The 64,336-nt window shown below is 44.8% G+C and overlaps 3 protein-coding genes across 13 annotated transcripts; 2 read left to right on the plus strand and 1 right to left on the minus strand.

Moving 5' to 3' along the window:
- Positions 1-5,225: 5,225 nt before the first annotated feature.
- PRDX4 (peroxiredoxin 4) lies at positions 5,226-14,059 on the plus strand. 2 transcript variants are annotated; one of them, XM_075097283.1, is made up of 8 exons: positions 5,230-5,540; positions 7,929-8,046; positions 9,064-9,180; positions 9,758-9,880; positions 10,520-10,650; positions 12,305-12,339; positions 13,539-13,585; positions 13,936-14,059. In XM_075097283.1, exons 1-8 carry the CDS (start codon positions 5,300-5,302, stop codon positions 13,937-13,939), a joined length of 816 nt encoding a protein of 271 aa, XP_074953384.1. In that variant the 5' UTR covers positions 5,230-5,299; the 3' UTR covers positions 13,940-14,059. The 2 variants fall into 2 exon arrangements, with proteins under 2 accessions (XP_074953392.1, XP_074953384.1); XM_075097291.1 differs by lacking the exon at positions 13,539-13,585 and having other exon boundaries at positions 5,226-5,540.
- A 2,770-nt stretch (positions 14,060-16,829) lies between these two features.
- Positions 16,830-41,120, minus strand: ACOT9 (acyl-CoA thioesterase 9). 9 transcript variants are annotated; one of them, XM_075097250.1, is made up of 16 exons: positions 40,832-41,120; positions 38,840-38,931; positions 37,102-37,128; positions 34,082-34,127; positions 30,277-30,447; positions 30,146-30,183; positions 27,918-28,001; positions 27,210-27,313; positions 26,020-26,093; positions 23,920-23,987; positions 22,848-22,959; positions 21,615-21,705; positions 21,039-21,124; positions 20,187-20,274; positions 19,848-19,998; positions 16,830-19,595 (listed from the first exon to the last, which is right to left on the minus strand). In XM_075097250.1, the coding sequence occupies exons 1-16, from the start codon at positions 40,843-40,845 to the stop codon at positions 19,537-19,539; spliced, it is 1,305 nt and encodes a 434-aa protein (XP_074953351.1). In that variant the 5' UTR covers positions 40,846-41,120; the 3' UTR covers positions 16,830-19,536. The 9 variants fall into 9 exon arrangements, with proteins under 9 accessions (XP_074953351.1, XP_074953362.1, XP_074953325.1 ...); XM_075097261.1 differs by lacking the exon at positions 40,832-41,120 and adding an exon at positions 40,615-40,717; XM_075097224.1 differs by lacking the exons at positions 38,840-38,931; positions 40,832-41,120 and adding exons at positions 32,111-32,193; positions 33,249-33,345 and having other exon boundaries at positions 37,102-37,116.
- Positions 41,121-46,687: 5,567 nt separating this feature from the next.
- Positions 46,688-49,710, plus strand: SAT1 (spermidine/spermine N1-acetyltransferase 1). Of its 2 annotated transcripts, XM_075097314.1 has the most exons (6): positions 46,688-47,004; positions 47,272-47,323; positions 47,399-47,482; positions 48,681-48,782; positions 48,863-48,903; positions 49,207-49,710. In XM_075097314.1, exons 1-6 carry the CDS (start codon positions 46,939-46,941, stop codon positions 49,375-49,377), a joined length of 516 nt encoding a protein of 171 aa, XP_074953415.1. In that variant the 5' UTR covers positions 46,688-46,938; the 3' UTR covers positions 49,378-49,710. The 2 variants fall into 2 exon arrangements, with proteins under 2 accessions (XP_074953415.1, XP_074953406.1); XM_075097305.1 differs by having other exon boundaries at positions 46,730-47,004; positions 47,272-47,482.
- Positions 49,711-64,336: the final 14,626 nt, after the last annotated feature.

Below are 64,336 nucleotides of genomic sequence, written 5' to 3' on the forward strand. Positions count from 1 at the left end.
TATGAACCTCAAATTAACGCTATAAAACTAACATTATATCCAGCAGATAAAACCCATTTTTGTCCTTCAGCTTCTTCTCCACTCACAAGAGGCCTGATTCTTTTCTGGTTTTACTGCATTGATTTTACTGGGTTTCTCTCTCATTTACAGGTATTTGAGAATATCTTTTGCCTGAGGGATGTTAAGATTATGCAAAATGCATATCTCTCAGCTGCTCATTTTTTTCAACTTTACTATATGACTACTTTTCAAATCACTGCTATTTCCTATGGCTTAAAACACCAACAAAAGGAGAAGAGCAGGGACAACTGAAATAACTTTCTCTGTGAACCCTGTGTTTCTCTGTGAACAGAGGCCATGACTTTCACTGTCCTTACAAGTGGTGAGATTGAGGAAAGCTTGATATTAAGTTCAGTACTACTAAAGCTGGAGCGTGTAAGACAGTAACTTATCAACACATTTTAGCAAGCTTAAATGTAAGGCACAGCTGAATCTGAAATCAGTGGGCGTACAGAGATTGTTGAAATGCTTTTTTCCACCAGAGCTAGAGTGCTTAACATGAGCAAACGGGTTTTGTTCACCCTCCCTTTAATGACATGCCCTTGATAAGGGAGAGAAGTCAAACAAGATCAGATTTTATGCTGCTTCCAACATTTTAGGACGCACAATCAGAGACTGGCCACCATCAACTCACTGTGAAGAAACAGCACAAGGAAATCTCACATGTGCCATTAAGTCTATCTCCTCTGTAGACAGACATTTAATACATTTTTTTATAATTTCACAGGTGCCGATCAAGCCCGATAGCTATGTAGGTATATCTATTCTGATGGCTGTTCCTGAGCCTTCTGACCCTCCCTAATCTTCAAACCCTTCAAGCAGGCAAATATGCCCGAGTAAGATTATTGCTGTGACAGTATTGGTATGAATGGCATTTTACAAGCATGATCCCTAACTTGTACAACCAATAGTGGAACGTAAAGGCAAACATAGCAAGAGTTGGGAAGGAAAAGAGCTCCCTCTGGTGAGGAGTCGGAGCTTCAGGAGAAAGGAACACGAAAACCACAGGTTAAGAAGTGCAAGTATGCCTGCAAAGTCATGTTTCTCCCACTTCTGTGAATTTAATTTTATGAAGTAACATTTTAAAGGGTGGATTCTGTTGTAGGAAGGCCAGAAGAATAATAAGGTTTGTTCAAGACACAACAGCAAATGATAGGTGCCTTGCTAATTGCTTTCTTCTTTTTCGGAGCCTGTATTCTTTGAAAACAGCCCTCAGCATTTTCTTTTGGTTCTGCTCTTCATGTGCCTGTTCTGTATCATTTTTAAGACAGAAATTGTACATCCATTCTGGTGTGGGAACCGTACCCTTCTGAAGGTACCGTTATCACAAATCACCTGCAGAGACAGGACACAATGCAGATGTTCTGGCAAGATGTTCTTGCCAGCGAGACCTCAACTCTGGACGTGAGGAGAGAAGACTTCAGGTCACTCAGGGAACTACTTAGTACGGTTCCCTGGGAAAAAGCTTTTGAAGGTGCTGGGGTCCATCAGTGCTGGTCGCTTTTTAAGTGCCACCATCTAAGAGCACAGGAGCAGGCAATTCCAAAATGTAGGAAGTCAAGCAGGTGAGGCAAAAGCCAGCTTGGCTGAGCAGGCATATTCTGCTAGAAATAAGGAGTAAGAAGAAAGTATATGGTCAGTGAAAGCGAGGTCAGGCAACATGGGAGGACTATAGGGATGCTGTTTGCCACTGCAGGGAGGAAATACATGCGGCCAAAGCTCAATTAGAGTTGAAGCTGGCCAATACCATGAAGGACAATAAGAAAAGCTTTTTTAAATACATCAATGGCAAAAGGCAGGCCAGAAATAATGTTGGCCCATTGCATGATGAGAATGGTCACCTCACAAACAGGGACATAGATGAAGCAGAGATGTTTAATGCTTTCTTCACCTTGGTCTTCAACACCAATGATGGGCTCTGGGACCTGCAGAGCTCTGGGCTAGAGAACCATGTCTGTGGGAGTGATAAATTCCCAATGAACTCTGAACTTGTGTGGGACCTGTTGCTCCAGCTGGATCCCTATAAGTCAATGGGGCCTGATGAGATTCATCCGAGGGTACTTGGGAATCTGGAGAGGTGCCAGTTGACTGGAAGCTGGCAAATGTTGTCCCAGTCTTCAAGAAAGGCAACAGGGATGACCCTGGTAACTACAGGCCTGTCAATCTCACTTCTGTGCCTGGCAAAATTATGGAGAAGATTTTTCTGGGAGTTATTGAAAAACACCTGAAAGACAATGCAGTCATTGGTCCCAGCCAGCATGGGTTCATGAGGGGAAAGTCCTGCTTAACAAACTTGATTTCCTTCTATGACAAGGCTACCCACCTAGGTGACCAAGAGAAGCCACTTGATGTAATCTTTTTGGGTTTCAGTAAAGCTTTCGATACTGTCTCTCACAGTATCCTCCTGGACAAACTGTCCATCATACAGCTGGATAAACACATAATGCAGTGGTTGAGCAACTGGCTGGCAGGCCAGGCTCAAAGGGTCACAGTAAATGGGGTTACATCGGGCTGGCGGCCAGTCACTGGCAGGGTTCCACAAGGATCCATCTTAGGGCCAGTGCTCTTTAATGTTGTTGTGGTTTAGCGGCAGCTCAGCCCCACACAGCCGCTCGCTCACTCCCCACCGGTAGATGGGGGAGAGAATCAGAAGGGTAACGCTCGTGGGTTGGGATAAGAACAGTTTAATAATGAAAATTAAAAGAAACAACAGTAGAAATGCAATGTAAAGGAGAGCAACGAGAGGCGCAAAGCCCCGGGGGAGGGGGAAGGGAGGGGAGAGGGGGAACGAACCGCCGGAACAAACCGCACGCGCCGCAGCCGCTCGCCGCCCGCCGACCCGACGCCGCGCCGCCCCCGCGCTGCCACTGCCCCCCCTCAATATACTGGCCATGGTGTCACATGGTATGGAATGAACCTGCCATTGGCCAGTCGGGGTCAGCCGTCCCCACCACGGCCCTGCCCCTCCCAGCCCCCCCTGCCACGCCACGCGGCAGAGCGCGGGAAGCTGGAAAGGTAGCCGACCCCCACAGTGAGGAGAATTAACCCCTTCTCAGCCAAAACCAGCACAAATGTCTTCATAAATGACTTGGATGCAGGACTGGAAGGAATACTAATTAAGTTTGCAGATGACACAAAATTGGGAGGAGCTGTTGACACTCTTGAGAGAAGAGAGGCCCTGCAGAGAGATCTGGACAGACTGGAGACCTGGACAATTACCAACCATGTGAAGTTTAACAAGGGAAAGTGCTGGATTTTGCACCTGGGGCACGGCAACCCTGGAGGTACATACAGACTGGGGAACGAGAGGCTGGAGAGCAGCTCTGCAGAGAGGGAGCTGGGGTTTCTGGTCAACGGCAAGTTGAACATGAGCCAACACTGTGCTCTGGCAGCCAAGGGCCAACATGTCCTGGGGTGCATCAAGCCCTGCATTGCAGCCAGTCGAGGGAGGTGATTGTCCTGCTCTGCTCTGTGCTGGTGTGGCCTCACCTTGAGTGCTGTGTGCAGTTTTGGGCACCTCAGTACATTAAGGATACAAAGCTGCTAGAGAGTGTCCAGAGGAGGGCCACGAACTTGGTGAAGGGTTTAGAGGGGAAGCCATATGAGGAGCAGCTCAAGTCACTTGGTTTATTCAGGCTGGAGAAGAGGAGACTGAGGGAAGACCTCATCGTGGTCTACAGCTTCCTCACAAGGGGAGGAGGAGGGGCAGACACTGATCTCTCCTCTCTGGTGACCAACAATAGGACCCAAGGGAATGGCAGGAAGATGTGCCAGGGGAGGTTTAGGTTGGATATTAGGAAAAGGTTCTTCACCCAGAGGGTGGTGGAGCACTGGAACAGGCTCCCCAGGGAGGTATTCACAGTACCGAGCCTGACGATATTCACAAAGCACTTGGACAACGCCCTCAGAGACATGGTGTGAATTTTGGGGTTGTCCTGTGCAGGGACAGGAGTTGGACTCAATGATCTTTGCAGGTCCCTTCCAACTCAGGTCATTCTATGATTCTATGATTCTATGATCTTCTTCAGACTTCATCAGTCTGGGGTAACCTTTTTACTGAACTACCAGTTTTCCCAGAGGATGGCATCCACAGTGCTTCAAGCAGAAAAGGTCAATGGTGCCCCCACTTTCGATAAGGGATAGCTCCAGCTCCTCACATCTTAAGTATCCTGGTTACAGTTTAACTGATACACTTGACAGATGACCTCCACTGTCCCAGTCAAACAGTTATGCCTAGCATAACCTAGTTTGACCAGACACTGGACTGCAAAGCCTTACCTACTGCTTGTTGCAGCCTACTTACTGTCTTCAAAATCGTGCTTGCCTATAAGGAAGACGGGGACAGGCTTTTTAGCAGGGCCTGTTGCGATGGGATGATGGTTTTAAACTAAAAAAAGGTAGATTTAGACTAGATAAAAGAAACTTTTTATGATGGGCGTGGTGAAACGCTGGCACAGGTTGCCCAGAGAGGTGGCAGATGCCCCATCCCTGGAAACATTCAAGGTCAGGCTGAATGGGGCTCTGAGCAACCTGAAGTAGTTGAAGACGTCCCTGCTCATTGCAGGGGGGTTGGACTAGATGACCTCTAAAGGTCCCTTCCAACCCAAACGGTTCTACGATTCTATGAATTCAGAGGCTTTTAGTGTATTTCAGACCTAAAGCAGTACGCTTTTTCACATTTTGTGTATTCGTTTGCCCAGAACATACAAGCTGCACTTGGCATAGCTTGGTGCGACCGCGAGTGATGAAATGCCCACAGAACCCACGCTGACACAGATAAGCGAGATACCAGCCGGGAAATCCCACATATTGGTGGAGAGTTTCCTTGTGCAATCGCACGTGCTGGACAGCACGCACGCCCTCTCTCCACACACACCTGTATTTTTTACTTTTCTCCAGACACGTACATAATTCACCATTTACCCCGGGGCCTGAGCGTGAGACAGCAGCCCCGCCGTGTCCCCAGCGGCGGGCGGCCCCAGCCCCACCGAACGGCCGGGCCTGGGGGTGCCGGTTCCGGGCGAGGGGCAGCGCAGCGGGCCTCCGCAGGCCCCGGGCCTCCGCGTCGCCTCAGGCGGCCGCCGCAGGACGGCGGGGTGGGCGGCGGCCCCAGTGCAGGGGTGGGGGAGGCCCGGCCCCGCGGCCGGCAGCCCGTGCCGGAGGCCCGGCCAAGCTCCGCCCCGCCGCCTTCGCCGCCGCCGCCTCTCCGCTACGGGGACGTGCACTCAGTCGGCGGGCCATGGAGGCGGCGCGGCGGCGGCTGCGGGCGGGCGGCGGGGCGAGGGCCCGGCGCTCCGCGCTGCTGCTGCTGGCGGCGGTGGCGGTGCTGGGAGGCGAGGCGGCGGAGGCGGAGGATCCGCGCCCGGGGCGGCAGCGGGGGGACGAGCAGTGCCATTACTACGCGGGAGGGCAGGTCTACCCCGGGGAGGCGGCTCGTCTGCCCGTCTCCGACCACTCGCTGCACCTCAGCCAGGCCAAGAGTAGGTGCCGGGCGGGCGGGGGCTGCCGGGCGGGCGGGGGGCGGCGGCGGCCTCCCCGGGGCGCTGGGGCCCGCTGGAGCGGGGCAGCGCGGCGGGCTCGCGGCCCTTCCTCTGTGCCGGGGTCCCTGGGGTTCCTGCCGGAGGCTCCCGGAGAGCGGCCCCGGGCCCCGCAGGGACCCCCGCGGGGTGACGGCCGCCCGTTGGCCGCGGCTGTGGCGGCGGGAGCGGCAGCCGCCGCCCGCCCCGCGGGTCCCGAGGACCTTCCCCATCCCACGTCGGCGCGTGGCCCTGGGTGCGGGCGCGCGGCCTGCCGCCGCCGAGGCAGGGCCCGCCGCCCCGTCCAGACCTGCGTTTGTATCGTGCTAAGTAGGCATCGCGTTTAACGTTCCAGGGGCATTTAGCAAGGTCTGAAGGTCTGCGGTCCCAGAAATAGCAAACGGGTTATGGGGAGCGCTTCGAACAACGTACAGAAGCGCCCTGGGCTCACGCCGCGATTAGAAATACTGAGCAGTCGCCGCTCATAACGTTTGCCCGTTATTCCTGTGCTGGGTTTGCCGCTCGGTTTTGCGCCTGCTCCCTCTTGTGATTCGAAGGCTTGATGTCAGCCCTCTTTAATGCAGCCCTCTTTCTTTAATGGCAGTCCTGATGCAAACACCTTTAACTGAGTCGCAGTGACGTGTAGAGGGGCACCTGCTTGCATGCCCGGGTGCTCTCCGAAAGGCCCCTTCTGCAGAAGAGAGAGTAGAGAGATATCACGTAGAAATGATCCTGGCTGTGAGAATTTACAGCTTTAAATCCTTTTCTTCTACCAAGCCAGGGTATAACTTCTGTTACAAACGTTTGCAAACAGATGCTGTGAGAAAAATGGAAAATCGGTCAAGATATGCACAACCAATTTTGCTTGGTTTTTCCCCCCTATGTAAGGTATTACAGCATTTTAGATGAGTATTTTTAAACCAAAAATATCACCTTCATTTAAAAATGGGACAAGATACCACATATCTCATTTAATTTCTTTTCCTTCTCCCTAGTAATCTGAAGGTCAGACGAAGAGAATGTTTTGCCGCAAAGAGATTAGATTAGGGATGTCACTGTTTTGTGAGGAGCAACATATTTGAAGCGTTTTTGGAGAGCTCGAAATAACTTGGATATTAATCCTCACTTTCACTTGAAAGTAGTCCCATACCTGCAAAGAGTCAATAAAAAAATGTTAGAAGTCCGGGGCTTGATATCTGATCAGAAACAATTCTGCAGAAGGCTTGAGAGGAAGAAGAGCATTTCTTGAAGCAACGTAAACTGAAATTATCAGTCAAACCTGCTGCCTCTCTGCACTCTTGTTGCTGCGCCCCTGGTGGGTTACATCAAGTGAAACTACAGCAGACTGCCTTCTCGTTCACGGGCACGATGTCTCTGATGATTTCGGGTATTCTTTGCAGTCCTTGTTGTACGTCCTCACTGACTGTATTCTATAGCTGTGGGTTGTCCTAAGAAAAGGAGAGCCCAACAGCGCAGTCGTCATCCAGATAGTAATTAAGATTCCCCATATTTTTCTCAGCAGCATTTCCCTAATTTCCTGGAGCTGTATGTCAGTGTCCTTGACATCTCAAGTGTATTCAGATCACCTTGTATCTCTCGTGTATCCTACCCTCTGTCTCAGAACTCACGTTACTATGAAAATCGTACCTGGCAGAATAATTTTTAGTATTTTAAATTCAAGGTTAATCTCTTCTGATAGGAATAGAAAATACATTTCATGCATTTTAATTGTTGGTGGTGGTTTTTTAAACACAACTATCTTCCAGTTACAATTTGCTTAGGAGTGGTAATTTAATTAATACACTGCATTTTTCAGCATTTGTCTCTAAACATGTTGAGGCATGTATTTTTTGTGGACTTGAATTTCAAGTAGTTTTTTTATGACTAAAAAGTAGCAATGTGAATTGGAACCATCTTATGCTTCTGATTCACGGCAGCTATTCATAACAAAGTAGAGAGGGTTCCTGAAATCTTAAACAGCTTCTCCTTCAGCCAAACAGCTGTACTGCCATGAGCTGGTAGCGCACACGTGGTTTGTTCGGTATGCCCAGATAAGGTTTGTGTGGCCTTGATTATCAGTGATTCAGAGGGCTCGTGTATAAGCACAAGTTGGTCAAACTATTTACTTTCCACGTGTACTGAAACCTGTGTTTCTTCATCGTCCTGTAACCTCTGCCAGCTGTGAGCTTTTTACAGTGGTAAGAAAGTTTCATTTTCTAACTGTGTGCAGTAGGTTGTTCATCAGGCAAAAGGAAGAACAGTTGTCCTTGCACACAAGCTAGCTAATGAACAGCTGTGTTTGAACACCTGCTTCGTATTCTGACTTTTAATTGAATGTTTTTTGTATTTCAGTCTCCAAGCCAGCACCTTACTGGGAAGGAACAGCAGTCATTAATGGAGAGTTTAAAGAGCTGAAATTAACAGATTATGAAGGAAAATATCTTGTCTTCTTCTTCTATCCTCTTGACTTGTAAGTAAGACCACTGGAGACATACCAAGACTGAGTACAGCTACACTAGACTCATAATTAATGAATTTCTCTTTTTTTTGAGGTCTTGTAGTTTTGGTAAGGGTTTGGGGGAGAAGAAACGCGTGACAGAAGAAAACATATTCTTTGCATTTGTGTGTTCATCATGCATTGGTAAAATTGTAAGACAGTCTTTGTCCCAGTAAGCGTGTCCACAGATTTGTGCCTCCCCACAAAAAAATAACTTTCAGCCTTTAGTCCCAGTCAGGCAACCTTCATAATCTGCATGATGTATGATGCTGTAAATCACTGCTGCAAGTAGAAGACAGCATCCCATCTGTATTTTCTAGAGTGTGTGTAGTGTACTTAAGAGATGGCGTTTTCCCTTTAAGCGCATTGTGTAACATCCTAAGAACACTTAACATTCCCCTCCTTTGTTTGAAATGCAGTAACTTCACTGGTTGAGTGAAAAAATCTCTGCTCGCTACCAGACAATCCCATTCTTCTCCACAAAATGAAGAAAAGAGGACAGAGATATATAACTCCGCTAGTATCATAAAGGAAATAACGTAGCTCTTGGCCCTTAGCCTCAAGGCCCTAGAAATTGTGATCTTTACCACTTTATTTGTTCTGTAGTGGAAAAAGTTCAAGCCAAATTGCAGATGTGCAGAGTAACAACAAATTATAGTATGCTCCTCTGAAAAAAAAAATGGCATTTGGTACTTAAATACAGCCACTTAATATTCATAAAGTCTAAAAGAAAGTACTTGCAAAAACACTTGCATCCAGATTGTATGGAACCTAACTGTAGGTTTATAATCTTCTTCAGTAATAATCTCTTTGTAAGTAAGCTAGAGTCTGAGCCTGGAAGATTTGTCCGTTTCTGTTGAATACCTGAAGAAGCAATAAAAATAAGTAAAAGCTGAAATCATTTAAGATAAATCCACAATTTTAACTTAAACAGAGAACTTACTGGATGTTTCATGAAATTTTGACTTTATCTTCTCTTAAATTATCTAGTACATTTGTATGTCCAACTGAGATAATCGCCTTCAGTGACAGAATTGAAGAATTCAGAGCAATAAATACCGAAGTAGTAGCATGCTCTGTGGACTCCAAGTTCACTCATTTAGCATGGTATGTATCTTAGCCTTGTCTTTCGCTACAAATTATTCATGGGTCCCTCTTAGCTGAACAACTGTATCCCCAGACTTCTAGCCTGTGTAGACATACCATAATGTGTAAAGCATGATACTGTTGATACAAATGTTTAAAATCTTTTCAATGGTAAAAATTTTTAACCCTAATTTATGAAAGTACCTTTATCTTTGAAGCTTGTTTAATAGGTACTGCTTGAAATATATCATGTCTCAGTCCAAAAACCTATTTCAAACATAAAAGAAAAGAAGAGATAGGGCTGCAAGTGTCTGTAAACCCGTTATGCTCTCCCAGTTCATGAGCACACGGGTATAAAGTGACGACGACTGATAAGAAAGAGGTCACTATTAATAGATGCGGCCAAAACCGGCAAAAGATCTGCTGAACATTTTGCTCGAACCACAAAATAGTATTCCTCTCCCTTGTGTGCAGAACAAGAAAAACGCCACTTGCACTAAATCCTTCTGTCTGCACTGTTCTGGTGTGTGACTTTTATCTTTGTGTAGGGAATATGAATCTTTATGAGACATACATCTGTATCTCATTTCTTTCAAAGGATTAATACTCCTCGAAAACAAGGGGGACTTGGACCTATGAAGATTCCGCTTCTTTCAGATTTGACACACCAAATTTCAAAGGATTATGGTGTATATCTGGAAGATCAAGGGCATACACTTAGGTATTTCGCTTGGTTACAGTGCATTTTGTTCTGCTGGAGTAGTACTACTTTCCATCTAAAGAAGCATTTGAAATTTTGCTTTGAGAGCAGTTTTTACTTGGGGATTCATACTGAGAGACAAAATGTATGTTGAAAAACAGGAAAAATAGCCATAATGAGCCAGAAGAGGGACTGAGGTTAATATCCTGTTTAACAGCAGTCACCAGCAGATACCTGGGGCAGGGCAAACACACAGACTGCCCCAGAACTGCAGTTACTCATGGACCTCCCTAGTCCAGGTGGAGCCAAGGCTAAGGGTAACTAATGGCCTCAAGAGATACAACTTTCATAAACTTGATTAGTTGCTTTTGGGATCCCTGTAACGTCGTAGCATCTGCAGCATCCCCTGGCAGGGCATGCCAATGCTTACGTTTATGTTCTGCAAAGAACCATCCTTTTTTGGGTTTAACTTGCCATCAGCTCATGTCATCTGATACTCCAGGTAAAGAATAGCAGGTTAGTAGTATTCTAAGGTGGTGGGTATTGTATGGGGTTTGCAGAGATCAAGTTCTTCCCATCCAACAGACATAAAATAGCATGTAAATACAACACTGTCATTAGTTCTGCTTCCTAACACACACCAAAAAAATGTTTTCACAGAGGCCTTTTCATCATTGATGATAAGAGAATCCTTCGACAGATCACGATGAATGACCTTCCTGTTGGGAGATCAGTGGATGAAACACTTCGTTTAGTACAAGCGTTCCAGTACACGGACAAACATGGAGAAGGTGCTCTTTTAAATACTTCCATGTTGAAGACTGTTTTGCTTAGACTGGAAGCTGTATTCGTAGCTTTTTGGCAGAAAGGTGGTAGCATTAGAGACTAGCCTCATGCAGTGAATGAAGTGGTTTGATTGTACTGCTACAAGATTCTGTGGTCCTGCTACCTCCACAGGTTGCCTCTAGCATAGTAATTCACATTTTGCTTCACATCCACGAGAACAGAGAGTGTAAAGCATTCCTTAGTCTGAATTAAGGCATTATGTACCATCTGTCACAAGCACAAATCTGTACGGATGATGGGGCCGTGAAGAATCACACCCAATATTTCAGTACATTTTAACATACTAACATAACTGAGATGCAGGCCATCCTTGTCCTGTGTCATTCGTTGAGGATCTGTCACAAGTTAATTGCGATGAGAGTCTTCATGTCAAGGTACATGGTGATACTTGTGAAAGTTAAACCACCGTTACTTATGTTTTCTTTACAAATGCTGTGTGATCATCTTCCCCTGAAAGGAAGCTTTGACTGGCTTCAGATCATTACTTTGTCTCAAGAATTCATATCCCCCCAGTTCAAGCACAGGGTGAACTTTTCACATTTCTGTAACTAATGTGTTTAAATAATCATGATCATTTTTTTAAAGATCTGTTTAAATACTAATACATGTGTTCAGCCCCTTGCCTTTCAACTCTGTTTCACCTGACACTTGAAAGTACCTTTATCTGAAGGTACTGATTGTTATTATACTTTGCTGTGCAGATTTAAAAAGATGGGTGCTGATACTTGGGCTACCTGCATCTGACTAAGGAAACTTAACCTCTCTTATTTAGTTACAAAGCTGTCTTACAGAATCTTGATCTGCAGTGTGCTTCCAGAGTACCACATTTTTTTTCCAGCTGCACGTGGACTCTCACCAGCTTTTGCATGAATGCTGAGGAGAGCCTCCCTAGGCGCCTTATTGGATTCTTTGCACAGAACAGGAAACAAAATTTCTCCACAACTGCTGATTGCATTTGTGGCATTTTATCTGACAGCATGCCTTAAAGCAGTGTAATATGGCATCTCTCATTGGGCTAAAGCCTCAGAGGGAGAGCTCTGAACAGATAAGAGCTTTGCTCCAGAATATGCAGCTGCACAGGTGGTCACAGGGCGCTCAGCCGCACTGCATGCAAACCGCATGCTGTAATCCGTGTACTCCTGAGCACGGCTTCAGATAAAATCAGTCTCGTGGGGAGTCTTTGAGCTGATTTCTTTGCTAAAAAATTTTCCCTAGCATTGGTTTAAAGAAAGAAAGGTAGGTCTCTGTGTAGTCACCTGAATTTTATCATGAAAATTCTGTTTCTACTAGAATAGGTATAATTTGCTGATGCTACTTTGCCAGTACTTTGTCTACAAGGCCATGAGAATTAAACCAAGGCCTAGACATCCAGCAAGAGGTACGCAGTTTCCAGTTAACAGAAGTGGTAGATGGTATCAGGTATAAACTGTTACGACACCATCCCATGTGTAAAGAAAACTGCGTATTTAATAGTTGCAGATATTTACATGTGACACTTGTGTGCTGTTTTACTTCAGGTTCAGGTAGAGTATTAAGTCCACAAAAGTTAAGTGTGTGTAAAAACACTTTTACTAACTTCGTCCTTTTTGTATTTTCCAGTTTGCCCTGCTGGTTGGAAACCTGGCAGTGAAACAGTAAGTCAGTGTTTATATTTAAATGCATGTACTATTAGAAGACACTCAGTTATTGTTTCCACTAAAGCCCAATCCAAAGTCTTTGCAACTTTCAATGAGATGACATGAGTAAACTCACATTATTGTAGGTACAGCTTTTGGATTACTACTGATTTCGTTAGGAGCTCATTTCCCTCAGGGCTCCTAGACACTCACACTAGACGTATTCCAGTTGTTTCAAATTCCCCGTGTATGAACAAAACTCTTGAGCAGCAATGAGTTTGTGACCAAGATCTTTTTTTTCTTGTTAACTCCTGGTGAGAGGAAGTTGGAAACTCTTGAGTCTGTCCCGTCTTCTTGGTTGTCATATAAATTCTTGGCTCTGTTGAGTCTTCCTGTGGATCCTAGGCACTACCCAAAACAGGAAAGATGCAAGTTCCCAGGCTGCTGTAGGATCTGACAGAGCCAGCGTGCTGCTATTGGAACTCCAGCAGAGAGCACTGCTTTGCTGTGCAATAGCTCTTCCTCCTTTGTTACTGCTGCCTGCAGGCAGGAGAGTTGGGGTTCAGATAAACACCCATTGAACTTGTTTGTGTTCTGTGGGCTTGGATCAAGCCTCAGCAGAATAATGAAACTTTCACTAGAGGCCTGAGCCACCTAGTTCGGATGAGATCACTGTCATCTATTTGAGCACGTGGCTGTCTTCTGAACCATCTGGTGATGACAGAGCGTTGTTGTTTAAGAGCTGTCTCAGCAAAAAGCAGGTCCCAGCAGCCTCTAAGCAGAGTAGTGAGCATTGTAATGGATAGTAAAAACAGCGGAACATTAAACCATGTTTCTTTGCTGGATGTGAAAACTTCCCAGGAGGCTAGGAGTAACCTCTTTCAAGCTAGCAGAAGAATGTTTTAGTGGGGGCAGCTGGATATTAAAACTGTAAAATAAAAGAGGGCTGGCTGGCCTAACAGACATACTTTGGCTCTGAAAGTTCTGCCTTCCATAACCATGGATTACCTAGATAATGACATTAGCATATTTTCTAAAAAAGTCTTACAATGCTGAGATTACCAGTTCCAGTACTGCCAATGTAAGGATCTAAACCAATACATAAGCAAGCACTCTCTCCTCTGTGCAAAAGATGCAGATGGTTTAAATAGTGAGTAGTTCAAAAAGACTTTCTCGAAGATGTAGCCATGCCTTCTAAATGTGTTTGATTTAATTAGATCAAACCAGAGGAAGCCATGAGAGTGTGGTGGCCAAGGGAAGAACTGTAAGTAAATTCTAAGACTCTGGATTACAGAAGTTAATTTAGTAAAATATCTTGCTTTTGGGGCAAACAGTGTAGATGTACGCACTCCCAACTGTCAAAATTCTTCCTTTGGTAGGCTGCACTCTCTTGTCCCCCAGTTAGTTAAATCTTTCTGCTTGCTGCTGTTAGGTACCATTCGAGATAAAGGGTAATCTTGTATCAAGACAACTGATAAATTACTCTTTGGTGTTGCTTGTGGGTTGGCCATAGCATCATATTATGAAATACTGTGCTGTTCTGGCTTTATAGTTTGTTGTGTTTGCATGGTTTTGGTTTTAGACTAACATTTTCATATTTTTTTTCTTGCACAGATAATTCCAGATCCAGCTGGAAAACTGAAGTATTTTGATAAACTGAACTGAGGCTCGCTTCTGTTGAACTACATAGGTCACACTCAACTTGATTTTTGCCAATAAAATTTCATTAATTTTGTTACTTCCATGAGTTTGACTAATAGGTAACTGCAGCAGACCATTACAGGTCTTGTTGCTTAAACAGGAGTCTAACCTGTGTGAAGCATGGGTACCTTTTTAGTTATGAGAAAATACTCCTGTGAGATACATCGTTTCCCTGTAGGTCTTGTTCAGATGCTTGGTTTTCCCAGAATTTACTTCTTTTAGCATCTCGGGCTTAGATTTGTGACTTTTGCTACCGATAGATCACGTAATTTCTGCAAAAATCTTGTCCGCTGGTCACATTCTAGGAGCTACAGCTAGAAGGAGCCACTTGGTTATGGTACATTAGTCTGTGGTCCAGAGGCAATAGCAGCTAACCCGAAAGTCAGAAATAAGTTACAGTTGCTGAATTAAATTTCCAGTCTGTCCAAAGCTGGAAAACATTTTTTTAAACTACTAAGAACATACCCTGCGCTATATAAAACAGTACCACTGCGCTGCAAAAAAAGATACAGCGATGCCAGCTCGTGGTTCAAGACCTGAACGAGTAATTTTTTCCACGCTTGTATTTGTAGTTTATATGCTGATAAGATCGATGCCATTTCACATGGTCTGAATTTTTTCCCTAGCCCTGCACTGTTAACAGATGTACACAGTGGGTAGTGTCCTGTGCTGATCCACTCCTTAACCGTGGCTCCTAGTTGTAAGGGAACAATTGTGGTCTTCCCCAAGATTAGTATTGACATGTCCAGTGACCATCGGAAACTCTGTGGCTCATGTACATGAATTTTGTCTTTCAAGGGGAAAAAAGAACATCTCCATGCGAGACACAGTTCGTACTTGTGTGCCCTGGCGATGCCTTTCAGAGGAGTGTCGTCTTGTGCTCCTTACCACTGCTCCCTCTTTTTAACATGGTGTTTAGAGTCCGTGTGACTGGAAAAACAGCACCTGAAGTCAGTGTCAGCCCTTCACCAGGGTCATCCTTGAAAAGTCCACAGAGAAGGCTTTCCTCCCTGCTCCAGTCCAGCACCACTATGTTATTACTCTTGGTTGGCTCCCACACTCATGAGGACTTGCTTCCCTGCCCCCCACGAGGCCATACAGGTCCCTTCCCTACACACAGACATTGCAGTACAGTTCTGCAGAACGAGACCAGCAGTTGCATTCTCGCTGTAAAGTTACCTGATCTTGTTGCCTTTGGCGAGCACTGAGCGGCTCTCCAGATCAGTCACGGCAGCCAGAGAACAGAAGCAGCTGCTTGACTTTTGCTTCAGCTCCGGTACAAATAACACCTAAGCGCAGGCCTAGGGCAGAGGGAACCATGGCCAGGGCAAGCAGAACTCCGCCAAGCCCCAGCCCCCTCCCTGTCCCTGCAAGGCCTGGGGACAGGAAGAGCGCCTCAGCCCATCGGGAGGGTAACGGAGGCGCAGCGGGACCAACGCCAAACGCCAGTAATGTGCTGCTCCAGCCCATGTGATCTCAAAGACCAGAGGGCAGCATGTAGTGAGGCGGTTTCTCGCATTACTAGGCTGTGAATCAGCTGCTTCAATTTTGCTAATGATTTTGTTTACAGCCTTTATCAACCCTGAAACATGAAAAACATCGTTGACACAGAGGACGCTCAAGTAACTCCAAGCAACTGCAGCGTGACGAATGCAGGCCCAGCTGTTACATGGATATTCATAAGCAGCCCAAGGCACAAAACAAACCTAACTCACGTCTGCCTTAGAAAGAGTGTTTGTGCCCTCTTCAGTGGCTTTGCCTGCCTCTCCAGCCAGGTCGCTCTCGTTCACACCTAACGCTCTCCCAGCAGCAAACACCTCCGTTGCACTAAGCCAGCAAATTCAGACATTATGAAGAGAGCTGAGTTATCACCCACCCGTTGAACACGCTCCATTCAGCCCACAGCTCCACACGGAGCCAGGCAAGTAGCCAGTTACAGCAAGAAAACCACAGGTTGCATCGCTGTAGCACATACAGCAGCGAGAGCATCGAACAAAAGCAGATGGTGAAAGCAGTACAAACTCTGGGCCCTACTATCAGGGCAAGTGCTTCAGTGTATTTTCCAGGCAGGTACTGTCATCTGGCTACACCTTCCACAAAAGGAGGCCCCCATTTCTCTTTCATGAAAGCTAAGTATTTGCCCTTTTATTTTCCTGTTAGCTACTGCCTAGCCCATGAAGAAATAATCTCTCCCACACCTAGTTAAAAATGCATTCAGAGAAGGACCAGCAATCAAACAAATCTGTCACCAGACGAAGGCTGGGCTGAACCTGCGGTAAAACCAATCAAGCATGCAGAAAGTTTAGGGCAATTTTCTGAACTATACCCTCACTCAGTGGCCCGTGCTGTACCAGCTCCAGCAAACTCCTTCCCAGAATGCTGTACACCACGACATGGCTGCAAAGGAAGCGTGCGTATTACAAGATGGGTTACCAGAGGCTCTTAAAGTTTGAGTAAGTAATTTTAATTTTTTTTTAAACACAGAAAAATAAAAACATCTAAAACAAATCTCCTTTTCAGACACTGAGCTCAGCCAGTTCCACAGAAATCTCCTTTTATGTCACCATTAACTACTGAGAAGGTTAGGGGAGGCAATCCAGCTACCACAGACTTCCTCCTCCTCGCTGTATTCCAAGATGGGCTGGGAAAAGAAACAATTACTTCCCACTACAGAGCCACAGGCAATTACACAGATAGGTTCACTATAAATAAATAAGTTTTTCTACCAATACTTTTAGGCTTGTGTGGTAATGGTCAGACACTTAGAGCTGCGACGGTCAGTCATGAAGTTGCAATATAAGCGTCAATTACTATGTTAAAATATTTTACTTCTGAATATGAGATCTGAGAACAATTTTATCTCACACACAAAGGTATACAGCAACATGCATAAATAACACCCCTGAACAAAGATATATTTAGGCTATTATCAGAGAGGATGTAACAACTTGGAGCTTTCTTCTCTGAGTAAAAAATATGTGAGCACATATTCTGTCTTTATTATTTTTTTTATATATATCTTTTACATGTGTATATACACACACACATTCTGTATGACGTACAGACATTTCTATAACTACTGTAATTGTGGTACATGATCAAGTTATCATGAACTTTGAAAACATACTAATTCTTCTAAGCATTTCTATTTGTGCGATTCACTTCCTTCACTGTGTCCAGAGGTTTTGATGTCACGCCTTGCTCCCTACTGTATTACCTCTTTTTCTCCTCTCCAATCCCTCCCTAAAGGCTGGATTTAGGATTATGATAAATTCGTATTTAAATACAGCTGAAAAGGCAGTAGAGGAAGAACTTGGTACCCCCTTAACTTACAAATATACAAAAGTGACCCAGGCAGGTCAGTGATAAAATCCTGCAGGTAGGCAGGAGTAATACATAGTTCTGAAATAGATCCCTCCACTTCCTGCCTTCCTACGTACTTTTTAACAGCCTACAGTGATCCATGGAGCGAGGGAAAAGAAGCTGGGATAGAATTTCAGTTCTTTATTTCTGTGGTCAGTCAAGTATATTCAGCTTCCAAAGAGTTTTGAAAGGGAGAAAAAACAGAAAATACAATGCATATCCACAGTGTCATAACATGTTAAAGATTTTAACACCACACAGCTGAATCAGTACTGAAGCGTGGCTGAAGAGAGGAATTCCACAAGAGGAACCAAGAGCTTACTATCACTGGAGTGCATGAATCTGGTCCGGATCAAGCAACACACCTGTGCCTCCGCTGGAAAGCTATCTAACTAACACAGAAATCCAGGCAGGCAAATCCTAGAAAGGAAAGGCAAGGCTGATGTATAACACGCCAGTTATTGCAATGCTCCCTCCTCTCCCACAGATAGCAATCAGCTGTTAGGAGCCATGAAGTTCCTGCTGTCCTAGCACCAAAGGAAGCTGGTCCTAATGGTGAATTTCTCAAACTTTCTGACTCGGAAATAAGGTTTCAACATGTTGCTTCATTTTATCAACCTGTTTCATGCATCTCTGCCGATTCACATCACTTCTACTTGCTGCTTCCTGATTTCAAAAGATTTTACACCTGGCAGTTCCCTGCCCAGAGTCTATTCTCGTGTATTATATAAGACATCATATTTCATCCATTTAACCTACCATTGAGCCCAACTACTCCTGTTTGGGTGTCCTGATCAGACAGGGTATCAGTCTGGATTTGAAGGTATCAGAGGACCAATTCTGTGCTTGTGACCAATCATCCTCACTGCTAACAGCTACTGCCTCCCATCCACTCACCTTTCTAATTTCAGGACATTGGGCTTCATCTGCCCAATATTAGAGATTTTTAAGACTTTCTCCAGCACATCAGAAGCACTTCAGTATCAAGTACTTTCTCCCTGTTACTTATATGCCATAGGTCTGTCTACTGTGGTGTCTCCTCTGTGGTGGGGAATTACTCTGCCAATCACAGGTGAACCTGAGAACCCTTAAAGCTGTGCAATACTTGTATTTCATTACTGTCTACCAAGGAACCAGACAATCCAGCTGAGGAGGCTGTCCTCCAGCCATGCCACCCCTCAGTGGGATAAAAAACCTCCCACCATTCAGCAGCTGACCAGGGAGCTGCTCAACACACGCTATCTGGACCCCTAACTCCAGCGTCAAACATAACCGTTACCATTTTGGCAGCATTTTGCCCTTCCTGCTCCCAGTCCCTCATAAACCAAAACATTCTGCTCTGCAATGCCATTTCCCAGTCCCACCCAATCTCACCAATCGGATCTCTACTCTACAGGCCACAAGAAATAATTCATTAAGGAACTCACAGTAATATAAAAAATAAAATTAGAAGAGGCTGGCAAGGACTAGGTGTACACAAACAGAATGCCAGAAGAGACCATTTGGCCACCTCATTTCATTGAAAAATCAGTTTCCTCCCAAGGGAGCTTGAAACCATCCAAAACAGAAGCTGCAAACACCTTGTAAAATTCCAGCTGATGGGAAACACCTGCTTTACCTTGTGCACACACCAGTAACTTCTGAACTTATGCTGCTGCCCAGATGCATGTGTCCTTGTTAAAAAAAAAAAATAAGACCCTAAACATAATTTACACAAGAATGTAGGTCAAATGGCTCCGTCTGTGTGTATCTACGTATTGCATACATTTTCCATATAGAACTTCTAACCCTTATCAGGGAAACACAAAGGAGAGCTACAAAGGGAAAGGCAGCAGAGGTTGTAACGAGATCCCTCAAAGCAGACAAAGAGAAGCTAGCTAAAGCTTACAATCGTATTTTTTCAGCCTTTTTTCCTAGCATCAGCATGTAAAAGTAGATTTCAACAAATCCTGGTAGCAGAGAGTAAAATATCCAAATATAGGCGAATACATAAATAGTACTAAAAAGGTATTTTTGTTCTGGGGTTTGGGTTTGGTTTGGGCTTTTGGGGGTTTTTTTTGTATTGCAAGCCCCCCTCCATCATCCATATCTGGTGACAACTCTTTCCAAGACAGCATGCTACTGCACTGCTGAAGCAGCATTCGGTGTGTGTCAGATTTCTTTCATGACTGCAGCAAAGTGTCGCTTCCCATCTAAATACAACATGGACTCTGAAATAAGGTGGAGAAAAGAGAGAACCACATTAGTAACTTAGATTCAATACTGCACAACTACACAGAGTGATAAGTTTAAGAAGCAATCCACACTGTCACCAAAGCATAAAATAGATGTGGTTTGCCATGAAGTCCTGCTGAATTTCTCAAATGCCAATAGTTCACCTACTAAAACGACCAATGTTCCAACAGAAAGAAAGCAGTCTTGTCTCCAGAGCTATGATGACAATGCATTAATTGGATACTTGCCTCCATAAGTTTTGGGGACAACCCGTGGGACCTCATTTTCTGATATAAATGTAAAATGGAAGATATTGGTTGTGTGGTGCTCCCTGGTATCTGCATCATAAACCTCACTGTGTACTCGAACCTGGATGTAGTTTTTTTCTGTGTAACAGACCTAAACAGTTAGGATAAGAATTACAGTTTGTAATTTATCACTGGCGCTAAAAAACTGTAACAGACTTCATTGCACTGTTTAACAAGAAAAGTCACACACTCTCATAAGGCACTGTTCATGACCTGTGATTAACACTGACTACAGCAAAGGTAACTTTTTCTCCTTTTCAAAAAGGAATCAATTCCTACCTGTCCAGAAAGCAGTAATAAGGATCCAACTTCAACTGGCCTCTGAAACATGATATCATCAACGGACACAATAAAAGGTCTGGAACCCCTGAGCAAGAAAAAGAGAATTTTCTTCTCAAGAATAACAAAGGTGTTTGGAGGAAGTTTAGAATATTTCATTGACAGCATTTTAATGAAAAGTTTCAAGAAAATAAATCTCTCTTTTAAACACAGGCCACTGGAAGTGCTAAAGAATTGTGTCATCACCCGAGACAAAAATAACTGGAAGAAACCTCCTACATGCATAAAAATACACACTCTCTAAGGATACGTTATTGCATCATTATTCTATCTTATGACTTACACTGGCTAGGCAATCTTCATGCCATCATTGCTTAGGCCTCAGTCTTCCAAGCACTGACATAACACACTTTACTTTCTATCAGGCTGTGCATGTTCCATTAAACTTATGCATAGATCTTTGCTGGGTGATGACCTCAGCCACACTTTCTAAGCACAAGCAGTTACTAGAAAAAGTTCAAAAACCATTTCTCTTGTGTACAGAATTAAAAGATGTAATATTTATTTGATAGAATGACTATTTTATATGGTTAAAAGGAAAAATATATCTTCAAAAGACAATCTCAATAGCTCAGTAAGATAAAATAAAACTGAAAAAGGATGTATTTTCTATCTTGGCATGGAATGCTTAAAAACCAAGCTCCAAGGAGCAAGATACAAATCTTTTCATAGTGCAAGATTCTGCTAAACACCCAGGCCTCTTCTACTCATATTGTCATTAGGTTGGTTAGCTTGGCTCCCTGACCTACCCAGTGCTCTGGATTATATAAATATTGCAGGTCTACAACTCACCCATAGCTGCACGCAGTCGCCCATCCCAGTTCAAATGCCTTTCTCATGAGAAAACCCCCAAAGATCCTATTGAAGATGTTCCGTTCCTGTATGTAGAAACAAAAATCAAACCGCTATATTACACATTTTCTTTTCAAAGCATTGTGTTGAAGTCTGCGCTTCAGTTCAGAGTATTTAATGGAACTTCTACCATCTGAGTGTATAAAAAGCACTACTGAAATATAGATGCAAAAGTCCAAACGGCTGAGGCAACTTTACTTAACAGGAGCTCGTCCCACTCGTTTGACAACATAAGGTAAAAACTCAAAACTGTGTCAGCAACCAGAAGCCAAACTTAAAACACTTTGCAAAGAGTTTCTTCACACAAAATGAATAGTCTGGTAAGAAAACAGAGTAAATAAAAATCTTCTATTTTGAAGTGGCGATCCACAGAGATAACAGCAAAATGGCAAAAGAAACTAAGACCTAAACACACTGCAAGGACTGCAAAACTGCAACACAATAATGGGTTGACTAGTCTTACAAGACAATTCATAAGCAACTGTTTCTGTAATTCATTAGTAGTTTTCAAAATACCTGAGGATGGCAAATCTGTAGGCCTTTCAGCTTTGCATCTTCCATCCACACTGAATTGGGTGGTAATTTACGACTCCGGAAACTTACTGTCCTTTGGAAGAAACTATAAACTTTGTAGCCCACGTTAGCAGAACTCAGCAAGTCAAAAATGCACAAATAGCAAATGCAGACACACACTTTGGAAAAAAAAACCAAAACAAAATAAAAAAGCAACCCAGAAATGCTATCACTGAAAGCTTTCAGCTGACCTTGAAGCCTTATCTACAGCAATACTTTGATTTGTTACTGCAATAATAATTACGCTCCTGATCTTTCAAAAAACTTCTGCTAACATTCAAGCTTATGTGAATGAACAAGCTCGAGAAAGGTACATGAAAGAAAAGATGAATCACAACCACAAAGCACACACTTTGTCAGAAAAGCCTTACTCTGTTTTTTTAAGTCATAATGTGAATTAAAAGCACACAATGAGCTAACAGAGTAATTAAACATCAAACATGCAGACGGTTTGAGGTTTTCAAATCCAGACAGCATGTATACAAAATACATCTCCTAATTTCAAGAGAAAGCATGTCTCATTTTGGTAAACAGCTTTGAAAACAACTACTGTATAATGTTACTAAGTTAAAGAAATTATAAATTATCCACAAATACAACACTGCACTAATGTCATTAGGCACCGTTCCATCACCATTGGCACTGGACGATTTCACACAAATCTCAAATATAAGAGAAGTACGCCAACAACAGTCTCCCTCAAATAACGTTGTCAGGTATTATATTTAACACACACTGCAAGGTTACCTGGTCAAAATACAGCCAATTCCTGCCCTCACAGGTTTTTTTCTAGATATCATGGCAGAAAACTCTTAGACCATGCAACTCACATGGCTGCAAAACCATTCCATTCCCTTATTTGGTTAAACATCATTAACCTTTTTCCTCAAGATTATTCCTAACAGCTTGCTCAGAAGCTCTTTGTGCTTACACTGTTACTTTCACCATCCTGGCACAGCTAACACTCTGTCACAACAGAATACTCTTTTAACAGATGCAGATGTCACATTAAAGTTTGTACCCGTGTGTCAAATAAAACACCACAGAATTTAAGTGGTGAAACAGGAAAGCAAAATGCATGCATTTATTCCAGACTACCCTCTTATGAGCACCCTCTCAAAAGGCACATGACTTTTTCAGAAGTCTTCAGTTCTCCTCCACCCTTCCCCTTCTTGCCTTGTGTCCAGTGTATTAAGGAATATGTCATGAACAACGTTTCTTTCTTCTGCAGTGGGAGCCATTTTCAGTAAGGAAGCAGTGCTGAAATCAATCCTCTTCAGCTTGTTTACTAAACATTAAAAAAATCATATTAGAGTTCACAGAAAAAAAACCCAGACAAACATTTGGCTTGGCTCTGAAGATTTTAACCTGGAATCAGCTCTTTCCTTTTTCTTTGCCCTCTGTAAGTTAAAAGCTGTTACTTTCACAGTCCCATAGTTTCAAACTGAAATTTGGCTTTTAGAATAGACTGCATCAAAGAAAAATAAGGCAGAAGTTCACTGTGAACTTTCCAATGTGATGAAGACCTTTTATACATATAGTGCGATACTCACCCACCACTCCTATAGAAAATGTAAGTACTCCCCTCAAAGTACAGAAAAATATATCAAACAAGAAACGCTACAGAACAAACAGTATTCAGATTTTGTCAGCGGTACAAGAATGCAAATTTATGACAGAACTCATTACCATGGGCCACAATGATTGCAATTTTAGCTTAAAACATCTTTTGTTCAGTTTATTCAGTCGTTAACATTTCTCTAATTGTCTGCTTTAAAATTCCAGCTTGAAACAAAAGAAGATGGAGGTACGCAGTCCTTCCCCTGGTCTCCCCTCTTCTCTCCCTGAGTTTGTTTCCAAAAGGAACAAGGGCACCAAGAGAGGTAAGGAGCTGTGATGCACCCAGCAGACCCACCATGGGGGCAATCAATCAGCCAGAGCATTAGGAAAGCCTGTGCTGCACTGAGGTCTTATCAAGTGGACCAAGTGTCCTGGAAACAGAGAAGTCTAGGGGTGATGCAGGGCACAGCAGGAGTCCCCTTGTCTGTCAGTTTAGCCAAAGAGTTTCAAGAATGTGATAGCAGGCTTTTAAACTCTCTTACAGTACTGACACACATGAGAGAACGCAAATCTGGTTTTAAACAAACCAGGAGCACTTCTAAGCAGCAGAATTTCTGAAGTCTACTTCCTTCCAGCTACTAAGCTGAACCCGAGGCAGATGTGTATACTACCAGAAAGTATGACATACATTCCCCTTGCTTGAAGATTTCTTCCTCCTCAGGGGTCTCAGGAACAAGTGGATTAACAAATGCTGGCCTACGGACAGGAATTTTTTTAAAGTTACAAACGTCGTAAGAATTTGTCCTGTGAATACATCATAACAGTCTTCCATGTTTGCTTACATACATATTACAAGCTGAAAAGACATACACTTCAGGTTATGTGGCACCAGCCAAGAGAATATCATATTAGTTTTGACTCTGAAGAAGCAGCTGAGTGATCCAACCACTATCTAGTGTAACTAAGAAAGAGTAAGCGATGAGTCTGTGCTTCTTAAAGAGCTAAAACTGTACCCACAGATTATAATGAAGATTATTCAAGCAGAAGGATGCTTAGAAACTCAGCAAATGAAGATGTAATGATCTAGGATAGTCTAAAAGAGATACACAAAACTTGAACAGTATCATTCCTCCTGGAACTGAAAGAGCACGCTGCCACAGCTAGCGAGCGTTCTTATAATCTACACATTCCCATGACAGCCTTATCAACAGCCAAAAGCTGTTTACCACATGTACTACTTATCAAAGAAGATGATATGAGGCTGCCTTGAGTACATATTTGCATGTTTATTTTACTGCACAAATAAGTTTACTCTAACCTAATTATGTAACATTTAATTATTTCTTTTCACATGGCAAGGCAAATGCTTATTTTCAAGAGCCCTTCTCCCCATAATTTCCAATTATTACTTTTGCTGAACAGTTACCCCAAGCCTTTACTTCGGCTGGTGACAAGAGGCATGCAGAGAGGACTTTTTTGCTTGCAACAAACTGCTTTCCTGGTTTGATAAAGCTCTGTACTTTGGAGACACACCAGCTCCTTCTCCAGCGCAGAGCTTGTTCTCCCTCTCCTCAGTTCAGGACAAATCTACATCGGCTCTCCTGTCCAAGCGCCAAGCTGCTGAGATGCAAGTTTGCTAAGGTCCGAAAGTCACACAACCATGTTTCTGTGGCACTATAACAAACCTAATGTACCCAGGACCTCTCTGAAAGGTTTTTACCTCACATAGAGTAAATACCTTCCTTATATGGCCAGAATGCTTCCAAAACACAGCTTGTGGCCAGCTGCCTTGAAGAACAGCCACTGAAGTTTGTATCTCTCTGCTTGCCGTCAGTCAATCTTCTAGTGCATAGTTACATCAGCTTTGATGTAACTCTTTTGCAAAGTAAGTCCTTAAAATGGGAACCATAACTATAAGTGTTTTTTCTTTTAAATATATAGTATGTTAATGGGTTCTAAAAAAATCTCTTGAATCTGAAGGAAACTGACCTAATAACTACTTCTAACATTATCAGGAGTAAATTATTATGTCAAGAAAAACCCCTTCATTAAGTACAGGCAATTATTTAAACTAGTTAGAAACAGAAAACTGTTTATTACTTTTGCTGGCTATACAAGAAAAAGGTAAGAAATACGACCAATTTTTCTGGTGCTGGAGTCATAAACCAAAACTGAAACTGAGCAGCCTGTTAGTTTAATGTCTAAGGAACTAGAGAGAGAGTAAAACCAGAAAAATAAGAAAGGGTTCTGGGTTGTGGGTTTTTGGGTTGTGGTTTTTGTTTTTAAGTTCTGTAGGAATACTTATCAGTTCCATGTTACTTACATAAGCAAGTTATAGGTTTAATTATTCTAATGACACCTATTGTGTCTATTAGGGAATTAATGGCATTATTCACTCAAAGACTACTTAATCATTGAAAATTAATCTTTTCTGGTTTTATGGCAAGAAGGCAATTAATTCTAACAACTACTACTACAAGGCAGGTGGGTTTCCAGCAGACTCATTCACTTCTCTGTTCATCAGGCCAGTCATTCAAACATTGGGAAATCTGTTAACGAAAAGGGTCAGATCCCAAGACTAAGAGCAATTCCCGGTATCATCTGACTGCTGAAATCAATGCTCTGAAGCCTGCCGCAGGAAAGTAACACTTGCCAGCAGAAAACATCGGCTGTGTGATTTATTTATCACCTACACTATATGGCTTCTACACATACAGAGCAAGCTGCCATGTTTGCTATTTTCACCACAGCAGGAGTCTGAAAACTATTTTCCTGTCCTACAAATTACCGTTTATTCTCTGGATCCCGGGCCACCATGACAAAGGTTGCATCTAACACAGGGCAGTAATCACCATCGTGTAGCTACAAGAGACAGGAAGCAATTATATTTTTAAACTCTAAAATTGTAAATGTGCTTAGCAAGCTATTCAGTTGAATCAACTATGCCATCACACTGTTAATGTTGTTTACTTTCACATTCCGTCATCCCTTCCAAGATCTCTCACAACAGATCGAAAAGAAGACAATAACAAACTGAAACTCCAGCTTCAGGAATTCTGCAGTGTAAACATTAAGCAGGGAATGCTTTTTAACTACTACTTTCAGCTGGGAGGGGAGGAAGTCAACCAGGCATTGTAAAAGGATCCACTTATACTTTCTTCTGAGAAATGCCAAAACAACACTTTTTGTCAATACCAAATTGCCACTAATGCCAGCACTGCGAGGAGTTCAGACAATAAAGGTGTGACGTTATCGTCTACATCAGAGACTTTACTTAAGGAGACCAACTGAATAAAAAATATTTACCTGTTTATCTGAATCATAGCCACTGATATTACTCAAGTGTTCACAGCATAACGTTGTTACTCTAAATAAATAATTGAACTAATATTTCTGTTAACTAGTGAATTGACAGTAAATATTCAATAGAAATATTATGTATTTTTAAATGAATTATTATTATTCCTTTTGCTTCCTGCACAGTATAGCCTAGTTACACCCTTCATTTATTTTCTATTATTTAGTATTTAATAACTTACTACAAAAATCATGCTACATAGTAGATAATACATGAGAAACAATTTAATACTGAAACTGAATATCAACATTAAAATTTATAAATCTATAAAACGCAAAGTTATAAGGAAAATAAAGTTTTGCAAAAGCAGGGAGAAACTTATTTAAGAACATGCCAAGCACAGCCACCTCTTTTTTCTCTAGGAGTACTATGTTGCATTATAAACACAAAATGCTGGTGAAGAAAAATGAAGGTCTTGAAAGAAAGATTAGCAATGGAGTATCTTGCTGCACCTAAACTATAGGAAGTCATCTTGGTCTTGAAACACTAGGGCTGTCTCAAGCCCTTCAAAAACAGTTATTCTAGAAAACATAGTTTTGGATTGCTAATGTCATCATCCAGAATTCCCCCTGAAGCACCTCATGCCCGTCATAAGACGGAGAGAAGTCATGGGAACTAACCTGCAGCATGTGCATCTTCACCTCCATTGAGGTCCTCCCAACCCATGAAACGTTGCCTGTGAATTTGATGTCACAGTCTGGATATATAATCTTCTTGCACAAATCTACAAGACAAACATTAGAGGTTACTGAAGACAGATCACTCCATCTAATATTAGGAAGACTGGATTCTCTAAGACCCTTTTGTGTTCTGCAAGTGGCAACACACACAAAGACAACCCAGAAAAGACAGTTGTTGCAAAGGACCACACTGCTAGCCTGCAGTTCCCACCTTATCAGACTTGTAAAGCCAGAACAGGAGGAGGAAGTAGGCATACAGGTGGCAGACGGATGGCAGACCCATGGAGGTGTTCAGCAGAACATGTGACACAAGCAAGGTCCAACTCCACCAGAACAAGCACCGTTCAATAATGAACCTAAGAAACTCACGTGCCAAAATAAAACCAAACACAGAAGTGCAGGAAGCATGAAAGTTGTATTTTGAAGGGAAAGGAAATATGAAATGCTGAAAAGCATCTACAAAACCCTCTTCCCCCCTCCCTTCAACAAAAGCCACAGTACACAAGAGTTCAAAGCCAAAACAAGATGAAGTGAACTAAATAGGAGAGGGACGAAGGTATCCTCAGTAAAAAACATGAGAAGGCAGTAGCTGCTGAAAGAGTAAGGCAAACAGATGAAATCATTTCTACTGATCAAATCGCCACTTACTGATTTTATCCACCAGAGCTGTAACTATTGATAAGGGAGACCTTGGCTGCATTTCCTGCTTGGTGTGAGTGTAGCAAATAAGAACTGTGGAGAGACCAAAAATGGAGTCAGGTCTTTAACAAAAATTTCAGCAGAGCAGATCAAAGCCGTCGTTGTGAAGCATGAGAAGTACCTGGAAAACACAAGCTAAAGTAACTAAACTAAACTGTAGGAGTGCACATCAGTTCCATGTTTTCATGTCTGTAACTCACAGGACTGCTATAAAGAAAACAGTGATTCAGCAGCTGTCTGTTATATGCATATTTACTTACTAACAAAGAGAAATTTAGCTGAGCACTTTAAATCAACCCAATCCCACATAATCTCTCCCCTCTACACCTGCAGCCCACTGTCTCAGATCCTTCCTACCTTCTATTTTGATTTCATGCAGGTTGACCAAGGATACATGCTATTTGAGGACTTATTTTCAAATACTGATCCCTTTAAAGAGGTGCAGATCAGATAAACTGTGCCTTACAGGCATGACAGCCTAGTCAAAGGTATTTATCACACTGTAATTACTGCTAGCCAAACCACTATTTAAATTAATTAGCTCTGCTCATAAGAGCACATCCAAGTAAACAGACTCCTTAGAGTAATACAAGGCTGCAAAGATTTTTTGTTTTTTTAGTACTCATGTGATCTTCACTCAACACTGATTTCCATAATCAAAAGTATCTCTTTGTACTTAATAAGAGAAAAGGAAGATCTCTGTCCTTCCAGGTAATCTAAGATTATTTTTTTTCCCCTACAACTTCTGAAGTCACAATTCTAAAAACTGATATGCCTATCAATTTATGCCATCAACATGATTAGTAAGAGTCTGAATGGGATTTATCCGAATCCTACTGCCAAAGACAAAAAACTATACCTTTATGCAATACATCTGCCAAGATGACAGAATGTGCTGGGGGTAAGAAGGGGGGGAAAAGGTACATTTTCCTGTGAAAACTTCAGACCACCATCCTGAATTTTGTGTAACTGGGACAGAACCTTCTTTAACCCAAAACGATACATCCCTAGCGGAACTGACTGAAGCCTAGTATGACTACAAACAAGGCAAAGACATTCTGTGCTGCAAGAGGAAAACCTAAGATCTTCACAGATTTCCAGAGAAAATAAACAAGGCACAGAGTGAAAAACAGGCTCATCTCATCTACCAACGGAGGGCAGCCAATAGTTTCAAGAGTCTGTTTGTAATTCAGGAGAGGTACTGAAGCCACTATCTTCCACATCCCAGAAAGAAATCTACCTATTTTATCTATTTTATCTGTCTTTGATAGATAGGTGACATTCATTCACTTGTTTCTCTGCCTTCCTCAATTTTGCCGATCTGGAGCCACAGAAGGTCTGTCTTTCCTGCCAAAAGAAACTGTTCCATTCAGAACTTTCCCTTCATAAGCACCAAAAACCTCCATAAAAATGCTCTCAACCAGCTACAGAACTTTGATGAAGAAGGAAGTCACCTGATCACATTTTAAGAGAAAAGTATCTCCAAGTTATATTAACAAGCTAGCACTTATTTTAGCTGCAAAACAAAAGTCAAAGATCTTGACCTTTTAATGACCATGAATAAATGAAAAGGAAGAAAAGAATAAGAGAGCTGACTTGTGAAACAACTGAGTTGGTTTTACCCTTAACATCAATTTGGAGGCAGAACCCAAAAATCTATACCATGTGTTTTTCATTTGTTCTCAATGGATACATTCTGTTCTTTCCAGCTTATACTCTGTTCTCCCCATAGCGAAGATTAAAATATTTGCACCTCACTATCTGTTGGGTTTTGTGTTGGGTTTTTTTTTTTTGGTTTTTGGTTTTGTTTTTTTTTTGTTAAGATAAAAACCATACGTTTTAATTTGAAATACACACTTTGCACATTTTCTCTGATTTAACACTCCATGCAGATTCATAACCTAGGATCTACAAGTTATTCTTGTGGCTGGTCCTTTTCCAAAACTGGCAGAGGCAAAGAGCTGAAGCTGAGCAATTTTGCTTCTGTTTGTTCTTTATCATCCTTCCTTCTCTTTCAGCATTGGCACCTTTTCTTTTTTCCCTTCCCTTTTGAGATAGTGCACTGATGTGATTCCCTCCCTGAAGTCACACTACACCTACCAAACAGTGCTCAACAATACTCAAGCCCACTTTGTCTGCATTACTTGTGCATTCTTTACAAGGGCATAGATACATACCTCCTAAACTGTCAAGATCTTCAAGTATCCTTCCAAACCTGTAAGATACGTTTTTTGACAATTAAATACCCACATCCATAGTAAATGAAAGTTAACACTTTCCTGCATGTGTAACATTGTTGCTTTGTTACCTTACACTGTTGTGTACATTCAGGTACTTCTCTCTTATTTCAGGTTGACTTCCTAAAGGCAGAATAACTTCCAAGTAGCTATCCTTCATTCTCCTAGGAGAGAGATCTTCCTGCCGTTTTGCCAGCAGAGTATGAAGAGCTTTTCTTTCTTGCATTGCTTGCACATGATCCCTGGTAAGAAAAAAAAACCATTCCGTCTGGAGTATGACAACAGAACTGCAAGCTTAGCTAAAAGATGTCATATTGAAGATTATCAAAATGAAAACAAAAAAGTAGTAAAAATAGCAAGGCACAGTAAGCGTGCCTTGAAAAGAAAGTGAAATGCCCATAATGAGACATGTTAACCAAGACCACTGCAGAACAGTTTTGTGTACAAGTGGATAGCACATACTTTGCACTAAAGAGATGAACAAAATTTACCTAATTCTGAATGCTACCAAAACAGTCCCCCTTGAAAAGAACAAATCAGACATAATTTAGCCTATGGTGTTTTGTGCATATTCATGTCTTCCATAGCTACTGCATCACAGCTCTTCCTACAGTGCCAATTTTGAGGGACTGACTGCCAACTTACAATCTCTCCCCAGAAGTAAAGCAGATGTATTGTGTTGGTTAGTAGAGAACTAATCTGCTAAGACTTTCTATCATCCATGGGTGACTTCTCCCTTTACATCACCAGCTCATGCTGCATACACTTGATCAGCAAGGTAAAAGGAAAATGAATCTATTTCTCTCTCCCTACCCAGTCATCTTACATCTATACAGGAAAGTTACAGAAAGAAACAACAAGCAAAGGGAGCGCTACCCATTCAGAGCTGCTTTTCTAGCACCACCAAGTCAGAGGGGTTGCAACTCTCACAAGGGAGTAAGAGCCAACTTGCTGTCATTTCTTTCCAATCTACTAAGTTGGTTCCTTGCGCAGGTATCTATGAGATATAACAATCTTGCCCAGCATTCTCTCTTACCTGTTCCTCCACAGTTCCCTCCCCATAAAAGTGCAACCTGACTGAATAAAGCAAATATTTCATAACATCCCTGGAATGAACAACAAAACATTAAAAACCTAAGGGTAAAACATGCAACAGTTCCGGCATAAAGCCAAAGAGTATGGAAATCTAAGAATCCATTTCATAGAGAAAGAGAAGGCATAAAACACTAAGTAATCAAACTTAATTTTAAACTTGTGGATATGTGCCATTCATTCCGTTGTGCATGCTGCATTGCTGAGATCTGAGTGCCATTGTGTTTAACAAAACCAATTAGAAAAAATAACAGAAAGAAAACAACAGAAAGAACCTTTTCACTAAAAAGAAAATTTGTCCTAAGTTCTCACTTTAGATGAATGCTGGGTATTAGCCATTTAAGATGTAGACTTTTTTGGCTTGCGTTTTATTTTTGGAAGAGGAGAGACACAAAGCTGTCACGCTTCAACATATAGTCCCTCTTTTCTGTTTAATTATTTTGGGAGAAATAGGAAGAATTCATGATCAAAGAGAATAAAAGTCTAGCAGAAAATTTTAGTTAGTTTTGTTTGCTTGTTTGTTTTAAATATGAAATATGGTTTACGACATCTGGGCAACATGACTGCTGCAGAGTTCAGAGAAAACAGAAAGATAACAGCCTCCTCCAGAGGGTTAGTGTTTGAAGTTATGCCACTGCATAGAAACAGAATATACTAAATGACTAAGGAAAGATGCAATGTCCAAGATTATGCACCTTTCTGCTTTTTAAAAGATCTGTTTCCAAGGTCTTTCAGTGAAAGGTTTAAGAGAAATTAATCAGAGGGTAAATCAGTGTCTACAAACACAGAGAAACCAAAAAATAAAAAATTAACTATATTCTGTGTTCACCAGTCCCATCCTGGCTCCTCTCAGGTCAGCGGCAGAACTCTTCTTGACTTCAGCTTCAGAATGTACTCTTCAATATACGGAAGTATGAGGATCAAGGCAATAACATTTTTCAACAGATAAATACTGTTACACACACTGCAGTACCAGTCATACAGTATCAATGCTTTATCTAAGTATTAACTAATACCTGCCCTAAATATTCTGAGAAATTACATTATTTATTTATGAAACGGCCACAACTCTATCTAGACTATAATTAGAAATGAACAGATTAATAGCATTAATTACAATTTAAATACAAAGCCAGAATAAACATATAAGCAAGATATTTCTTTCTAATACAAAATGCCACTGGGCATTACAAGAGGAATCACGAACCAAAGTTTCCTTTTAGCAAAATTAACAGTCGAAGGCGTTCCTCCAACATGCATCTCTCCCCTCTCCCAGCAATCCAGATGTATGTGCATCAGTCCTTCCCTAGTTCCCATGTCAGGACCCCTAACAAGCCATCCTCTTAGGTTTGTTCCCTTTAGTCATTCTGTAGTCTAACTCAAAGCACTGGCTGTTCAGTCTCCATGTGTATCAGCTCTTTGTCACTCTATTTTAAAAGCGGGATCTCAAAAGCTACACAATCCATGTCCTCCAAACCTCCATATATTAAAACTGTCATTCTTAAGCACTCCCAGCTATGGGCTCCCTCGCTTTACTTCTTCATGGTAGCTGAAGTATACAGTACTCTGCAAACCATTTCTGCTGGATTTTATACAGCACAAGAGACATACCTATCTAAGAACAACACTGCTGCGGTGATCCTGGCTTCAGTCTGCTCTCCTTCCAGGGTGGAGGCAGTGGGGGAAAAGAAATGGATGGAAGATCAGATTTGACCAGAGCCCTCTCAAATCTCAATCCTCACATGGTATTTCCATATGGCATAGTTCCTCCCCAGCCGTTCTGGGCTACAGGAAAGGCTTTTTAAAAAGTCAATTTCTAGACCCCTTTTCAGCTGACCTACCAAAAATTTTCAAGCTCCCTCATGCTTAGATACTAGTATTACTAAGCAAAAATCAGCTTCCCAGATTCAGGCATTTTCTTTAGCGTGCCCATAATCCTGTTTAGACAAACCTAGTCAGAAGGCCTGGACATCAGACACTCCATCCAGACAGACCTCTCCACTTCCCCATCAGTGCACAAAGTGTGAAACATGAGCTAGCAAACACAGCTGTAAGAAAATCAACAATCAGTACAATAAATATGGGACCAACCAAACAGCAATATGTAATTTTCCCAGACTGCTATACTGACTGATTCAGAATTGTTAACAGTAGAGGATTACAGTCAACTCTGGCTTATTCAGCATAACGGAGGGGGAGGAAGATAACCTGCATAAAACCAAAACATCAATGATTTATTTAAATTGTACATAAATTAATTTAAAACTAAGTTACAGGGGAGAAAAGAAATGCCCGAGATGCTCCTGACTGAGACACAGACCTCAAGCTGACAATTTTCCAAAGTAACATGGGTGCTGCCAGGTCATTCATAATGCAGCCTGCTTCATGGTGAACCAGTGCGGTTGCCCCTGAATCCAGTGCAGGACAAACCCATCATGCGGGTAATCCACCAACAGGTAAGTCAAGAGGTAACAGCAATATCACATGTCCAGTCAGACTCTACAGCTCTTAAACTTCCATCAGATTCAAAGCTAATGGAAGAATCTTGTAAACATCAAGATCACGTTTTTTGTTCCTTTGGTGCTAAAGATCTTCTGCAAGAGAAATCTCAGAAGTCTGTGATCCACAAAGTACCAGCTCAGAAACCTTGTTTGCATTACGCTTTAGCTTGGATCTTTTTTCTTCCCCAGTCAGCAAGCTAACACCGTTACCTTCCACTACCTCAACCCCGAGCTCTCCCTGGGTTTCACAAATAAAGTAAAATACATTTAATGTACACTGTACCTCCAGTTGGTAGATGCTCCCACTATATCCCTCAGTCTGCTCCGCACTGGAAAAAAAAAAAAAACAAAAAACCCCAAAGCAAATCAAGCTTAGTTCTGCAGGTGATGAACATGAGGTCGCCTGGTGCTAAAAGGCACAATCCTCATCCCAGAACAGGAAAATTAAGCAAATTCATGCAAATAGCAGGCCAGAAACAAAATTTTTGCCAAATTCACTGATGCTGTTAGTAGGCATATCACAATAATGGGTTGAGTAACATGATTTTGTAGCTATGTACAGCCAACAAAGAATGCATCTCGAGTGTCTGTCAATGCAAACACCTGCAATGCTAATTAACAACTGAAAGAGAGTTAAGATCAAGATCAGATTGAGAAATTTTGATGTGAAAATATTTTAGCCTCAACACAAACGAACTGTGGAAATAACAAAAATCAGAAAGTCATAAAAGAACGTAGAAAGGAATGGTGCAGCTGGGAGACAGGGAATGAGAGTACTTTTTAAATAATCCCACCCACAAAGGGCAGGTAACGTCAGCCAATTGCCTGTTGCTAGCAGGGTCTCATAGCCTAAATTTTTAGCCGCTGCAGAGAACAGTGTTAAGAGACTGAAGACAGGCCTATAAAATTGTTTCCGGCACTGTTTGCCCTATCAGAGTTAATTCCAGCTCTGCAAAAGTTCTTCCTAAATGTCAAGAATAACCTGCATAAGCAGATTTTCTGCTCTCTCCTCAGATGAGGCTACTACCTGTGCTAAGGCCCCATCAAATCTATCAAACCCTTCCAACACTATTAGGCAGGTGAACGTATGCTATTTGGAAACACCTGAAAACAAGCAGCAATTCCCAGGCTTGGAACAGAAGTTGAGAACTAGATAATAGGGATTCCTTGCTCATTTATGAAGATTTTTATACGAGGGGATTCAAATTTTAGGACAAAATAGATAGGGACAGACCAAGGAAGGGCTACCAAAAGAACCCCAGATTTTATGGTGAAACAGAAAAAGGGCTGCTGGTGACTCACAAGCTGATCCTTTATACTTTTAGGTTATTAGACATCATCAGGCTTGGCACATTCCAAACTAAATGCCTGGCCAGAGTATTCACTACTATCAGAAAGCTGCCCTGCGAACCCTGGAGCAAGCAGAGCCTGATTTCCTAGGTAGTTAAATCACATACCCCTCTCTCAGCCAGATCCACCCCTCTCCTCCCCATTCCGTCACTTCAGTTTTGCTGCTTTCCTGCCCAAGTCCCCACACCTCCACCACTGCAATGCCCCTAACCCACCTTTTCTTGTTCCTCCCTCAGCCTGCTTCTGTTTTGCTGGTCCTCTAGGCAAGCACCGGCGTGAGCTGGTGTGGTTACCCCGGAGCTCCGCAAGGCTGACTGCCAGCCAGCACAAAGATCCCAGTCACCCGCCAACTGCCAGCAAGCACCGCGGTCCACGGCTGACCCCAACACTAGCTCTGGCACCCTAACAAACCTCTGATTCGCAAGCCAATTTTCACAAAGCATGAGGAAACGCATTTCTCTCTGAGATTTGTGCTCACCTATTTTGGCTAGCATCAACCAATAAAAGGTTCTGGAAGAAGAGGGGGACAAGAAGATAGGCAGACAAAGACAAAACAGATTGCTTAGGCCTCATTTCTTTAGGAAATTAGGCTAAAAACGTGTTTTGAAATTAAGAGAGTTCCACTACAAATTCTAAGAGCAAAAAAATTTTCAGTGAAAGAAACTGACTGAAAATCTTACAGTTGATTTTTTTTTTTTTTTTTGAAGGGGAAGGGTCTGATTCTTTTTTTCTTAAGAAGCAGTGGGCTGCTTTACAGAATAGGTGCTACCTTCTTGTTACTCATACTCCACCTGTGAAGCTGCCATAGCATGCGCTGGATCAGTACAGTGTTAGCAGGAACACTGTTAAAGCTTCTAGAACACAAAACCTCAATTTTCCAACAGTGTGCAGACTGTGCTGGGATGGAGGGGCAATAAACAGCACTTTCTCTTTGCTTAAACTAGGTTCATCTTCCCTTTAAACTCTGAAGAGGTAAAAAGCTCTGAAAAAAAAAAATCTTGGGTCCAAACCTGCAAACACATATGTACACTGTCAGTCCCATTTAATAGTATTGATTTCCATTTTAGGCATACAAGTAAACCTTTTCCAGGCTGAGACCATATAATTTTTATTTTAACAATAAAAGGACAACGTATAAAAGTGTTTCTAAAATTCTGCCAAACTAAATGTAGTCCATTTAACAGGTTCTTGAATAAATCGTTCTCTTTTTTCACTGGGACAACTACGTTGCTCTTCCAGATATTAATTATTTTACAACAGAAATTTAAGTAATTAAGCATAAAAATCCATAAATTCTTTCTCTTTCCTTTTTTGGCAAATGTCTTAGATGTGCAAAACAATTACGGCAGATGGGGTTTTGTCCATCATTACCACATTGCGTATTTCACAGCACCTCCTAAACTGTGGTCAGTGGATCATTAATGCCAGAGCAGCAGGGCCAGAGTTTATTAGCACTGTGCTGTGACAAAGGCCATGAGGGCAGCTGGACACAGTCATTGCATTCATCTCTGCCATTGAGATCCATGCCCCCACATGCTGGTGCCTCCCCAGGCTGTATCCAGGTTCTGGTAGACCGCTACGCTGTATTCTACCACCAGTTCTGGTATAGAGCTCGGTCTGGACTTCAGTGAAAGATGCAGATTCAAAAGTCTAAAATGAAGCTAAGTACTGCAGGATTTGCCGTGTAAGAGATTTTGTATCCCACAAGCCTCTTAGAAATGTGTTACCCAGCACACCACCAGAAATACGGTGTGCTGACAGAGACCCAGTACCACAATATCGCCACAAAAGAGGCCAGAGCCATTCGCTGAAGGCAACGAGGCTTGAAGCAAGTCAACAGAGAAGAAGAATAGCATTTAAGTTTTCATGAATGCTGAAGTTCAGAAAAACAGTAGCTGAGTAAGTTTAGCATTATAGCAAATATTAAAATATGTACAGATTACCACAACACACCATTATTCACATGAATGGGTAAGTGTCCTGTGGAGTGGAAAACACAGGTTAGATTAACAATTTTTTTAAAAAAACACAAATAACATCCGTTAAGGGGTTACCTGATTGTTCTACCTGCTTGAGTACCATTTACGCACACCCTCCTTAACTTTAGTAAGCAGCAACAGGCAACCTGTCCTTGCCTGATTTACAGTCAGTATCTTTGCGTTTCCAGCTAAGTTCGTCCTTTCCTTCAAAACCACCTTTCCAGTTCCTTTGCCTACTGGCTCTGTGTAGCATCCACTTGCAGTGTAATTCCAATCAGTTTTTCAAACTTGGTGCTACCACGTGCTGTTGACAAACACTATTAACTGTGGAAAGAATATCTGGGGCATTTTTCAGGAAGCAGGATGAGAGTTATCTCAGAGGGAACTTCCAGAGTCCTGCTTGGTGTAGCCTTTGGGAGAACCACGGAAGAAGTAAGGGCATTCACAACTGGGACCCAAAGTTGGGAGGAAGCATGTGGAAAGCTAGGAAGAATAGTATTCGGTGTTCTGCAGAAGCATGGATACCAAATCGAAGGAAACTAGTTTACATATCAGCAAGAGTTCTAATAATGTTATTTAAATGTTACAATTTTGGAACAGAATCTCAAATATTTAGTTATTATAGTCCAAAAAATATTAGTATTCATTGGAAACAACTCAGAGGCAAGGCCAGGATGGCCTCACTGCTTCACTATTTTTACTGGCCGCCTAGGTGGTATCACTATCAAATATCCAAATAAAAGCACAGGGTAATATTTGGAAGTACACAATATTCTGTATCCTTGCTTCTCTCCTTTAACCTCCCAAATTACTGTTTATTAACAACGATTAGATTTTTTTTAATCTCTAACAACAAATAACCCTCGTCTTCTCTTTTACCAGATAACCTGTGGTTTCTGTTTAGAGAACAAAGGGGAAACTAAGATCTTAGAAACAAACAGATTTCCATGAAGGAATTATTTGTACCTGGCTCCAGCCCTCTTCCTCCTCCCCTTCTCTCAGCACATGAGATTAGAATGCAAGAAAACTTTTTAAAAGCTTCTGTAACAGCAGCTTTACGGTTTATTACTATTAGAGCGCTAAAACAATACTTCGACACAAAGCTCTATTGCCAAGAGCATTTTCATGAGTCAATGCTGCTGATCTGATTAAAAGATTTCTCTAAGTTTATGAACTTTACAGTTTATTACTGTTAGAGCGCTAAAACAATACTTCGACACAAAGCTCTATTGCCAAGAGCATTTTCATGTGGCAATGCTGCTGATCTGATTAAGAGATGTCTCCAAGTTTACAAAATTAATGGTATTGGCACATTAAAAGTTCTGTAGAACATTATTTCCACTCAGTTCCTCCATTTCTTGGCCATTCTCTCCAGTTGCCTTAGAACCTGGCTGTACTACGTTGACTTTCTACCTAGAGCCAACCTGAGAAGCAGTTGTCCCTCCAGAAAAGAATCACATGCTCTTCCAAGTCTTAAAGAACCGGACAAGTCCCTAATTCTGCAGCTTCAATGATTATGCATATATGTTGCCACTAATCTCCAAACACACAGAGTGACATTCTGCTACTTGCTAAACACTTAATCTATGAACTAACAGTCAAGGGCATGTTCATTATCCAAACTGTATTAACACATGAAGGGCCACCACCTGAAAGAATAAACTCCTTAAGAAATATTTCTAAATCCTCCAAAGTACAGCCAGTTTTTTTACCTTCAGACATGTCAGGAAGCACTTGGGATCCACTGGTTCCAGAAGTAAGTGTCCTAGCCAGAAAAGAAGGAAGCTTCCTCATCGTGCACAACCTATAGGCAGAGCAGAAGAATTTAGTGTCATTAAAACTAATGCCATGAAGATAATTTAGGATTTATTTTTGAAATGGCACCGATTACTTAAAAAACCCCACTCCTTATTTTTAACCTGATTTTTAGAACCAGATGCAATCAGTACAGCAGTTCAAGCCAGCTGAAATTCCAACTGATACCTGTCCTTATCTGAAAACAGGAAGGAAGCATGATTCGCTGGTGGCAACTGTTCTCTTCACCAACTATTCAGATGCCCTGGGACAACCAGCTTAGACCAAACGTCAGCTTCCACCCTGTATACATCCTAAGACAGACAAGGTCCTTGTGCATCTAGGCAATTGTCCATGACCTTGACCATACACTTCTCCTGCACCGGGCTGGTGTGCATAGCAGTGGGAGGTGGAATATCCCAAGAATACCACAAGGCCTCCCACACGGTCCCATTCAACTAAGCCCGGTCTTCTTCTCCATGGCTTAGTACAGCTGCAACTCAGAACAAGTCTAAAGTGCAGGATGCAATCCTCTTAGCTGTTTAACAAGAGGGGACGACCATGAAACCCTTCAGAGAATGTAATCTGCCCAGCAATTCAGTAAGCGTTCAGCCAGGCTGTAGCCAGGGCGAATCCTCCAGGCAGGCAAAACTGTGGTAACGCAAAAATACACAGAGAGCAGAAGTAAAACCCCCCATGAGAGTTCACAGCATTATCCGGGCAAGGAACACAGGTTACCTGTCCCTTAATTTTCTTTGGCCGAGACGGGGGTTTCACTTCAAAAAAGAAAAAGAGGCAAGTCCCTGGGCACCAGCCAAAAAAGCAGGGCCACGTACACATATGTGTACTCTATATATGTATCCCTCACATACATATCCACACATACGTATCACAGAATCACAGAATCCCAGGTTGGAAGGGACCTCAGGGATCATCTAGTCCAAACTCTCTAAGAAGGGCACAGTCTAGACAAGATGGCCCAGCACCCTGTCCAGCTGACTCTTGAAGGTGGCCAACATGGCCGAGACAACCACTTCCCTGGGGAGATTATTCCAATGGTGACTGTCCTCGCTGTGAAAAATTTCCCTCTCGTGTCCAATCGGAATCTCCCCAAGAGCAACTTGTGTCCATTCCCCCTTGTCCTCTCCATGTGACTCCTTGTAAAAATGGAGTCTCCGTCTTCTGTGTAGCTACCCCTGAAGTACTGGTACATGGTGATGAGATCCCCTCTGAGCCTCCTTTTCTCAAGGCTGAACAAACCCAGCTCTCCCAGCCTATCCTCACATGGCACCTTCCCAGTCCTCTGATCATCTTGGTAATGTATCATGTAGACACAAGCTTCCCTTGCCTACAGGTACACCAGGACTAGTTAAGAGAGTAAGAGGGCAAGCCCCCCAGAAGCGAGCAGCGCCCCGTACGCATCCATGGCACGGGTGACAACGACTGACACAGCCTGGGGGCTCAAGGCGAGCCTCACGGCGCAGCCGGCAGGCAACCCCCGCCCAACCGGCCGGCACCCCGCGGGACGGCGGCTGGGCCGGGCGGGGCGAGGCGAGGCGCGGGCGGCTCCCCGGACCGACGGGCCAGCACCGCCGAGGCCGGGCGCCATGGCTCGAAGCCGGGCCGCCAGCGGAAAAGAAAGTTACCGGGATGGAAAGTTTTTTAGGGTGCCGCGCCCCGACACCCAACGCACCCAGCCCGCCGCACGGGGGAGAGCCGCGGGTCGGGGCACAGCGCGGCACCCCCGCCCGGTGAGGGAAGGCGGAAGGGCGGCGGCGGCGGCGGCCCGGGGCTCTGCCCCACCTCCCCGCCACCGGGCCCGCCGCGGCTCGGGAGAACCGCCGCCTCCTCCTCCCTTCAGGGAGCGGCGCCTCCCCGGGCCCGCCGCCGCGGCACGGAGTCAGCCTTACCGGGTGGCCAGCATGGTGCCCGCCGCGCCGCCGCCGGGGCCGTCAGCGGGGCCACGCCTGCCCCAGGCACGCGGTCCTCCAGCACCATAGACTGGCGGCTCGCCTGGCGCAGAGAGCGCCCCGTGCGCCGCCCCTCCACCGCGGCGCTGCCTGCGCAGGGCCGCTCGCAGCCGGTTCCCCGCCGCTGGTCCGTCGGTCGGTCGGTACCGCTCGGCCCCAGCCGCCTGCCTGCCAGGCGGGGGCGAGCCGCCGCTCCCGAGCCGCTCGGCGCCAGGCGGGCCCAGCAGGGCGGGCGGGCCGAGCCCGCGGGGCTCCGCGCGGGCCTTGCTTTTCGTAAATACTGTGAACGTTTATTTTTTTTTCAGTACTCCTTTTTAATTCCGCCGTCTCCCGGACAGGAGCGGGCGGGCAGTGCCTCCGCAGCAGGCCCAGGTGCCGGCCGCACCCGGCCCGTGGGCCGCGGAGGCTGCGAGGGGCGGGAATCGGGAGCCTCGGCGGTTTATTACAGGGAGCCAAAGACCCTCGGAGCGGAGCTGGCAACTGGCCGGCGGCGGGGTCTGAGGGCAGAGAGGCAGCTCCCGCTCTCTGCAGGAGCGCCGCCCCCGCCGGTAATTTGCAAATTACAAATGGCAAATCTCTGCGATTTGGCAGAGAAACCGGCCTCTAACTGGCGGTGCCTCCGAGGGACTTGTGCACAGGTGCCCGGGCGCAGCCCGCGGCTTTCACACCCACCAGAATTTAACGTGGTTCCTGCCGATCCGTTTGAACTCGCCAGCAAAATGGTGCTTATAGGAGGTATGACTTAGCAAAGGAGCTGTTACCATACCTCCTTAAAGACGTACCAAAGGCACCACTGAGCTTGTACGAGGGTATGATAAAACAGACGTTCCAGCAAGCAGTGAAAGTACATTAACCAGATTATTCATTATTTGCAAGAGTAACAACAAGAGTTTATTACTTTCTTCTTGATAAATTGCTTCCAAACAAGCTAAGCTAAGGCTATGTGAATTGAAAAATAGGTTTTGCATCTCTTTAATACAATATATTGGAGTTTTCCCATTTGAAAGACCAAGAGACTGAAGCTGCATGTTTTGCACACCAAGCAAAACCTGCCCGAAACCAACCCTTGCTACTAGCACGGGTTTTTCTGTGATGGATTTGGCGCATGCGCTTCCCTCCTGTTTCATTACCGCATAACCAGGCAGGAGCGAGTGGCCTGGTGGGTGAGCCCCATTTGTGGAGGAGGCAGAGAGCAGGCAGAACAGCCAGCACAGCACGGCACGATGAGGGAAAGGCTCCTCTCAGCTGGCCCACATCCCCAAAGGTGTTACTCACAAGTCCCATCCCCAGCTACAGCCCATGTACGCGCCAGCCCGCACAGTCACACACCTGGTGCTACGTGAGCACACACAGACCAGCCCTGCGTGTCTGCAGGGGAAAAAGTTGGGAGCGCTATTGCAAAGCTGCTCGTTCATCTGGTCGTGGGTAAAAATGCAGAAACCTGGTAACAGGTGCATGCTGAGGGTTCAAAAACCAAGATGAAATCCCTGCAAAGAATCACCTCTGGGCAGCGCAAAAGACCATGCCAAAAGACAAAATTGTGATTGTGACATATAAGAAAAACACCTGCTCATCTTGTAAACCCCTGTTAGTTTTAAGGGGAAGTTTAGATTCCCCGGGCTTCTCTAGAGCCTGAGATACTGCGCTCAAGAACACCAACATAAGTACATCGCAGAGTCGGAGCCAAAGCGCCTTCCACTGTGTCCAAAACATAAAGTTATAGAATTGAGGGCTGGTTTCACTTTTTTCCTCAACATTTCTCTCTATAACTTTGAGACCCCAAATTATTTGCATGCATGATGTAGATGATTTGTGGATGCAGGCACATCATTATGTCTAAATCCCAAATTCATCAAATTGCATAATTACAAATGATGAGATAGGTCAGCTTACAGGAAGAGGGTCCTAGTGACCTAACATATGTCTTCAAAGAGAATAATGGGAAATTATTGTCCTTCTACTTCCAGTAAATGCAAATTCGTGTAGTTTTATTAAGTGAATCTGTTGATTTTGTGTTTGCCCCAAATTTTGAGTGGGGCTACTGCAGTATTTACCATTCTCTACTGTTCTGATAGAAATGAGTATTTTTTCCTATGTACAGCCTAGTGTTGATGAACTGTAAGTTGCTTGAAAAAAAGTATCTGGAAGCAATTGCAAACTCATAAATAGCAATGCAAGTTCTGAATATTAAAAAGAAATCATTCAGTTGAAAATGCTGAGAATCCTGAATGCTGCCCAAAGAGTTGTCTGGAAAAATAACAGGTCAGTACTGAATATTAATTACATTTTCTGTATTTTCCTCCAGAGATTTGATAAGAGATATAATTTGGACTTAAGTACTTGAGAAATTTAATACTGTAATAAAAGATTATTAACTCACTGCACTGTAAAGCGGAATAAGCAGTTCTTCCCTCTTCTAGTTATTATAAACAGAGAACCTCTGAGGCATGAGAGAGGCATTCATACAGGAATTCCAGGAATCTTCCTAGTGAAGGAGGAAATAAAAAATCAAAATACCAGAAGTAAAGAAGAGTTTGATGAGTTGAACACTAAAGAAAGCAAGCTGGTGCCCACTTTGAGCCTTTTCCTCCCGCCTCCAAGATAAGAGGATATTCAGAAGTTTAGATGCAAATAAAAATATGTTAACAGTACAAGGGTCCAGCTGAGGTCCCGTAACTCTCTGAATACATTGTTCATTTGCATTGCCATGAAGGGATCTTGAGGAACTAGCACAGCTGCTTCTCATAGCTTGAGACTAGATAAGACCTCCGTCTCCAGAGAGGATGTGGGGAGACCTTGCCTCAGTCAGATATGTAGTGCTCGTATGCTTTTATTAATACCAGTTCCTGTTGCATGTTAAAAAAGAAAGTGCTGCTAGCTATTTTGCAGGAAATTTTCTGTCTCCCCACTTACAAGTAAGCTCTAGGGAGGAGAACATATGAGAGTAAGAGGAACAAGGCGCGTGAGCTTTTTAGATAGTTCTAACCATTCTACCCCTCAAACACCGAGGTACCCGCCCTCCTGCTGGAGGTGCAGATGGGTTCACGGTCAGCAGGTTCTGCATGGAAGAAGCCGCTGGCTGGTAACAGAAAAGCAAGCTAATCCAGACTTCCGTGCATATTTCATTGTAACAGGTTATTTCAACATTGGTTTACTTCAAACACGTTTGCTAACCACTTTCCAGCATATGTGTTTGCATAATTTGAGAAAAACTTGAAACTTTTCAGGAGGCTTACCACTACTCATTCCCTTGGGGAGAAGTGCAGATAAACAGGCTGACCATTCACAGATAAAATCCCAGCCCTATGCAGGTCATTAGAGGTTTCGCCACTGCCCTCAGCTACGTCAAGATGACATGAAACCTGCTCAAAGATGAACAGACCTGAGTCAAAAGGAAGCAGCTGCTTCTGAAGTACAAGGCCCATCACTCCTGATTCGTTCACAAAACTGAGTTCCTTTAGAAGCTCTTTGTAAAATAGTCTTACCATTCTTGTTAATCTTATTCTGAAAAAGTACCTCTAGTAATACATAACTAAATAATTGCAGCATAGTCTCTGAGATCTAGGTATCTTAATTATATATTTTTCATTTTCTTTTATTTTTTTCTCTGCATTTCCTATTGTTCCATAAAATTATTTTTGATACTTTAGGAAATTTTTTACTAGTTTTTTCTTCTGCCTTGTGAATTTGAAAGCTAACTCCAATGAACTGTATTCACTGGGGTAACACAATATCAGCATATTTCTGAGCAAGTTCAAGCAGGATTTTCAAAAAGCAATCAAGGTGGAAGGTGGGTTTTTTTGCTGAAACTTCAACTTCTAAAATCATATGACTTTTCTGACTTGAGAGTGAAAAAACCAGATACTTTCTGTTCTTACACAACAGTAGGTTTCCTGACAGCATGACTTCCTTATTGTGAAATGCGAAACAAGAGGAGTTGACACAACACAAACAACATGAAGTCTTTCATGGGGACAGTATTCCCCCTTTCTGATCCCAGGCAGATCATCCCTAGGGATTAAAAAAAATGAGTATTCATTAAATGTGTGTGGTTAGGCTGAGTCTATTATTTGCTAGTTTATTCAGCTTCAGTCTCCCTACCAAAAGCCCCATCCTGAAGGATTTCCAGATCCCTAACTCATTAAACTAATCTTGACTTTTCTGCTACTAGCCATTGGCTGTTGCTTTGTGTTTTGGAAATGCTTCTTTTCTCTGGGCATCTCCCTTTTTGCTCCAATAGAGGGTAAACCATTAAGCCAGTTACGGTGTTTGCATAAATCCTAAATTACTCTTCCAGGACTCTAGGTACGTTCCACTGCGTGCCAAAGGACTTCCTTGGCTAGTGCCAGCCACCAGAATACGCACTTCTTTACACAACGCTCTTGTAGTATCATGTTCCATACTGGCCCCTCTGTCTAAATGAAGGTGAACCTTGTAGGTTGTTGGATATGCTGAAAACTAGGGTGCAAGCATTGTGAGAGTGTTTGGTAATCCAGGTTTTCAGGGTTGTAACTCTGCAGCGGTAGCACGATTTAGTGTCTTCCCGTATCCCAAATCCCTCTTAAAACAAGTTGGATTAAGCTACACATAAAGTAAAGAGCTGCTTTATAGTATCTAAGAATGGACATGATAGTTCAAAGTTTATAGAAGAGGGTGAAAAGAAAATCATGTGTATGCCAAAGAATTATACTTCTCCTCTGAATGGCCTAGCTGGTAGGTCTATAGACCCGCATGGTCACCTGGATCAGGATCCTGCTCTTGTCCTGCAGCATAGATCTACATCTACAGGTAATGTTCCGAGGAAGAGCTGGGCTCGGGATAATTCCTCCATCCTTCCATACCGCAAAGCCATTTTGGGGAGTTGGCTGAATTTCTTCAACACACCCACCTCTCTCCTCAGGGACATCCATACCTCCATCAGGAAGGAGTCTCGCCCTCCCTTACGGCAGGCCACCAGCAGATCCCTCCTGTTTTGAAAATACTCCTGTCCTTTGTGCTTCTCCCAGCACTACCCCTTCCTCTCCGGTCAGGCTGGTAAACTAGGTCGGTGACGGTGCGTGTGTCAGGCTGGAAAACATCCCCAGCCCGAAGTGAAACTTAAGCGTTTGGAACCCCCTTCTACTGGGATGCTGCTGCCCACGGGTGTACCTCAGTACTGGCCACCTCAACTTCCTTGCAGGGTTTGACATGGATCGCTACTCAGTATTTCAGGCAAGTACAGAGGCTTTTTTTCCCCCCCCGCCTCACACACCGGTGAAAAACACAGCGCAGTGCAGAGAGCTGCCGTGCCCCGAGGGCAGAGCCTGCGGCCAGGGCATCGCCACAGCCCCAAGCCCCAGCACCCCCGCATGGAGAGCCCTGGGGCAGGAGCCCCCGATTGCTAGGGCTCCAGCGGGCTCACTTTTCGGGGAACAACCCTTGGCGCCCCCGGAGGGGCAGCCCCTGCCGGGAGAAGCCCGCAGCCCCCCGAGGGTGGGGTCCCCGGGCGGGGCCGGCGTCTCCTCCGCCCCGGAGCCTCCTCAGCCCCGGGGCCCCCTCCCTCCATCCCGTGTCCCGCCCCCCAACCCCGGGCCCGCTGCGCCGCGGCAGAAGGGGCGGGGCCCGACCCGGGCGCTCTGCAGCGCCGCCCGCCTCTGCTAGGGGGCGCCACCGGGCGTGGCGGGGGGGTGGGGAGTCACGGGACACCCCGTACCAGCTGTTGCTGGCAGGCCGGGGCAAGATTCCGGGAAGGAGCGCTATCATTGGCTGAGGGCGAGGGCGGCGGGCGCTCCCATTGGCTTGCGTGCGGGGAGAGGCGGAGCGCGGGCGTCTATAAATACGGAAGGCGGGGGAGGCGCTGGGCACAGTCGGAGTCGCAGTCGCCGGTCCCGCTGGGAGAGGAGGGGGAGGTTTGTCTGTCTGCTCATCGCCGCCGGGACATGCTCGCAGCCTGACTGACCGCAGGTGGCCGCCGCGCCCGGGAGACGAATGACGAAACAGTTGCTCCTCCTGTTCACACATCGGGGACTCGTCAGCCGAGGGGGCCGCAGGGGGAAGCGCCGTCGAAAATGGCCTCGTTCAGCATCCGCGCCGCGCGTCCTGAGGACTGCCCCGACCTGCTGCGACTGATCAAGGTGCGGGGCCGGGGGGTGAGGGTGGGGGGGCAGCGCGGCCGCTGCGGGCCCTGCCCCGCCGTGCCCGGGCTCTCCTCAGGCGCGGTCTCCCCTGGGGAGGGCGGCCGGGCTTGGGGCAGATCCGCAGCCTTCAGCTGGGGTGGGGGTGGGGGGGGGTGGGGTGCACCTTTGTCCGTCTGTCTGAGCGAAAACAAGCCCTTGCGCAAGGCTGCGGGGGGAGGCGGGGACCTGCGGGGGAGCGTCTGCTTATTTGTCCTTCCTTTCCAGGAACTAGCGAAGTACGAGGAGATGGAGGATAAAGTGGTGCTGACTGAGAAAGGTATAAAAGCGGCAGCCGCTCGGCGGGTTGGTAGCCTGCTGGCAGGGTCTGTAGCTCTTTATTCTGCTTTTCTAGAACTGCTTGAGGATGGTTTTGGTGAGCACCCTTTCTACCACTGTCTGGTTGCAGAAGTGCCAAAAGAACAGTGGTCACCTGAAGGTGAGACTTCCTGATACTTACTTTTAGACGCGAAATAAATACACAAGAGGCACCTTATACTTAATGTTATCGATTGTACATAAGGTTCCACCAGTGAATCGGGGTAGGAGTAGGTTAACTGTTAAATGCAGTAACACGTAGTGATACTCTGCTGGAGTAGTTGCTAATCCTGGAGGCGTGGGAAGATCAGGTGTAACATAATGTACTTGACTCCAATTAATTAAATGGCTTTTCTTGTTTGACCCTGACTTACCTTTATGTAATCCTGTTGAATCACATTTTTTTCTTTAATTTGTCCCCAATCTTCAGGTTACAGTCTCTAGCTTCGCCATGTACATGGCCCTTCTGTGTACATGGATGGGCGGGGAGGTAACTAAAAGATCCGTTACACAATAAAGTAGATGATCATAATATGAGGTAAGGTCTACAGGGACAAGTGCTATTCCCAAACCTTTACCAAAGACACAGTAGATCAGAAATCTGTTTGCACGCTTCTCTTACAGTATGTGCAGAGTGTTATGGCAGATGTAGTTAAAATAAATACTCAAGGTTTAGGCTTGAGTGACCTGCTGTTGGAAGAGTTGGTGTCTCTTCCCTCTTGTGCCACAGAATTATAACTGAAGCTGCAGCTTTACTTACCTTGACTTTATGGTGCTGAAGGTAAAACAGCTTGATGCTCTCGGTGGAAGTGTAAGTTGAGGTGCTGGAGATGCTGCTGTAAAGGTGGCCTGTGAGCATGCCTTCTCGCCCAGTGCAGTGCTGAGGAATGTATGTGGAAAGATCAGTGCTCTTTAGAGTTTGATAGACTGTTTTGGTTGCTAAGGAGGCAGAGTTGGGGCAATCATCGAGATCATGAACTGCTGTATAAAGCTTTTACTTGTATTCCAAAATGGAAATAAATCAGTAGAGTATGCATTTGTTTGGAGAAAAAAGCCTTGTGTTCAGCACTTACTATAGTAGTACTTCTGAGGATTTCAGGGTATGGCAAGGGCAGTCTTCGTTCTGTTAGGTTGATGCGAATTTGTCAGAAGTTGTATTTTCAGTTCTGTGCTTACTTGAAAACCTTATTCTTAATTCTAACCTAATAGCAAATGTCTGCATGTCACAGAGAATCTCTATGTTTAAACATGCATGTAATACTTAATCTTTCTTTTGTCTTTTAAATTCACACTGGCTAAAGTTACACCCTTTGTTTCAGAACACAGCATTGTGGGCTTTGCCATGTATTACTTCACTTATGATCCATGGATTGGAAAACTGCTGTATCTTGAAGATTTTTATGTGATGGCTGAGTATAGAGGTATGTATTAGTTAGATGAGTTGATTCCCATAGGGCTTTTTTAAAATTAAAACTTAGTGTCTTGTGGTTCTTTTTTTTAGGACTTGGCATTGGGTCAGAAATTCTGAAGAACTTGAGTCAGGTATGTCTAAGTGATAAGTCTAAACAATCAGAACTGAGGGCACATGGCAAGGCAGTGTTCTTGCTCTTCTAACTGCATGAGAGCTTCTCCTTCAGCAATAATCAAATTAAAGGAGGTGACTGGACACTAGATGGCTTAAAACATTATCTAGAGTCTATTAAATAGTGTCAAGTGCTGAAGTGACTGACAGAATGAACTTGACTTCTGGTGATACAGTTAGGTGCTGAGTAGTCTCACAAGTTCTTACTAGGCTTATCATCTGAGGCTGTTGCTTGAAATGTGTCTTGTTGCTGGCTTTTGCAGGTCGCTGTGAAGTGCCGCTGCAGCAGTATGCACTTCCTCGTTGCAGAGTGGAATGAACCGTCCATCAGGTTCTACAAGAGAAGGGGTGCCTCTGATCTGTCCACCGAGGAGGGGTGGAGGCTCTTCAGAATCGACAAACAATATCTCTTGAAGATGGCAACAGAAGAGTGAGATTATTCTGGCAAATAAATTCTTTCTGCGAATATATATGCTCTCTGAATAAACTCCTTCTTGCTTTCTGTGTACAGTTTGTAGTGGAATATAGTGTGGATGCTAATAATGAAAATGCTATGCAGGTGTTGTCATAGAGTAATTGGTACTGTGATCTGGAGTTGCCTGTGAAGCTGTATGTGTGCTCATGTGCATTCTTTACCAGTGTGGGCTTGTAATCTTTGTATATGGAAACTTCATTCTTGTAAGTGTCATTCAAATGTGTACAATGTACACACTGGTAGGGTTTGTTTTAATTATTGCCTTTTATAAAAATAAATAGTTTTCACTTCATGGCAGTAGTTTTGACTTTAATTTTCACATACAGTTTGCAGATAGGTAATGTGTCAAAAGACTCTCTAATTCACCCAAACATTTTCACGAGTGAAGCAGATTTTACCACAGTGCCAGAGAGGGAAAAGGTGCATTTGTGTGCCTGCAGGACCTGGTGCTGAGCTTTTGAGCACCTGGGCTGGAGCTGAGCATTTGGAGGGGTTTGACATCAGTCTCTGCTTCCTGTGTGGTACTGAGCATCCCACCTAGTGAGCATGCTGTGCCAGTGAACTACACTTGAGTTACAGTTGGCTTGCTTTGAGACCTTCAATTAGGCTGCTGGTCTCAGCCCTCTAGAAAGCAGTTCCAGGAAAACAACCTTGTAGTGGTGCCTCCTTGCAATTTGCAGTTCACTGCAGAGCACCTCAGTCAGGAGGGCATACCCTTGAAGAGGATATGCATTTAGCTATAGTTTCAAGGCCTACATCACAAAAGTAGGTTTGACTGGTCAGGAGTAGGAGAAAGTATTTCTACAAACCACAGAAAAAACCCTCCCTTGTGTGAGTCTTAAAGCATCAGACTTGAATGCTTCTGGTAATCTGAGTATGTGTACATTACATGGTTTCAGGTGCTGTACAGTGTCTTTCACATGCTTCAGTGTGGTGTAGCTGGCAGCAGTGGTGAACTGCCTGAAATAAAGTGCAGCGGTAGGCAGTGAAAAACTGATCTTGCGTGTTTAAACCTTTGTACAGCAGTAAGTGAAAACAGTGCCACTTGTCAACTTATAATCAGCTTGGAAGTGAACTTACCAACTTTGCAATACTGTGTCTGCCTTTCTCGTAAGTCAATGGTGAAAGTGGATGTGTGCAAGTTCTATGCTGCTCTCCTCTTGCTCTGTAATGACCCTGCTACATATAAATGAAAGGCTGCTTTTGGCCAGCACTGCCTTTGCTTCAAAGGAAGGGAAGAGACTGACCTGCCTTGTAACGTGCACTGGTTTAAATAAAAAAAGGTTTTAAACTGATTTTGGTTGCTGCATAAATCATGTTTCATCTGGAAGATGTCTCCTCATCCTAGAGAGTAGTGGACAGTGACTGCTTCAAGTATGGGTAACCCTAACCTAAATTTAAGAACAAGATGTCCCTCTGCGTAGCACCAGCAGGAGGTTGTGCAGGGCATTTAGCATGAAATTGTTCTTGTTTGCTTTTTTGTTTTTAACTAAGGCGTAGGCAGCAGTGCGGCAGCTCTGCCCAGGTGTGAGATATGGCTGTGAGCTGTTGCCTCAGGAATGAGAAAACCAATAAGAAACACAGGAGCTCTTGGAAGAGAGCAGGAAGTAGCATGTGTCCAAGTGGTTGTCTGGACAAACACACGCTGGACTGAGCCCAGAATCTGTCACGTAAATTACCCTGATTTAGCAGATCAGGTTCTGCATAAGAAACAGGCATTTCCAGACACTCCCCGTGTCTGTGCAGCACCTCAGCTGTGACAGCATTTGTACCATGCGCAGGAGCTGAGGCTCAAACCCCACTCCTGCCCCAGGGGAACAGAAATCTGTGTTTCTCACTTGACAGCAGATTAACTACTAAGCTACGAACCACCCTGTGCTTGCAGAGGTGTTTGATACTTGCTCTTGTTGAGCCTGTTCTATTCTGCAATTCAGTAGGCCAAAGAACATGAGAGTAAGCCCACCCGATGAACCGGGTGAGCTGGAGGCGGTGTGGGAAGGACGAAATGGTCTCCAGCAGTTCTTGCTGAGCCCCAGAGTGTTTTGCCTTCTCCTCGATGAAGCTGCAGTAATTTCACTGGTAACCCAGTGAGCCACAGTAACCTACTTGTGCATCTCAGTCCTAGTGGGATCTGGTTTGAAGTTATTTTAAGCTGGTCCTTTTGGCTCCATATATCAGTCCAGAAGGTGATTACGAGTAGAGCAGTTTAAGAACGTTTTTATTTTCAAACTAACAGTTCATTAGATATCTAGGACAGACCTGCTTAAATCTCAGGCCCCCGACTTCTGGAGCACAATAAGGCTATCAAAGCTGCATGACTGAATGGAACAAGCTAACTAATTAGGCATTGTAATTGGGAAAGTAAGCAGCCTTGCCAACTTTTCAATCAGTTTAAAAGTCTTTATCGTGTCTTGTTCATCTTCTTCTGCCAATGCAGTTTGCCATGGCATTTTCCAGATGAATTCTGCTGAAATAGATTCTCAGGGAGTCACAGAAAACAAGCAAGGCAGTGTTAAATGAGAAGACATTTTCTAGCCAACTGTGATAACAAACATTCACATGTTAAAGTAAAGACAAGGACTAACCTTTCAGATGTGACTTTCAGAGAGATCCTACTAAAAGGCAGGGTTTTTAAAACCAGCAGAAATATTCTCAGAGTTATGGTACAGAGCCTCCAACAGTGATGTGGTAATGCCATGGCTCAAGAAAAGACCAATTTTAAATTCCCAAATAACTTTTTCTCAAGCTACCGGGAGACCAAAGTGACTCTGTAACTACAATCAAGAAGTATAGCTGAGCATTTTCTATGGGTTTAGAAATAGAAGAAACTTCACCCGGCTTGATTGTCTTCATTTCCAGGATCATGATCACGCCACCAAGCTGCAGTGCGAGCATATGACCAGGGCTAAGCAATACCAGTAGGCTTTGAGCTAGTCACTGGCATCACACCAGTGGGAAGCCATCACAGCACGGGCACAGGGCTTGTGTGGGGCCTGCAGGTATGTCAGCCTTCTGCATTACCCCATTTCCTCGCTGCAGCATGCCTGCCTCTGGGGAAGAGTTAGAGAGCGGGTGTTATGACAGCGCTGATAACATCTCCAGGGAGGTGAGGTGCAAAGATCCTCCTTGCTCTTGCTCGCCAGCTCATGACCCAGGAAGTTCTCCTCACGCCGAGCCAGGCAACAGGAAATCTCGCAACTGCAGTGTTTCCGCATTCCTATCAGGTGGGAATGGACAGGTGGCCTCGGACAAACTTGTGGCTGGAGGACATGGTGGAGGGGCCGTACCTGGCTGCAACAAGAAGGAGCACCGGGCTCACCACCCCCTCCCTGCTTGGCGTTTTCCTGCTTGCAGGCTCCCGCACAATGATCTGAGCTGTAGCCATAGCGACGGCATGGAAGGAAGCTTTTTGTCTACATCTTTTGAGTTAAAAAATAATATATGCTAGGAAAACAACCCTTCCCTCTCCCCTCTTCTTTTAAAGAGCCTTTGCTCTCAATGTACTTCAAAAAGCCAATGGAAACTTTTCCCCCAAATGAGGATATAGGTGCTTTAATGCATTCCTGCACACAGTGTTTTGTCTTGGGAAGCTTGCCATCCTGGCGCCTGGCCAGCTGAATGAGGAGGTCTTGCTGACGCAGCTGCAGGGAAAACACCAGCTACATGTGGAGCAGGGACTCAGGAAACCATTGCACAATTCACCGCCGCACGGTGTTACCTTGGGCCGGAGGCTAGCCCCTAGATGTGCCCCACGCCTCCCTTTGAGTTGACCAGAAGGTTTATTTCCTTCAACTTGCACAAGTACACACACACGCACACAGGCGCGCACGCACCCACGGGCACGCACCGACTGATGGCAGCGCTGATGAAACGGGCAGTGCGCAGCTGTTTGCCTTGGTTTAAATAATTCACCTCATGTAACAGACCTGGCTTTGCCCAGTTGTTTTGCTTGCCTGGGGCAGGATTGCTTTTTGTTTTCGGTTTTTTTTTTTTTAAACTCAGATTTCAGGGAAGTGATTGCAATTTAAATAAAGGCTTTAGCTGCTATCTGAAAGAAAACAACACACGGCTGGTGTGCCTGCCAGTGATGTTTAATCTCACTGCAAACTCAAGGCAGGCCATAACTTCACCATTCAGGCTCAACTCCCTCGCAGGACTCTTTCTCACCCCAAGACCTGGCTAATTATTTTTGCCGTTGAGCAAGTTTTTGGTAAGTGCAACCGTGATGGAGGGCTTTAGAGCCCATCAGGAGCTCAAACTACTCCCCATAGGGAGCTTGTGGAGGAGAGGGGGTAAGGCTGAAGATGGTGGATGTGGGCTCTGGGGTAGGAGCACAGCCCAACACCAGTGTGGCACCACCAGGTGCACTTCTCCTGTTCCCTGGGCCTCACCCTACTGTGCTCTGGCTTTTTTACTGTCAATCAGAAACACTCACTATGGTTGATAACAGTAGAAAGCACAGGTACCCACCTCTACTGAAAAGCGAAAAGGGGAGGGAGGGAAATTCCATCTTCAAACCAGTTTCAGTTTCATTTCACATATTTACTGGAGGCCAACGCAAGAAATAAAAAGCCTCAGGGGATAATTACCTCATGACTATGAAAAACAAACACCAGTTGCAGAAACTCCTCTAAGTTAAATAGTTTTGTTTATTTGCGTTTGGACCTTTGCGTTTTTCTATTGTTCACACATCGGGTGTGAACATTCACTCAAGGTGGGCACATTAACTCAAAGGGAAAAGGCACCTCCGTTTTCCTGAGCTCTGTTTCCCTTCTCCACCAAAACAGGTTAAAAAGAACATGTTTTGTTAAGACGAAACCAGGTGCCCGTCCTCTCCTGAAAGTTTCCTGTCCAGCATGATGAGGGGGCTTCACGTCTTCCAAATCACCTCCCAGAAGCCCGCCCTGTGGGGAAGGGACATGAACCCTGAAATTCCTACCAGAAACCTTCCTTCACCTGGGGAAAAAAGTGTGTGAGAGACGGTAGCTTTATACATGAAAGCCCATCAGTGTTTCCAAGCAACCTGGATATGGCAGTGGTGTTTTAAAAACACACTGGTAAAAGTGCAGGGTGACGTTTCTCAAAGCTGGTGACTATAATTAGGCACCCAGATACCACTGCAAAGATACCTTTGAACAGCCTTCCTCTAATTGCTCTCATGATGATCAAACTCCAGTCTGGCCATGCACAATCTCCCTGAACTTTCACGTTTGACCTGGTGAAAGAATCCCAGAAGAATAAAAAACACAAAGCAAAACCTTTTTGTAAGCAAATACTCAGGATTTACAGGCATCAGTTGACTACCTTCTCTGCAGAGCGAAGTAATAAAATGATCCTGCGTTTCTATGCCGTCACCAAGATTTGACTGAAATTTGATTACAGAAGTCCTGTGGGGAGTCACATCCAGGGTAAACTGCATATGTGAGGAAGCTCTGCAATGGCCAGAACCCCAGAACTCCTTCTCTTGCTACTTGGGCTTAGCATCAGCAAGCTATTATTTCTGCTGTTAAAAGCCAAAGCACTTTTTCACCCCTGCAGTTCAATGTACTCAGACATCCCTCCTTCACTCCCAGGCAGGACCAGGTTTGCCTCTATGCGCCCATAGCCACGTGCCTCTCCAGCACAGTTCAGGAAGCTAGGGCTTCCCTTACACACACTTACATCTGGTTTCTCAACTAGGGTATTTTCTGGAATAAGCACAGGATTGTGAAAGCCAAAGGTTCTCTTAACACAGGTCTATAAACAAGAAGGGTTTTTGATGCGTAGAGGAGGACATGACATTATCTCCTGTTTGTTCTTAGAGAAGCTGTAGAGCCTTTGGGATCCAATAAATGGTGGTCCTTTCGTTTAAAATATAGCGCATCAGGTGCTCCTATTTGCAGGAGTAAAAGTGTAAAACAAATATAAATCCAGCTAAAACCATGTGCAGCTTCCAACCAAAGGGTTAGAAACACAAGTATGCCGCGGGCTCTGCTGGGCCAGCCCTTGCCGCTTGCTGGGGTGCAGCCCCAGCTCCTCAGCTGGCTGCGCTGCCCCACACACTTCATAGCCCCAGTGTTATGGCGACAGCGGCACTCACAGCTGGTCCTTCTGTTTCATGATCTTTTCTAAGTTCAGCAATGGTGGTCTTACTTTGCGCAGTTCCAAACAGCACCCGCATCCCCCCACCAAACGCATCACAGGCGCTGCGGTAAGTGTTTTAGAGGAGCTTCTGTGGGAGCTGGCACAAGATGGAAGGGCACAGAGGTGGCCGCGAGCAGCTGGAAGCCCTCAACCCCTTCATGCACAAGCACTTGCCCCATGCTGAAGGTCCCACTGAGTACTCCATGGGAGAGTCGGCTGCCTGGGGAAATGATCACAGACAACCCCAAGTAACAAAAGTCTCATAGTGTAGTCCCTGGTACTACCGCAGCCAGCAAAACCTGCCCGGCTGCAGCGTGGGGAACATCTGCAGGCTCAGTGCCTGCTGACACACCACACAAGTCCTGGTCAAAGCCAAAACGGCCCTTTCCAGTGAGGCTGAGTCCCGGCAATCTCATGACATGGCAAACGATATTTGGGAAGAGCCCAGATACGTCCCAGCCAGCTCCTCTGCAGCAGGGCTGAGCTGTGGCAGCCAAGATTTAGCGCCTGCTGGGATGTGAAAGCCAGAGTCACAGCCATGGGCTCACCGTGGTCTGCGTTGGGAGCACAACAGAGAAGAAACCTGCTGAGATAAACACAGGAAGGTGCAGGGAGCAGACATGGGTTCGTCCTGCCTCCCGCATTTGGGCACCCAACCAGCTGGCGGGGAGGCCCAGGTGTGCCGAGGGCAGGGGAGGGCTGGCAGCAGGTCCGCTCCACTGCCAGACCCCCTTGGCAGCCATTTCACACCATGGCAGAGAGGAAGCTCACACTTCTCCTTCAGGCAGGGAACTGTCTTGTCTGAAGAGAGTTTTGGACTTGAACATGATACGCAAAGGGCGTCATGGGGCCGTGGGCCCACACCTGGGTATGTGCCTCACAGGCTGCTGCCTGGCACGCTTGGTAAAACATACACCGAGTTTTATAAGTGAAGAAATACAGCCCCCTGCAGTGAAACAGCAGGCGTTCCCAAAAGAGCTTTCTGCAACACAGCTGGGATGAAACGTAAATATTTTTGCCAGAGAGCCTCTTTTACCAAATCCCTGCATACTTGGCTGCCACCTGGGCCAGGCAGCTGCCGGTGGCTGGGGATCTCACCCGCATTTCAGGAGAGCATCAGGGTGGCCCTGGGGCCAAGGCAACTATGGCCAGGAAGATGTTCAGGGCTTCCCTTGAATCAGCCCTCACTGCGACTCCTGCCAACGACCTCCATGGGCATCCGGCAGGGCTGCCGCTATTTACTAAGTACTTTTTCTTCGATGCAGTTTATTAAATCACAGAGCCTTATAGTGATGTTTGACTTGTATAATGTGTGAGTGAGCACATGTACATGAGTTCCTATTCTTTTGCTCCATTAAAGCTATAGTTAAAAAGACTTTTCTCACAGAAAATTAGTAGAATTTTATTTAATTCCCAGCAAATACAGTGCCTGAGTGATAACGTGCATAAATAATGCATAAGTTGCACCTGGTAGGATGCATTTTTAGGTTATTTCCATGAAAGGAGTATTGGTGAAGTTCTAATGACCATATCACAAGGAAGCCTACAGAAGGTGCGCTGAAGACACTAAACACTGCATTTATATACAAAGCAATTTATTCTAAGTGTTTTGTTCTTGCGACAAGCAACTGTACTATTAGACCATTAAACAAGAGACTTTTTTACAACCACCAGTAACAAGCGCATACTATACCCTGTTTTGGGAATTGCTGCCCATTGCAACCAAGTGCCATGTTTTGTGTATCCTTTGCCCAGCAGAGAAAAACATGCTCCACCTGGCAGCCCCAGCACGTCCCCGGACGCGGCCCCGCAGGGCAAGGTGCTGGTCCCCGCAGTGATGAGCAGCAGCCCCAGAGCGCCCCAGCCCTGGCCGGTACCTGCCATCTGCCTCCCTGGAGGTGACACAGGGCTTTTTGGCATGGGTGGAGAACCCACATCCCGCTGAGCCCAATGGCAGGGATGACTAATGGCCAAGCCATGTCTCCAGTGCAATCCTGTTTGCTTACAGCAAGCCCATCTCCCCTCTTTTCCAAGAAGGCAGGGGGTGGCTGGGTGCCATTTGGGCTTTTTTTCTTGCCTTTCATTTTGGTAACAAGGCAGGGGGTCCTGCAGCAAGCCCCTGGGCCACCCGTGTTGCCCTGACATGTGGAGTGCAGGGCAACAGCATCGCCTCAGGACCACCTTCCTTGGGCTATCACCTTGCGAGAGGCCTCAGTGCACCGATGCTGCGGGTTTATGCCAGGGCTGCTTGCAATACCAGCTTCCTGCAAGTGAGCCCTAAAAATACTGGTCAGGCATCAGAAACCTGCCAGTTTCTTTTTAGTCAGAGGCTCCAGGACACTCAGTTTCAGCTGTCCTTTTCTGTCCCTTGACAACCCCTCATGTCACTGACTCATCTGAATGTGAACTATGTCCAGACAACTCTGCGCTCAGCCAGAAATCCTCACTTCTGCTGTGGCTGCTAAAAGGTTACAAGAGGCAGCTGTATCCTTCAGGCATGCACCAGGAAAAACATCTGGTGCACAAAGTGTATATTAACTTTTATTAATCCAAAACCACCACCTGACTGGGATTATCATGTGATATATTACTATAGGGTGTCTACTTTTGCTTTCAGTATGATAATAGATGGCTTAAGCTTGTTAATCTACAAAAAGAATTAGGGCACTGTAATTGCACAGGCATGCTTGGAGAGGCCCAGATAGTTCCTTCTTCGTTGTAAGCACAATTTTGCTTATCTCTTTTTTTTTTAAGGACAAATTAACTAGATCAGATGAATAAATCAATGCCTAAATCCCCATCCCAGGAGAAGTAAGCAGCTCTTCTGTACACCTTACTGTAAGTAAGTTGTTCTCTATGAGTTTTTTAAAGATCTCATATTAATTTCCTTTTCCTGAAGTTAAAGTGTTTAAATGCCAAAATGTTTACAGAATATATTACCTAGAACAATCAAAAGGAAAGTCAGCAAGAAATACATCTCTGAGCATTCCCTTTCAACAGTTAAAACTTGATCTAATTCTCACGCTTGTTATCAACATACTGTTGGTATTTCTAGTAAAAAATAAATCCTAACTATGGAGGGGAAAAAAACCCTCTTAGATTTATTAGCAGGCAGGGTTTGTCCTCTGCACGCAAATTGGCACTCAGCCTCTGCTATGCCTTACCACAAAACAAAAAACATAAAGACCCCTTGCAACTACAAGGGGACATTAGGAAAAAGCGATCATAACAAGACTTCCGGGGCTACTGCAGCAGCTTGAGTGAAACCAGGGCTGGGAGGGCTGTGTTGCTGGGCTCCCGCCCATCGCCAGCCCTGCGCACTTCAAAAATAAGAAGTTTTCCTCTTACACGGCTGGAAATCTCCCACAAGAATATCCCTTAAGCTTTAACCTGGGGAGAAGTGTGGTCCCCCTCCAACTGCACTGCTGAGCTGGGAACAGGAAAGGGGAGAAACGAGAGGTAGGAAAGCAGTCCTTACTAGTGGGGGTAGGAAGTCAATAATGGAGAGCACACATACAAAAAAATCTACCATAATTTCTCTGCATGCTTTCACTGCGTGCTTTCCCATCACATCGCACCCTTTTGCTCTCCCTTGCTCTGATACTTCTTTTTTCTCTGGTTTGTCATCGCCCTTGTCTCCGCACTCTGCATGGAGGGAAGGACGGGTCTGAGGATCTCACTTGCTCACAGGTACCACCACGTCCCCACCCCAGGCCAGCTGTTCCCTGTATCTGCCTTCACACGAGCAGGAAACAGCATTAGAAAAACAAATGCAACACCAATCTCTTCATAATTAAATATTCATAGCCTTCAAATGCATCCCTTGTATGCAAGGTGTGCTCTAACACCCTTTCAGATGCTGCCACTGCCAGGCTTTTAGGGACAGCCGCCTGGGTCTGCAGCGTATCCCGTAAGGAAGGTGGCTGCTGCTGTGCCAGCACAAGGAGACAACCTGCACACACCCAGGCTGGCACTGGGCGATGTGCCATGGCCCTGTGCACCGCGTGTTTACCAATAATGGCTCACGGGCACCAGAAGTCCTCCAGACATGCCGGCGTAGAGCCAAGGTCCCCTGTGTTGGTTCAGATGAGGCCACAGGGCCAGCACAGCCATCATGGCTAAACATTAACCTCGCTCAAAACCATGACGTTTAAAAAAATAATATTTAAAAAAAAGAGTGAACTTATTGTTTTCCAGCTCTCAAACTAATAATTGACCAGGTTTTAAGGAAACACTGTCTCCAAATTAGTAACCACAGAATCTCAGGTTGGAAGGGGGATCATCTCGTCCAACCTTTCTGGGAAGAGAAGAGTCTAGACCAGATGGCCCAGCACCTTGTCCAGCCGACTCTTGAAGGTGGCCAACGTGGCCGAGGCAACCACTTCCCCGGGGAGATTATTCCAATGGTGACTGTCCTCGCTGTGAAAAACTTTCCCTCTCGTATCCAATCGGAATCTCCCCAAGAGCAACTTGTGTCCATTCCCCCTTGTCCTCTCCATGTGACTCCTTGTAAAAAGGGAGTCTCCGTCTCCTTTGTAGCTACCCCTGAAGTACTGGTACACGGTGATGAGATCCCCTCTGAGCCTCCTTTTCTCAAGGCTGAACAAACCCAGCTCTCCCAGCCTATCCTCGTATGGCAGCTTCCCAGTCCTCTGATCATCTTGGTGGCCCTTTTCTGGACCCCTTCCAGCCTGTCCACAACCTTTTTGTATAGCGGGGACCAGAACTGTACACAGTACTCCAGGTGTGGCCTGACAAGAGCTGAGTAGAGCGGGATAATGACTTCTTTCTCTCTGCTGGCGATGCCCTTTTTGATGCAATGCAGCATCCTGTTGGCCGCCTTGGCCGCAGCAGCACACTGTTCGCTCATGTTGAGCTTTCTGTCCACCAGGACCCCCAGGTCCCTTTCCACAGAGCTGCTCTCCAGCCAGGTGGATCCCAGTCTGTGCTGCAGATCCCAGTCTGTGCTGCATAAAAGCTGACAGTTGTAACCATAGATGAGAAGGAGCTAGAGGAATCCATGAATGAGAAACCTTGAAAGCAGGGGTGATGAGGTGTCAGAATTCCTCAAGAAGATTATTGAAGCAAGAGAGAAGTGTTGGGAAGACCTCAGCAGGGCCCCGAGGCCAAGGAGGGACTCCAGGCAAAGCCGTGAAAGTCCACCAGAGAGAGACGTCACAAATGCAGCGAGAGGAGAAAAACAAGAGAAAATATGCTGGAGCACAGAATTAAGTCAACAGTCAAGCATGGAAGCATTACAGTATCTTCTGCCTGGGGACCCCAGGGTTGAGTTCCCACAGATGTGGGCAGAAGGAGTCCCTCTTTTCCAGTTGGGAGAGCACTCAGCACTCCTGTGCTCCAGGAGCATCCCTCCGGGCCTGGCAGGTGAGCCAGGTGGTTCACACAGTGCTCCTCAGCCTTCCCACAGGCAGAGCAGTTTTTCAGCTGTGCGGGAAGAGGGAAGAACTCATGTGCAAATAAAACTGTTCCACTCATGCCTTTCACTCTGCAAGGAAAATACAAACACATGGGAAATCCCGCAGGATTACCAATTAAAATTACCACTTAACACCTCCTTAATGGCTGTGATTTTATTTACGGTAGTTTACTAATCATTGATGGCTATGAGTTCATTCATTACAGTTAACCTTGTAGCCTTCCCAGACAAAAATCAGGCTCTGAGCACAGAGACTTGTGGCCTGAGGTATGTAACAAGTTCTGCACATCTATGTTACACCTTAGCTTATCCACCAGGAACCTAAAATCACTTGGGTTTTTCGCTCGCACATTTCTGTTACTTTTGGGTGTAAGTCACCACCGCTCCTCTAACATTCCTCAGACAAGCGAGTCTCCTTAGCAGGCTAACCTCATCTACAAATAGGAAAATAGCATAAAAACAGTAATGCTAAAAAGCAACCAGTAAATACCTTGCTTTTTAAAGAGTTTGAGAATGCTCATGGTAGTAAAAGAGGATGTGCTCACATTTACATTGAGTTTGCCACAAGCTAAGGCTCCTTCCCTTTTACTGTTTTCTTTTTGGTCAAAACGCAGTTGCTGATTTTAGCATCTATGTGTTTTGCTCTCTTGTACAAGGATAGATCGTACTGATCTTGCTCCATCAGGGCAAAAGCACAGCCAAAGGTCGTTGGGCCCCAGGGACGTCCTTGTACAGTTGGATGCTGTGCAAAAGCTGCTAAGCGGCAGAGGACTCCAATGTTTTGTATGAATTGACTCGCTCTCTCTTTTGGCAGAGATCGGGGAGAGCCGAGCAGATGCACACTTCCTTCTTCCATCAGCCAGTAACGGCTCACCTTTTTTACTGTTAGATGAACCTGGAGGCGAGCACAGAAGAGATAAACACAACGGACTGTGCCTCACTGATCTCCCACCGAACTACAGACAGGAAAGGAAGTCCTCTGCTGAGGACTGGCAGCAGCTGAGTTTTCTCCAGCATCTTCATTCAGTTTAGCATACGAAGGATTGTGCCGAGCCCCAAGCCTGCCTGGGCTTGCCAGCGAGGCTGCTGCGTAAGCACCATGCATGGCACCGTGCCGGGGGCCGAGGCTGACTCACTTGCAGCTCCTGATGCCATTCCTCATCTCTGGCAGGCTATGGAAAATGTGTCAAGCCTGGCACACGATAGTAAACATGTTCCTTTAGCCTGGCTTTGGTACTTTTACCAGCCTGTTTCAGTTCGCTCAGTTTGTAAACAATGCTTTTAAGACAGATCAAAAAACCCACTGGTGTGGATCCCCAGTAAATGCAAAGATGACTTCAGCGTGCTGTGTTGAATAACAACACTCTTTTTTGTACAATGCCAAAGTATCGGTGCAGTGCTTTGAACGGAGGTTACCTTTGTGATTCACGGCATGAATGAGCACTTAGTGGGTGCATACAAGAGCGCTGTACGAATCAGGAAATGGCTCTTTCAGGTCTCCTTACAAAAGGAAGTGAGTCTGAAGCTTGTTAAATTTACAGAGAGGACGTTTGTGAACTTAATCTAGGGCAGGGGATGGGAGGAAGGGAAGAATCCCTTTTCCTTCCACTGTGGGTTGAAACACTAACAGTACATGTTTCTGTACACAACTTTTAACAACAACAACAAAAAGGAAGTAAAGGGGTAGTGGTGGTGAGGGCTGCCTCCGCAGCTGCCCACCTATGACCCCTAGCTGCTGCATGCGTACAGCCACAAAGACTCTTCTGGCTTCATGCTTCAGCGTCCCCCCCATTGCTGGGAAAATGAGAGAGCTTTTCTATGCCCCTCAGGTAAAAGTGTGAGTTGGCACAGAGGGAGCATCTCTGCACACCTCTGCTTGGGGCATCCTTCCTTCCTCCTCTGCCTTTCAAGCAGGCTGCCTGCAGAGCAGGGGCACAATGGGCTTGCAGGGTGCCCCAGCACCTGTGGCCAAGTGCCGGATGTGGCTCCGTTTCAGCTCCAAGAAACATTACTTCTCCAAAGGCACAGGTGCTGCAACCTGGAGTTGAGTGAAGGTACTTCAGGTTCAGACTCGGTGCTGGGCGAGTCAGATGCAGTGGGACACATAACACCAGATTTTGGAAGATTTTGATACGGGAGGTGGTATGGTTCTGTGCCTTCACACCACAACAGCCAAAGAAGGAAGAAATTAGGTTTTGCTCTTGAGGCTATTCTTGTATTACCTTAAAATACATGCAGAGCAAGACCCTGAGGCAAGACGAGGTGCTCACAGGCAGCCTTCCAGTGCTCGTCTGCACAGCGGTCTCAGGGCTGCAGGCCACCTTCCTTGGGTAGGGCTGATGAATCCAAGTGGTAACGGACAGCAGCAACAGCCTTCCCAACACAGCATCTGCCCTCTCTGCCAAAAAGCATGTAGCAAGTGACCCACCTTGTTACTTCACGGGGCTGCCTTGTGAATTTTAGGTTAGTGTTGCCGACCAAGATCCAGACACTGAGACTACACGTAAAGCACATCCTTTAGCTTTAGTCTCCACCAAATTAAATTCTTGAGTCTTGTGCAGGTTTATAGTCACACTATAAACAAAAAGAGAAGTTCCCTGACCAAGCTGTCCCATTAGCCCACTGCTGTTCTCATGGTGGGCACAAAGACTCTGGGATCTGAGTCTGAGCACAGCATGGGCTACTGCATGGCTATTCCCAGGCTCACAGCAGCAAGTCACCCAGGATCTATCTTCCTCTCCAGAAGATCCAGCAAAGCTTACCAATAACAAGATCATGCCTCAGTAACTGGGTGATGGACCATCGCATCCAGCTTACCTGCCACAGCCGGACGTGGCCCACATGACTGACTGGCTTTGTGTGTTAGTTGGTAGATTTAGACCTTTAAATGCACCCCAAAAAAAAAAAAAAGGCCAGGAGGAGTCAAGAGAGTCTGGCAGCTTAGTCTGATGCAGACATTGTAGCTCCATTTCCCATGCAGAAAGGTATTTTTAGAGAAAGATTGGTAACCAGCTGTGAGACACCCTGAGCCTACCTTTTATTTCCCCACCTGTCAAACACCAACACAGTGACTACCAGCAACACCAGCTTGAAAACATGGCCATGAGAGCAGCATTCTGGTGGAATCCATGAACTTCAAGACAAGATGAAAGTCCAGATCAGACTTTGGTCTTTAAGCAGAGATGGCCTGTAATGAACTTCACTGACACGAAACGGGAAAAAACACAACTGCATCAATGTACCAACACTGCTTCCAGACAGACCTTGAGAAAGCTGTCAGCTCCAGTCAGTTTAAGGACTATACACAGTCAAAAAATACTAGAATCAGCTAATGGTCTGGACTTTAGAGGATAGGGGT

This window comes from Phalacrocorax aristotelis, chromosome 1 (assembly GCF_949628215.1).
Source record: "Phalacrocorax aristotelis chromosome 1, bGulAri2.1, whole genome shotgun sequence".
In the NCBI taxonomy this organism is placed as follows: Eukaryota; Metazoa; Chordata; class Aves; order Suliformes; family Phalacrocoracidae; genus Phalacrocorax; species Phalacrocorax aristotelis.

Bases quoted from the DNA above. Each gene is read 5' to 3' on its own strand.
- PRDX4 (XM_075097291.1), top strand. From the start codon at position 5,300: ATGGAGGCGGCGCGGCGGCGGCTGCGGGCGGGCGGCGGGGCGAGGGCC. The intron at 8,047-9,063 runs GTAAGTAAGACC...TAAATTATCTAG, and splicing joins TTCTTCTATCCTCTTGACTT to TACATTTGTATGTCCAACTG. The intron at 9,881-10,519 runs GTATTTCGCTTG...ATGTTTTCACAG, and splicing joins GATCAAGGGCATACACTTAG to AGGCCTTTTCATCATTGATG.
- SAT1 (XM_075097305.1), top strand. From the start codon at position 46,939: ATGGCCTCGTTCAGCATCCGCGCCGCGCGTCCTGAGGACTGCCCCGAC. The intron at 47,005-47,271 runs GTGCGGGGCCGG...CTTCCTTTCCAG, and splicing joins ACCTGCTGCGACTGATCAAG to GAACTAGCGAAGTACGAGGA. The intron at 47,483-48,680 runs GTGAGACTTCCT...CCTTTGTTTCAG, and splicing joins AGAACAGTGGTCACCTGAAG to AACACAGCATTGTGGGCTTT.
- ACOT9 (XM_075097250.1), bottom strand. The intron at 22,960-23,919 runs GTATGTCATACT...TTTAATGTTTAG, and splicing joins AATCTTCAAGCAAGGGGAAT to TAAACAAGCTGAAGAGGATT. The intron at 21,125-21,614 runs GTATTTTGAAAA...TTCTACATACAG, and splicing joins TACAGATTTGCCATCCTCAG to GAACGGAACATCTTCAATAG.